Genomic DNA, 72,089 nt, shown 5'->3' with positions numbered 1-72,089 from the left:
TTATATCTCTTTCTCTTGATTCAATCCGCAATCAGCAAATAGGGATTTGCGAGCCCGATTGAATATAAGAGGATTAACTTGAACGGTACCAAAGACCAATGTTCAAGTGTCAATCAATTCACTCAACAACCCTAAGGCCGGATACAAGAACTGATTGATCTTAACGTATAACCTGTGATATTTCTATTATATAAATAAAATATAATGCGGAAAAGAAATAACACAAACACCAGATTTTTGTTAACGAGGAAACCACAAATGCAGAAAAACCCCGGGACCTAATCCAGAATAAACACACACGGATTATAAGTTGTTACACCAATTTCCTACTACCTATTCGGACTAGATGTAATACCTTCTTCAGCACTTGTAAGACTCCTAGCATAATACCGATTCTCTTTAGAAATTCTTCACACAAATCTTCTAGCAGAACCTGAGGCTCTCTTTAGAAGATACCACAACACGATTGATACGATTCGATATTTTGTTTGCACAAAACACCAGTTTGATTTCCCTTTAGATATAAATCAAGATTTTGTAAATATTTTGTTTATTTTGATAAAAACAATTACTAGGTAGAAAAAGTAATATCAAAAAAAACTCGTAGATTAGGGATTATTATACTCTTCAAAAATAGGAAGAGAAATATAATAACTCTACAACAAGAACAACTAGAATAAATCTAGAGATGTCTTGTTTAAAACTTCTCAAGGATTTTTACGAGATGCCTTAATAGAAGTTTTCTTTCTAGTCTCCGATTTCGACTAACAAGTGTTGGTATACGATCGGAAACTGAAATCTATAAAAACCTAGGGTTTATAATCAACAACTCTTGAATGGTTTTATATCAGAAGAGAAAACCTTAGAATAGACAAGAGGTGAAAAACCTAGATTACAAGTTGTATAATCAATCACGAAGATTTAATTCAACCTGGCTTTGTGATCCCCAATACAAAGACTTTTATCTCACTCTTGTTCACGAAGAACAGAAGACATGGAAACAACCTGCAAATCTTACGCCAATTTTTCAAAGGGGATGAAAAACATATAAACTCACGAACCCTTTATTTATAGTGAACAATATCTTGGAAGCTAAGCAAAGCTATTTTCCTTTTTCAAGACTCTCCTAAATATGGGAGTCTTTCCTAAGTTAATACTCTTGCCAAAATAATTAATTTATCAAATTGTATTTTTTGTGAATAAATCACAAATTAAATTAGGAAGGAATCACAAACACTTTAATATGGTAATCAAAAATGTTTGGAGTAATAGCTAACTTGCCTAGATAAGGAAACATCACCAACTTGACCAAAAATGTCTTTTAGTCAGGTAATTGGGCCCAAGTCCGTGTACTGTTACAAACAGTCCATGGATTGTTTCCTACTATCGAACTGTAACAATTACAACAACACTTATAATTGTTACTTTAATAAATCACTCATAACTTCATCGTTATAACTCAGAATTGAGTGATTCTTGGCTCGTTGGATTCATAAGCTCATTCACTATAACGTGAGATTATTTATAATAATAAAGGTTATTGTCTCCAAGGTCATGAATCAAATTACCTCCAGTATATATACATAAATGTACATTTACCGACATTGGAATTGTTCCATAGAGTGAGCATTTATCTTGATAGATTAAAAAGGTAGAATTGAACAATAATCCAAATGAAATCAATCACATACCTTTTTTGATGAAGTACTTGTTGATGTCTTCTTGTAGACTTCAATCTTCAATCTTCATCCTTTAAGGATAGCTTCGATTCAACTTCTTAGATCTAATCTAGTCCGAAAATATCTTTAGTATGCTAAATCAAGAATGCATTTTGGAAACTAAAATTGACAACTAACTTGACATACCAACGCTAGTGGGTTCAACCGAGCAGTTCTCTAACAATCTCCCCCTTTGTCAATTTTAGTGACAAAACCATTTTACATATGGATTGTACTTGACGAAACCAAAAACCTACATGCTTGATTTCTTTGGTTCTTCAACTATGAGTGTGCTCATCCTGTACTTGTTGAAGATCCATCATAGTATTATTACACAGCATCAAAGTTTCATTGTATCACAACTTTGACTATAATACTACGGCGATATATATCACTCCCCCTTAGTCAATACTCCATCTCACATGGAAACCACTCCCCCTTACACAATGATCCGAGAACCATATGTATTTGTAGTGTGAACTACATATTAATTCTCCCCCTTTTTGTCAATAAAATTAGCAAAGGTACAAGAACGGGATCATAATAAAATTTCCGTAAGAGACATTTCATGTCTAAAAGAAAAACATACATACCATCTTATTTAGATGCAATCATATAGCCGAAAATAATAGCATTCATCAAGGAGTTTAAAGATAAAAGATAACCCCTCTATAATTCCACAGCCGCACACCCCTCAAGATATGACCATTAAACACAAGTTCAAAAGAACTCTCCCCCATTAGATGTCATTCCCGAAAGAACAACAAGAGTGACCTTACTCCAGAGATAAGGATTTATATATTGTATTTTAGAAAACCCACAAGGAGATACGAACTAAGAACCAATCATTTAAAGTCTCTCATGAGATCAAGCTACTGAACAATATAACTATCTCATGGTAATAACACACAATATGTAATCATGAAGATCAAATATTGTGATCATCTTTTCTAAGATACAAACTTGTATGAACCAGAATTGATATGCTTAGAAGGAAGAATAATATTTTTCAGAAGGATTTACACCAAGAGTGGTTACCATAAGAGTATGAAAAAAAAGATTCTTTGACAATAAAAACCAACATCCATGGCTTTGATAATTGCTTCTAACCTGTTATATTTAAGAATTTTAATCACAAATCAAGTTAGGTAATTTAGACTCATACATGTGGTATCTAACCATATTCATCTTAACCATAACTAGTTCAAATGACTCAAATGAACTAGTTAGAGAGTTGTTCAATTGCAAGGAAATCTTATGTAATTACACAAGACACAATTGAAGCAAAGATGATTTGATTCACTTGAATCGGTTCATGAACTTTATAGCCACGGTTTGTAAACTGCATTCCTTAGTATTTATAAATATCATCTCACGATCATCATCTTTAGATATAACCTACTCAAGTTCGCGGACTGGGTTCGCGGACTTAAGTTCCCGGACAGAGTTTACAAACTCCTGCAGAAATTCTCAGGTATGAGAACTTCGCCGGTTCGCGGACTGAGTTCGCGTACTTGGCTCACGCAAATAGTTTACAAACTCCAGCAGAAATTCTCGAGTATGAGAACTTCGACAGTTTGCGGACTGAGTTCGCGGACTTGGCTTCATGCCATTTTCCGGTTCTCTTGATCAACAAAGTTCGCAAACTTTGGTTCAAGAAATAGGACTTATACATAACTGTGTTTCCACGACAATTCTTATGTCCATCATTGATTATGTAATCTAAACTCTCATTCCAATCATTGAAACATTCTTAGAGGACGTTATATAGTTGTTACACCATTTCTCGTCAAAGCAATTTTCAAGATGACTGAAACATATCATGACTTGCGTCACTAGATAAAGATGAACTTGGTTAAAGAGAAAGCTTACCAACACATATTTCGAGGAATATGTAAGCGAGTTATACTCAAGCTCGAAACAATAAATTGTTCCACATATTCATAAATTTACCAACATAATATGTGCGCCCCAATTATTTTGCAATCCTCACCGCATTTAGTAGGGCTTCTTGGTGAGGATGCACTTTCAACACAATCAGGTTGTGCTGAGGTGAGCAAAATCTTGCTTACAACAAGTATTCGAAACAAAAACATGCATAGACTCTAAGAATTTAACAACTTCCTTGAAACTTTCAATAACTGTTCTATACCTTTTTAAGATGCTATCCCTTGTCGAACTCTTGTGTGTGAGATCCTTCTTAATAGTACTCGTAGCTCTATTGATCTTCTTTGGTACCCAGTTCTGAGTAGCTTTTGGAGCAACGTATTTTTTTTTCTCCCAAATATAATTATGAAACTTCTTGGGGGGAATAATGAAGGAACTGATATTATGAGACTCAGTTTTTCTCCAGTTTGGAACATCAGATCTTGTCTTCTTAACATTCAGATCTGGTTTTATCTCGTTTAAGAAATATGCAATTCCTTTGCAAGTGACCTGGTTTTCCACAATAAAAAAAATTCTTAGTAGAATGGAAAAAGTTATATTTAGTATTACCTGAATGTGTATGTGCTTGCTTTGGATCTTGTCAGGATTTCCTCTTTTCGCCATCCGTGGTTGGTAGAGATACTTTACTTTTGTCAACCATGGAAGGTTTTGGTTGAGAAGAATCTTTAGCTTTGAGAAATTTTACCTCTTTGCAAATACTAGGAGCGTCTATTCCTTCATAGCCCAATCCTCGTGTATCACAATGAATTCTACATGCTCCCAATATCGAGGATAATTTTTCTGAGCTGCTATTTCTTGAAAACTCTCTTTTAAGCTAGAGTTTTCTTCTTCCAAACTTTTGACCTTCTCAAGCGCAATAACTAGATCATTCTTGGATGATTCACATTGAACTTTGAGATCTTCTCTTTCCGAATCCAATAAAAAGTTCATCCCCATGTTCTCCAAGTTATCTAGCTTTGCTTGAAGAATAGTTTCCCGATCTCGACCTTCGGCAATTTATTCTTTAAACTTTCATATTTCGTTGAGATAATATCTTGCACCACTAGAATAAGTTGGTCTTTCAATTCTTTATTCCGACTACGAAGTCTGTCATATTTAACTTTCTCACTGAAAAATGGTGCTATCAGCTTCCGAAAGTTTCCGATGACATTCTTTAAGAAGATTATTAGCAACTGGATCAGCATGGAGCACTTCTTCGTCAGAATCAGAATCAGTATCCGAAAGAATTTTTCAAAAGCTAATGCAACCTCGCCTGCAAGCTCTTCAGGATTATAATATTCAGGTCCATCATCAAGAGTAGGAAAATCTGCTCCATATGCCGATTGTCTACGGCTCCAGCTAGGACATATTGAAGACAAGTTCCCGAAACCACGACAGTTATAGCATTGTACATCATCCTTAGGATATGTTGCACTTTTAGAAAAACTCTTTTTCCTGTCTCTCAAGAATTTTATAAATTTTCGTGGATTAACATCCTTAGTATCTGGCGAACCATATTTATCCTTAGAGGATTCATAATTGTTTGCATCTTTAAGAGAAATCACCTCTTTTCTTGCGTGTTCATTATCAAAGATCTTTAACTTTCCAGCAAGCGTACTTCTGGAGAGTGTAGAAATATTGTTTCCTTCTTCAATGACATGTTTCTTAGACTCGTATCTTGATGGTAGAGACCTAAGAATTTTGCACACAATATCTTTCTTCGGAATAGTTTTCCCTAACGAAAATGAGGAGTTAACTATTTGAGAAATTTTTTGGTTAAAATCATCAAAGGTTTCATCATCATACATGCGAAGGTTTTCCCAGTCAGATGCTAGGTATTGAAGCTTCGCTTCTTTCTCTGTGGCATTCCCTTCAAATACGGTTTCTAAGATATCCCAAGAATCTTTAGACTTATTGCACGTAGTCACGTGGTGCTGAAGATCTGGGGTAATGGCATGGTTGATAGCATTTAATCCTTCAGAATTTTGCTTTGCAGCAAGAATCTCAAGATCACTGTAATCACCAATATTCTTTTCAACAGTTACACCGTCTACTCTAACTGATGGAGGATCATAGCCATTAACAATACAAACCCATGATTTAAAATCTCACGCTTGTATTAACGAACGCATAGCAATTTTCCACCATATATAGTTCGTGTCATCGAAGACTGGCGGTACGTTTATAGAGATAGCACTTCTGTCCATAACAATCAGATTGCTTCAAACACAGTCTTATGAGGTCTTAACGTGCTTGCCTGCTCTGATACCAATTGAAAAAGCGGGGGTCTAACAACCACACCCAATATTTCGTTTGGCAATCTGAATAGACAAACTCCAATATACTTTCAAGAATAAACTAGACAGTTAGACTTAATCTATAAAAAGTATATCAAAGAATTTTATATCTCTATCTCTTGATTCAATCCGTAATCAGCAAATAGGGATTTGCGAGCCCGATTGAATATAAGAGGATTAACTTGAATGGTACCAAAGACCAATGTTCAAGTGTCAATCAATTCACTCAACAATCCTAAGTCCGGATACAAGAACTGATTGATTTTAACATACAACCTATGATATTTCTATTATACAAATAAAATATAACGCGGAAAAGAAATAACACAGACACCAGAATTTTGTTAACGAGGAAACCGCAAATGCAGAAAAACCCCGGGACCTAGTCCAGAATAAACACACACTGATTATAAGTTGTTACACCAATTTCCTACTACCTATTCGGACTAGATGTAATACCTTCTTCAGCACTTGTAGAACTCCTAGAAGAATACCGATTCTCTTTAGAAATTCTTCACACAAATCTTCTAGCAGAACCCGAGGCTCTCTTTAGAATATACCACAACACAATTGATACGATTCGATATTTTGTTTGCACAAAACACCGGTTTGATTTTCCTTTAGATATGAATCAAGGTTATGGAAATCTTGTGTTTATTTTGACAAAAACAATTACTAGGTAAAAGTAATATCAAAACAAACTCGTAGATTAGGGATTATTATACTCTTCAAAAATAGGAAGAGAAACCTAATAACTCTACAACAAGAACAACAAGAATAAATCTAGAGATATCTTGTTTAAAACTTCTCAAGGATTTTTACGAGATGCCTTAACAGAATTTTTTATTTCTAGTCTCCGATTTCGACTAACAAGTGTTGGTATACGATCGGAAACTGAAATCTATCAAAACATAGGGTTTATGATCAACAACTCTTGAATGGTTTTATATCAGAAGAGAAAACCTTAGAATAGACAAGAGGTGAAAAACCTAGATTACAAGTTGTATAATCAATCACGAAGATTTAATTCAACTTGGCTTTGTGATCCCCAATACAAAGACTTTTATCTCACTCTTGTTCACGAAGAACATAAGACATGGAAACAACCTGTAAAGCTTACGCCAATTTTCCAAAGGGGATGAAAAACGTGTAAACTCACGAACCCTTTATTTATAGGGGAACAATAGCTTGGAAGCTAAGCAAAGCTATTTTCCTTTTTCAAGACTCTCCTAAATATGGGAGTCTTTCCTAAGTTACAACTCTTGCTAAAATAATTAAATAAATAATTAATTTAGCAAATTATATTTTGTGAATAAATCACAAATTAAATTAGGAAGGAATCACAAACACTTTAATATGGTAATCAAAGATGTTTGGAGTAATAGCTAACTTGCCTAGATAAGGAAACATCACCAACTTCACCAAAAATGCCTTTTAGTCACGTAATTGGGCCCGAGTCCGTGTACTGTTACAAACAGTCCATGGATTGTTTCCTACTAACGAACTGTAACAATTACAACAACACTTATAATTGTTACTTTAATAAATCACTCATAACTTCATCGTTATAACTCGGAATTGAGTGATTCTTGGCTTGTTGGATTCATAAGCTCATTCACTATGACGTGAGATTCTTTATAAGAATAAAGGTTATTGTCTCCAAGGTCATGAATCAAATAACCTCAAGTATATATACATACATGTACATTTAACGTCATTGGAATTGTTCCATAGAGTGAGCATTTATCTTGATAGATTAGAAAGGTAGAATTGAACAAGAATCCAAATGAAATCAATCATATACATTTGTTGATGAAGTACTTGTTGATGTCTTCTTGTAGCTTTCAATCTTCAATCTTCATCCTTTAAGGATAACTTCGATTCAACTTCTTAGATCTAATCTAGTTCGAAACTATCTTTAGTATGCTAAATCAAGAATGCATTTTGGAAACTAAAATTGACAACTAACTTGACATACCAACGCTAGTGGGTTCAACCGAGCAGTGCTCTAACAACCGGTTTTCAACCTTTCTCTAGTAAAGGTTGAGGTGTGTTGTTATTCTTTTGTTTATGCATAAGGATGACAATGTGGTGATATTTCGATACCAATTCTCCCTGGATGAAGATGCTATCATATTGGAGAAGTGGATGCGAAATTTGAGGTAACAATCTTGTTAGTTAATTGTTTTCCTGTCTAAGAAAAGCCTGAGTTTATATTATATATATTTGTTGCTTTTTCTTAACAAAATTTAGGTTCAATTGATATTTATTCCATGATGTGTGTGTGGATGTGTGATTCAATTGGTTCCTGTTAAGAAAAACTATTGTTATCTTGCTTTATTGTGTGGTATCAATCGTTTAGGCTTACAAAATTTCGGTACAATTGATGTCTGTGTGATTCAATTGGTTCGGGTTAAGAAAAACTATTGTTATCTTGCTTTTGTATGGTATCAATTGTTTAGGCTTAAAAAATTACGGTGCAATTGCGGTGCTTTTAATGTCTATGTTGTTTCAATTGCTTCCGGTTGAGGTGAATAATTATGCAAGTTTATTTATTTTGGTTTGTATGAATTATTTATGGATTAACGAAATAATATGTGTATGGGATGAGTTGTTTAGTCCAATTCGATTTCGGATAAGAAACTAAGTTAATTCCGATCTTAGTTTGTCGTATCAAAGTGAGGTTTCTGTTATTCAAGTCTAATCGAATGCCTAAACAAGGAAATGCTAGTTAACTAACCTAGTGTTTGGCTTGTTTAAAATTAAAAGGTCTAAGTTTATGGATAATTAGAACCTGATGAGAAAAATGGAGTTTATCTTTATTTTGGTCTTATCGAATAAAGTTGTTGTTTTTGAACAATCGGTTTAGCAAAGGGACTAATGTGATGAGTTGTTTTTGGTTTGCTAAACTAAATGGGAAAAATTGTTTCGGGCAATTGTTTCCTTGGTAACATATCAAAATAAGATTATGTATAGTTTCGGTTTTGATATTGGTTATGAGAACATGATGTGTGGAACCCTCGTGCCTAACTCTACAGGTTTGCAAGTCTATTATGAGATTTGTAAGATTATTTTCGTGTTGTCCTTTATTTTTTTCGTTTCTTTGACATTTTTGTGACAAAAGGGAGAGAAATATATAGAGTAAACAGGTGATGCTGGCATTGATATTTATATTGATTGGCATCGCTAGGGAAAAGAACATTGGTACTTGAATGTTTTATCTAACGAAAGAGCGAAAGCACATACTAAGGGGGAGTAACATGTCATATTGATTGGTATAACAAAGAGGTGCGGATTGAATATCTACCTATCTTCCTTAAGGGGAGTATTTGCTTTGTTATTATAATGTCAACAACGAAATTTTCAAGGATTGAATGTAAGCAGTTTTACTGTGCTGTTGAATCGGGAATCAAGCGGAGTGTAATGAATTCTTGTAATTTGTTTATCATATGATGTAAGAGTTTTGTCACTAAAATTGAAAAAGTGGGAGATTGTTATAGCATTGATTGGTTGAACCAACTAAGCGTTGGTATGTCAAGTTTTATTGTCATATTTTAGTGAATCAAGACTCATGTTAAGAGTCGCTTGATTATGTACTAGAGTTAAACTTCGTATAGGTTAGCTTGAAAGTATTAGGATATGAGACATTACAAGTATTGCGAAGTCATGTGAAGAAGCAAGGAGATACAACGACAACAATCATCCTTCCACTTGAGGTTAGTGATATTTGACTTGAACTGTTTCATTCCCTAACGTATCTTTCAAGTCGTGCTTATTGAAAACATAACTGCGAAGCATATATGAACTCTAGATAGACGTAGTATTAAGGAATACAATACGAGGTTTATTGATTAACCATTAAATTCTGTAGATAAGACATAGCCATAATCATTTGAATGCTATTGTGATTATGTATGGGTATGAGGTGAGGATTTCATCCTAGGGAACAATGTTTACATGTGTTCTAAGGAAGTAAGTTCATAAACTTGTTTGTGAACCGAAAAAGAAATTTCCAGGAGTTATTGGTTTTGTTATTCATTGCATATCTTATGAACAACCAATATGTGTGATATAGTATAACCGCTCACAACTTGTTGTGTTCTTGGTAGAACTATTCACAAAGTCCTGACTTATGTATTGGTATAATTTTTATTAGTAAAACCAATCTTAAGTAATCACCTGTGGTATGATTGGATTATGTCTGACCTTGGGGAAAGAGAAGCGATCCTAGTAAGGGAAAGGGAACCGATCCTAGTAACGGGTGCAGTACATCAAGGGGAATCGATCCTTGTATGGGGTGCAACAAGGTTTATAGCAGAAAGGGGAATCGATCCTATGTACATGTGCAACACATATAATTTAGATACCATATACATGTGGGGAACCTATCCTAGTACCTAGTCAACCGAATCTTTCGAAATATAGTGTGACTATGCGTAGTACTCACATGGAGGTAGAATCGAAACTTGTTTTGGTAGAACTATTAAACCCATGATTGTGATTGATTGTTGGTTTGATCAATCACATAGTTCTTGAAAGTTAGATGAACCAATTCTAAACTTGTTTGGAAGTGTGGAAAATCGTTTTCAAGGTTGTAAGTGTGAAAGAGAACTTACAAAGTAAAGATGTCGACAAACTTTGAACACTTGTTGTGAATGTTTATTTCTATAATTGTTCAAAGATATTCCTTAACGGCTAAGGGAAGAGAATCCCAGGATCGAAACATAAGTAAGTTAAGAATCTTTTAATTAAGCTTATTAATTTCATTTTGTAGGGAAATTACAAAATTAGTAATGTGCATTTACTAACTAGATTTTCCGAGAGATTTCGATCGTTATTTTTGGACAGAGCATTTCCAAGAATTATGGAAACCGAATTTGTGCTTTAATGAATATCTTGAGAATATTTTCGGTTTTGGAAATTCCTTGGTGTCCAAACTTCCTTGTCTATACATACACGAAGTTTGCCTTTCTAGCAAACTAATCCTTCGTAACAACATATTTACTCTTTTGTTGTTATTACTGGTGTAAACGCCAATCGGAGAGGAGAGTAATCTAATTAGGTGAAATCTCTTATGGCCGCTCAGTTTAAAGTCTTTTTGGGATTGAGAAGCTCTAGCGCGACCCGTTGGTGGGAAACTAGATAATTGCGGTTTATCTTTGTTTTCGATTCATTTGATTGACTAACGGTGGTTGAAATATGATTGCACCAAGTTTGTTTATTCTTGAGAATCTTCTCTTCTGATATAAGATTCACTCAAACTAGTTCAGAGTTTCGACAGGGGTCTTTAGACTGTTGTTAGTTCTAAAGACGATCTTGTGATAATCCATTTTTAACAGACTCCGTTCTGTGCGTGATTGATCACAAGAGATTCAAATGATTGTGTGCAGGTTTTTATTGAAGATTTAAGAAGATTTTAAGACAAAGAAGATATTGAAGATCTGATTTGGTTCTTACAATCTTTGGTATGCACAATACTTGTTTCGGTAAAAGAGGATCCAATTAATAATCGGTGTATCCTTGTGGTAGATTGGATTGATTAATTGAGTAGATCGGCATCAACACGGTTCTTCAGATTAAAGGTGTTGTTGGCTTAATCTTAATCGATTACCTTTGGGTGATTGAACATAAGATAGATCTAGACCTGACGAAGGAGTTTATGTTGAGATAAATGGAATAGCCTTTGTCCGACTCATATCACTTGGTTGAATACAGTTGATACCAAACAGATTTCTTATTCCTTTACTGTTTGGAATACGAACCAAAGGGATTGATCCAAGTACGTGACTTATTTATAAGTTGGAGGCGTGGGAATACAGACGGAACTAGGTGAACTATATGGTTAGTTACTTGGTCTCAATTATACGAAGTTAGTATAATGTTGTGTAGCGGATTAATCATGAGAGTATTCAATTCTGGACTAGGTCCCGGGGTTTTTCTGCATTTGCAGTTTTCCTCGTCAACAAAATCTTGTTGTGTCATTTACTTTCATTTTCCGCACTATAATTATTTTATTATAATTAAAGTAAATTACACAAACGTTAATTCCTATTTACTTGATAATCAATCCTATTGTGTTTGGTTAAGTCCGAACCTTTGTATCAAGTAAACATACTTCGTTGTTGTATGGTCTCGATCTCGTATCCACAGAAGATCACATGGAGTGTGAACCGATTAGTTGTATTGTCTCGACTCAGTCTATAGACAATCACTTTCGGAGAAAGGACTTATAGGTAGGAAAAATTTTAGCTTGAGGTATATTTGGGTACCCTCGCCTTTTCACTAAAGTTTTGCCTCCATTTTCGACTTACTATCACATAAAAAGGCCTCAAAAATTAAGTTCGCCTAGGGCACCCCGAAACTGTAAGACGTCCCTGTGTAGGAGACTCAATAATGATTTCAGCAGTCCCATAATTTAACCAAAATTATATGTTAACGAAGTTTTAGCTGTCAAATATATTCAACCGTTATGAATTATCTATATATTCATTTTGGGCGGCAAAAGAAAGATGGAGATTCTCTAGGTTTGAGGAAAACTTAAAACCTATGCAAAAAAACAATAACGATGATGTGATTTTAGTTTATGGGTTTTCTGACATCACAAAACACCACATGTTCATCCATCTCCCCGTCTTTTCCTAAATTTCGTCGTTGCGACCTAAAACTTTCATATGAACATGTATTCTCTAGAAGGTGAAATCACCACCATTATGCAGAAATAAAAATAAGTCAAACTAAAAAAGGTATCCCTATTCTTCCTAAAATTCCGCCATGACGACCCAAATTCAAAATAACATTCATTCCTCGGAAGGTGAAATGATCACCACTATTCGTGAAACATCAAATAAGAACAAAAAAGAACTTGCACATATAAAAACAAGCACCACCACCATCATACTGCCATAACCTAAGAGCTTTTTAGAGTGAGGTAGCAACTTTGATACTCCTTTACGATCAAACTTCACCGCCACTTTGAACCTATTAGAGCATTGCTCGGTTGAATCCACCAAGCGTTGGTATGTCAAGTTTGGTTGTCATATTTTAGTGAATTAAAACTCATGTTAAAAGTCGCTTGATTATGTACTAGACTCAACTTCGTATGGGTTGCTTGAAAGTATTTGGATATGAGACATTACAAGTATTGCGAAGACTTGAAGATGTGAAGAAGCAAGGAGCTACAATGATAACATCATCCTTCCACTTGAGTTTAGTGATACTTGAATTGAAATGTTTCATTCCCTAACGTATCTTTCAAGTTGTGCATATTGAAAACAAAACTGCGAAGTATGATTGAACTCTAGATAGACATAGTATTAAGGAATACAATACAAGGTTTATTGCTTAACAATTAAACTTTGTAGATAAGACATCGACATAATCATTTAAATTCTATTGTGATTATGTATGGATATGAGGTGAGGATTTCATCCTAGGGAACAACGTTTTACGTGTGTTCTAAGGAAGTAAATTCATGAACTTGGTTTGTGAATCGAAAAGGAAATCGCCAAGTGTTATTGGTATCGTTATTCATTGTATATCTTATGAAAAACCAATATGTGTGATTAGTATAACCGTTCATGACTTGTTTGTGTTCTTGGTAAAACTATTCACAAAGGCCTGACTTATGTATTGGTATGACTTTTATTAGTGAAACCGATCTTAAGTAATCACCTGAGATGGTAGGATCGAGTTTGTGATTTTATATCTGACCAAATCTGGGTAAAGGGGAACCAATCCTAGTAAGAGGTGCATTACATCACAAAGGGTAATCGATCCTTGTATGAGGTGCAGCAAGTTTGTAGTATAAAGGGGAACCGATCCTATGGACATGTGCAACACGTTTTTAGGAAAAGGGGAATCGATTTTATGGACATGTGAAACACATATAAGTTAGATACCATATATATGTGGGGAACCGACCCTAGTACCTAGTCAACCGAATTTTGGAAAGCTAGTGTGACTAAGCACAGTACTCACATGGAGGTAGAACCGATTTTTTTTTTGGTAGAACCGTTAAACCCATGATTTGTGATTGAGTGTTCTTAATCAATCGCATAGTTCTTGAAAGTAAGATGAACCAATTCTAAACTTGTTTGGAAGTGTGGAAAATTGGTTTCAAGGTTGTAAGTATGAAATAGGACTTACAAAGTAAGGATGTCGACATACTTTGAACACGAATATTAAATCTTTTTTGTTCAAAGTTATTCTTTAATAGCTAAGGGAAGAGAATCCCAGGATCGAAACATAAATACGTTAAGAATCTTTTAATTAAGGTTATTAATTTCATTTTTAGAAAAATAAGAATTAGTAATGTACATTTACTAATTAGAGATTTTCCAGGAGATTTCGATCATTATTTTTGGACAGAACATTTCCAGGAATTATGGAAACCGAATTTGTGCCTTAATGAATATCTTGAGAATATTTTCGGTTTTGGAAATTCCTTGGTGCCCAACTTCCTAGTCTATAAATATTGAAGTTTGTATTTCTAGCAAACTAATCCTTCGTAACATCAAACTACCTCTTGTTGTGCTGCTACTGGTGAAGCCACCTATTCAGAGAGGAGAGTAACCTAATTAGGCGAAATCTCTTACGGCAGCTCGTTTTCAAGTCTTATTTGGGATTGAGAAGATCTATTAGTATCGTTGGTGGGAAACTAGATAATTGTGGTTTATCTTTTGTTTTCGATTGATTTGATTGACCAACGGTGGTTGAGCTTTGATTGCACCTAGTTTGTTTATGCTTGAGGATATTCTCTTCTGATATGAGATTCACTCAAACTAGTTCAGAGTTTCGACAGGGATCTTTAGACTGTTTGTAGATCTAAAGACGATCTTGTGACAATCCATTGTTAACAGACTCCGTTTTGTGCGTGATTGATCACAAGAGATTCAAGTTGTTGTGTGCAGGTATTTATTGAAGATCTAAGAAGATTTTAAGACAAAGAAGATATTGAGGATTTCTGATTTGGGGTTCATAATCTTTGGTGTGCATAATACTTGTTTCGGTAAAAAGAGGATCCAACTATAATCGGTTTTATCCTTGTGATTGAATTGGATTGATTAGTTGAGTAGATCAGCATCAACACATTTCTTTGGATTAAGAGTGTTGATTGCAAAATCTTAACAATTACTTCGGTAATTGAACATAAGATAGATCTAAGGACCTGATAAAGGAGTTTATGTTAAGATAAACAGAAGAGCCTTTGTCTGACTCATATCACTTGGTTGAAGAGAGTTGATACCAAACATATTTTTTGTTCTTTTACTGTTTGGAATACGAACCAAAGGAATTGTTCCGAGTACGTGACTTATTCATAAGTTGGAGGCGTGGGAACACAGACGGAACTAGGTGAACTATAGGTTTAGTTGCTTGGTCTCAACTATAAGAAGTTAGGTTATTTTGTATAGCGGCTTAATCCTGAGAGTATTCAATTCTGGACAAGGTCCCGAGGTTTTTCTGCATTTGCGGTTTCCTCGTTAACAAAAACTTGATGTGTCATTTACTTTATATTTCCGCATTATAATTGTTTTATTATAATTAAAGTAAATTACACAAAACGTTAATTCCTATTTACTTGATAAGTAATCCTATTGTGTTTGATTAAGTCCGAACCTTTTTATGAAGTAAACATACTTCGTTGTTGTATTATCTCGATCTCGTATCCATAGACGATCACACGAAGTGTGAACCGATTAGTTGCATTGTCTCGACTCAGTCCATAGACAATCACTTTCGGAGAAAAGACTTATAAGTAGGAAAAGTTTTAGATTGAGGTATATTTGGGTACCCTCGTCTTTTCAGAACTTTTACAACCCTTACCAACCATTGAAACTGCTCTTTAATCCCCTAAAATGAGATATGGTTTATAATATTTTTGATTGATTATGATCATTGAAAATGAAGACAGAAAAATAAGTAGAAGGAAAGCAGAACACCAAAAGGATTAAGGTTTGAATTATGATCTATGAGAAGAAACAAAAATTGAAAAAACAAATCGAATAAGGATTAGAGGACAAGAAAACAAGAGGAACAAAGGAAATCAACCACAATATGCTTCAAAAGAATCTTCTAGAAGAACTCGAGAACAAAATAAAATCTGGGTTGTCTCTTACGGGACAAACCGCAAACCCCAGCCCACGGTCAGTCTAGAGATTTCCATATGAAATATAAGATAAATACAATGAAGGCCGAGACATGACCAATGTTTGATCAGAACTTGATTGATATTTTTGATAAAGAGATACAAAGGGTGTTAGAGCTTATTGATATTCCTTTAATGACCATGAAAGATTATCATAAAGAATTTATCAATCTTTATTGATATTTTTGATAAGAGATACAAAGGGCATTGAAGCTTATAAATGAAAAACACTAGAAGTAAGAGAATTTGACAAGCCATAGTTAAACAACAATTAATAAATAGTTGTTACAGCTAACAGAAAAGATAAAATAATGTTATTCTTACACTTAATATATCACACAAAATATACAAGTGTTTCACACACACGGAAATTTGACCGTGACTCCCAAAATGATAATTTTGTGACGCTAAGAAGTTTGGAAGCTAGAGAATGAAACACAAAATAAACTAAACCCTTTATAAAAAAAAATTCAAGTTGATCTTAAGAAGTAACATAACAAATCTTGATAAAAGCATAACTTATCAATTTTATAATAAATTTGTAATTAATCTCCACTTGTATTGTTCTGTCATGAAAAACAGGATTCTATGCCAGACTGTTTGAACTAGTATTATCATAAAACAATAGAAAAGGTTTTTCAAAGTGGCATAACCAAGCTTATTAAGAATAAGTGGGACCCAGACAACCCCAACAACATGTGCAATCATGGACTTATATTCTGCTTCAGCTGAAGACATTTGAAATTGTTGGTTGCTTCTTTATAGGCCATGGCATAAGAGAATATCTAATAGGAATGCACAAAAACCAAATGTTGATCTTCTTGTAACTGGATATCCATCACAATTAGAATATGAGTAAAATAAGCATAGAATACAAAAAAAAATGTTGGTAGTGAAGCTTGAAGATCCAAAGTATTTTCCATTTTTGTGATATGCTTATGCTTCCGTTCTTCTAAGCCATTTTGTTGGTGCAAATGAGGATAAAAAACTCTATACACAATTCCATACTCATCAAGGTAAGAATTGAATTTCCTTTTACCAATACTAGAACATTGTCACACCGAAAGAACTTTATAGAAGCATATAATATATTTTCTGAAGTAGCCTTGAAGTGTTAAAGACAAGCCAAACTTTCTGATCTACACTTCATATGATATGTCTAATGGTATCTAAAAAAATCTTCGATAAACAAAATATAATGTATGAAACCAATTGTTGAAGTAGATTGTGCAGGTCCCAAAGTATCACAATAAACCAAAAAAAAATAATTCAGTAGTAACTCTTTTAGAATTCACAAAATAAAATTTATGATTTTTACCCATCTGACAAGATTCACAAAGATAGGAATTAGTTGTATCAAGTTGTATAGTAGCAGTATAGAAGCAATCTTGCTAAGCACTAAAGTTAAAGTATGACCTAATCTTCTATTTCGGGGAGAATTATTGGATTTTGAAGTAGTTGCAGATAAAGAAAATGAAGAAATACCCTTAATTGGATAGAGATCATTTTGAATATTTCATTCAGCGAGGATTTTTCTAGCCTTCGTGCACTTTATTTCATATCCCCATCCAAAAAAATCAACTGACTCTTTATTATCCTTGGTGAACTTTCTAATTGTAATTGACAAGAATGTACTTAATACTTGGAACATATAGAATCATCAAATTGAGTTAACTAGAGTTTGTGTCAAGAACTATATTTCTGGTTTTCTCAATAGAAAGAATAGTACAATCACCAACCATAACTTTATAAAACCGTCATACGCTCTAGTGTTTCCTAGAATGTTAATATTTATAGTCAAATGACTAGTAGCACCTGAGTCAGGTGACCAAAGTGCAACAACATTTCGATCCGAAATAATGAGCATATAATTAGCTCGAATTGCAGCAAAATCTTGTTGAAGAGTAATAGATGCACACCCTTCAATAGATGATTTTGAATTACTAGTACCACTAAAAGAATTCTTATTAGGAACATGCCTAAAACGAAACCTATCATAGCGTGACTCATCTTCTTACATATCTGAAAATACACCTAACTAAAATGAGATTCATTCTTAGCATCAGGTTAATATGAAGTAGATCTGGAAGTTTAGGCATTAGAAGAATTCTAGTAGTAAAGTACATAATTTTTATTCTCAATAACATAAACAATGTCGGCGTTTTCTAATTTTAACCACTATTCATGATGTAATAATCTTGATTTAACAACAATGAAAGAAAATTAAGTTTTCCTATTTTTAGCACGTATGACAAACTATATCTATACCTTTCCCTAAACCTATTAAGCATACTCTAACCATATTAGAGTCATCCACTTCCTCACCAATTTCAGCAAGAGAATCAGTTATATATATATATATATATATATATAACCTAATAATATATATATATATATATATATATATTATTTTAAGTCCCCAGTATAAGCAGAAATAGATTTCTTATCTAAGAAGTGATTTCCTAGCAGAGAATATTTGAACAAACTACTTCTCTAAATACACCCAGATATGTCTAGCAGTAGTAAACCTGATACTCCTATAGATATTGTATCATCAAAAGTAGCATTCATACTAGACTAACAAAACGTTTCATATTTAGCCAATGAACAAATAAGGGGTTCTAAACTTTTACATTATTAAGAAGCACAATTTGTGATGGTGTTGGAGAAGTGTCATCATCATATAAATCTGTTATGAGAATTGATTCAAACTGATTTTTTCAAATAAAATATTTTGAACCATCTACTTTAAGCTTTAGTGATACAAAGTTGGTGATATTCTGAAAAGGTAAAATAGTAGCCATTTGAGATCTGGATTCTCGAGAAATGATAAAGAAATCAAGAAATTGTAGAAACAGAAATAAATGGTGAAATTAAGAATTTCAAGAAATAATAAGAGATGATGAAATCAAGATTTCGAAAAATGAATAAGAAAATTTTGAGATACAGTAGAGTTTGAGTAATAATAGAGATGAATTTGCAGAAATTTTAAGCTATTGCAAGACTTGATAGTAGAGATTTTAAGAATTTGTAGTTGCCGCAAAAAAAATGATGATCAAGAAATCATGAAAAACCCAGAATATTCCTTAGAAACCTGATACCATGAAAGATTACGAGAAAAAGTTAAATAAAATTACATTGTTTTTCTTTTTTTAGTTTTGTGAAGCATTATATTGATATTTTTTTTGATAATAAAGAGATACAAACCGTGTTAGAGCTGGAGAGCACTAACAGTAACAAAATTGGACACACAGAAAAGATAAAAGACAAATGTTGTTTTAACACTTGTAAATACATCACATAATTTGACAGACCACTTTTTGGTTAATGGAAGCACTGCACTACCCCAAAGCCAAATAATTAAGCGTTAAACTATCTTCAAACGGTTTGAAATTGGTACATACAAGTCTATCCTATCTAAAGAAACACAAAACACAAAACATGTTTCCTAACGTCTCCCCTGAGTAAGTTTTTGTAGGATTTCTAATAACTTATTAGCGGGTAAAGAGAATGTCAGGATATGTCGATGTCCATATGGCATCAGATGTTATCGTGGCACAAATTACCCATATGTCAATGTCCATATGGCATCAGATGTTATCGTGGCACAAATTACCCATATTTTCTGTAACGGGTATCAATTTTTTCTCGGGGATTTTTATCAATTTTTTTCTGGGAATTTTAATAAAGTGCCATATTTTCAATTTCATGTTCAAGAAAGTGTCATCGTTTTTTCTAATGTTTATAAAATGCCACGTTGTCAACATTTTTCATCCCTTTTTTTTTGTTGAGAAAACGGTTAACTGCCGTTAGTGCCCGCCTTCGTGGCAGTAAATCAGCCATAGTAAAGGACATTTAAGCCCCCAACTCATCTTACTAGGACTGATTCGGATCGCCTTAGTAATACAAGTCATTACCGAGTTGGGTTGCGAGTAAATACCGAGCTAAACTACGACTCTACTTCTTTGTTCATCTTCTTCCCCATTGAAACTCAACATTTACCATTAGATTTGGGTTGTAAGGCCAGCAAGGTTAATAGTAGTATGGAAATGATGGTGGGAACTTATTACAAACACGTTGTGTATGTTCGGTGATAGAATTCAATTAGATTTGGCTAATAGAATTTCTTAGGGAACTTATTACAAACACGTTGTGTATGTTCGATGGTAGAATTCAATGAGGACTTTTATCGAACACGAGATGTGCATGCTGATGGTGGGAAACAGACACATCTCTGTTCATGATTTTAAGACTCCTTTTTAGCCGATATCTTCTCTGTAAATACGAATAGGAGAGACCCAACACTCTGAACATGCATAAACTCTATAATTTTAGCAATCTAATCCATACATCTCCCGAAATCGAAGGAAATAGCTCCCTTGTAGTATGTTTTTAGCAGCATAATCATCTTTGAACTGATTTTAGAGTTCAAACTCTAACCAAATATAAAACGAATTGGAACCATTGAGCTGTAATCTTATCAAATCCTAAAAACGCATCTATCCCTCCCATTTTCTACCAATTTCCCTCTTTTTTCTTCTTCCCTTCTTATACTCATGATTTATAAACCCAAGCAACAAATTGAATCAATTGAGAATATGAATCATCGGGTTCATATAAAATTACAAATATGCGTTAAAGTCACCAAATTCGTCAAGAACCACAATTTAGGGAAATCAAAAAATTGACAATTACAAACCTTAAAAGATAGATTGAAATCCAAACAAGCATCAACAAGATGAATTGGCACAACCCACAATCTAAAATTGAGATGATTTACAAACAATAGTTTCGAAGTTCTGATGTTGCCGATGATCACGTTTATCTGTGCTTGAACCATGAAGAGGGCTTGTGTATAAAGAAGAACAGAAAGAGGACGTTTAGGGTACACAGAAGAACAAAAAGATGGTGAGATCCGGATTTTTTCCTCGTACAATTTATGTTGTTAAGAAATTGAGAAGGGCATTTAAGTATTAAGTTAACATGTGTGGCATTTTATAAATTTTGTAAATAGGGTGGTGCTTTCTTAAACCTCCCTTTTTTTCTTTCTTTACTATGACTAAACTGGTAATTAAGTTTTTTTTTTAATCACGGGACGGATAACTAACTAATGGCCAATCTTATTGGAGCGGTTGACATCGCGAACCGTTCCGAATCAACGGAATTCGAATCATATGACCGAACTAATCAAACACCGGACCTGATTCGCGCACTATATGGGATTCCAAATCGCCACACTAATCAAACACCAGACCTGGACCTGGTTCGGCCGAACTAATCAAATGACAAATTATACGACGAATTTGAGGTCCAGGTCGAACTAATCAAATGACAAATTCGTCTGCATGATTCGGACAGCTGACCAGGTATTGACTCGCTGTGACTCGGCGATTCAAACTGTGTTGGGTCATTGACTCGGATCCAAGACCATTCCTTCTATTTCTAAGACTAATTAGAAAGATGTTGGTAGTGGGGATTGAACCCAAGACCTGTAGTTTGGTAAGTTAGATTCCAACCGCTTCAGCCATTTTGTTTGTTGTTGAATATTTTTAATGTATTATCTATATAATACATAAAACTTGATTTAATTCATGTTTTTATCTCCATATAATCTTAAAAATCTATTTTTTATTAATTTCAGGTATGCCGAATTTTCATTGCCGAACTCATATCTCAAAAACGAATTATACACGTACGTATGCCGTTTCGAACTAATGCCGAATAACGAACCGTCAACCGGATTTTTAACAAAATCCGATCTTTCCGAATCCGTATAATTCTTGTACGTATGCCGTCCCGAACTCCCACCCGTACCCCGAATTGCTAACTAGGGGTTAAACAAAGTTCACATTTGAAGAAAAATAAGTCAATAAAGTTTTTACAGAAGCGCGTATCATATTTACGCGGCTGCGTCACAACCACTACCATACAGGTGAAGTTGATTTTGAACTTGTCTTCTTCCGCTGTCACTCTTTTTAAGTCTTTCTAGTAGATAAATTACTTAGCTGGCCATCTAATGGAAAATCTTGGGGAACCCTGAGATTAAGATATGAGTATTAGGTGTTCATTATTTAACAAAGCTAATGGATACAAACAACGTAAAAGAATTACCTACTATAAGTTCGCATAAAATGCAAGCCATCATGAGTTAATTATTTGCATGGTAACTAGAGTTTGATTTGCTAGATTGTCCGAAAACTTCAGTTTAATTAGTGTTTAATTAGGAGCTAGTCTGATATTAAATTAGTGTCTAATTAGGAGCTAGTCTGATATATATGTCCATGATATGTACTGGTTTAAGATAGCCAGGCATTGGACTTATTGCGCTCAATGACCCTCAATCTCATGCTAATACGAAGATAAGCTCGGGAAGTTCTGAGTTTAACGATCCGATCATAAATGTGTAGGGCCATTAGGATTAGTGCTAAATCAGCTTTTTATTGATGGGATAGTGCTATACCAACCTTGATTAATGACTAATCCAGGCAACGTATGAAACAGTGTTTTGATTAACTTCGTGAGTTTTGACAAATATAACAACCCTCTTTGACCAATTGAACAACCCCACCGCCAGCTAATTGTTCACAATAAACAAACAAAATTATTTTGTAAGATTCATTCAATCAACTCTCTTTTAACTTTGTTTGAAAATTTCCATCCCAAATCTGATGATCAATTCATTCGTTCGTTTTTATGCAATAGCAGAGCAATTCATAAGCCGTCATCTAGATACCTTCACTACTTTGACCAAAATTACAACCTACTAAAGTCCTATAAGTAGACAACTCTTCGTCTCATTCTCAAATCATCATATGAAACCAAAGTCAGCTCTATCTTCATTCTCAACTCCAAACCCTAGCTTCACAAACTCTGTCTCTCTCCCTTACACCGTCTTTCAAATTTTGTTCACCGTATTCTATATGTCATCTAAAATGGAGGGTTTCTATACTCATTTTTTAGTTTTCCTCTTGCTTGCAATTACATGCAGTACAATAATATGTGTTCAAGGACAAGGAACTCGAGTTGGATTCTATTTTAGAACATGCCCTCGAGCCGAATCCATTGTCCGAGCGACTGTCCGCTCCCATATTAATGCAACCCCTAAAATGGCCCCAGGGTTACTGAGAATGCATTTTCATGATTGTTTCGTTCAAGGTTGTGATGCTTCAATTCTTATTGATGGAGCTTCCGCAGAAAAAACTGCTCTACCTAATACTTTATTGAGAGGTTATGAAGTCATTGATGATGCAAAGAAACAGCTTGAAGCTATTTGTCCTGGTGTTGTTTCCTGTGCTGATATTCTTGCCCTAGCTGCAAGAGATTCTGTAACACTAGTAAGTAACTCATCACTTCAGCTGAGCTAGCTAAAAACTCACGTAGTTAACTAAGTTCCTAATTTTTCCATTAACTTCATGCAGAGTAATGGACCAAGTTGGCCAGTGCCAACAGGACGCCGTGATGGGCGTGTATCATTAGCTTCCGATGCAGCTAATCTTCCTGGTTTCACGGACTCGATCAATGTACAAATAAAAAAATTCGCTGATAAGGGACTCGATATTAAGGACCTTGTTAGCTTAGTTGGTAAGCGTATAATCTTAGCATTTTCCATTTGTACTCGTATTTCTTCCTCGGTGGTACCACTGTTTCGTACCCTCATTTCGATCATTTAGATTATTTAACTGTTGAACAGAAATCTAATATACGCACACTTTTTTTGTCTACTAGGAGGTCATACCATAGGGACATCAGCTTGCCTATTTTTCAGATACAGACTATACAATTTCAATTCAACCACTGGGGCCGACCCATCAATCGACCCATCATTTCTTCCAACTCTACGTAGTCTATGTCCAGAAGATGGTGACGCAACTAAGCGTATCGCATTAGATACTGGTAGTGAAGGAAGGTTTGATTCGACTTTCTTCAATAACTTGAGAAATGGAAGAGGAATTCTTGAATCTGACCAAAAACTATGGACTGATTCAGCAACACAATCCGTTGTTCGACGGTTTTCTGGCCCCTTTAGAGGTTTAAGTAAATTGTTATTCAATGTTGAATTTAGCCGATCAATGGTGAAGATGAGTAATGTAGGTGTCAAGACTAGTTTGGAAGGAGAAATTCGAACAGTTTGCTCAAAGATTAATTGATCAAGTAATATAATTACGGTTCTTAATTAATTTGAATCTTGAAATTGTTGATTTGCTTGTAAGAATCTTAGTGTAAGCTAAGATTTATTTGTTTTCATTAATGTATTCAATTAATTTTGAGTGTTTTAGTTTGTACTAAATTCGTTAATTGATTAACTAGTTAAATTCTTCAAAAGAAAAAAAATAACTAGTTTAGTTAATCATTCATGTGTCATTCTCACCTTTTAATATTGTTCACCATGCAATTTAGACTAAGTCCTATGGGCTAGATTGAACTGTTAGATTAGCAGTTAAATGCTACAGTTTAACAAAAAGTATTGTCTATTTGTTAACACTAGTTCTCTTTTCTAGTAAGTGCTCGCAATGGAGCTAGCAGTGAGATTAAAGCGCTAAATGGTTCAGTGCAAAAAAAAAACACATTTTTTTGCTGAATTATTCAGCGCTGGGCGATTTATCTTTTAATCTGACGGCTGAAATTTAAAGCGTTGAACCGTTCAGTGATAAGCTGACGTGGACTGCTAATCTAGCAGTTAGATTAGCACTCCCATAGGACTTAGGAGGTAGTCCTAAATGACGTGGACAGCTAATCTAGTCGCTAGATTAGCACACCATAAGACTTAACCTTAAAGACAATCATCGTGGACAACAACTACTTGAGCTTCAATATGATTAGCAGGATGATTCCCCCGTTCAAAAAGGCTCACCGCAACAAGTCCTCTATCTGGTTAGCCATTAGGGGATCGCCCCAAAATGGAAGAAAGAAAGAAACAATTGCTCCCAAATACTTTAAAAGCTTTAAACAAATTATTTAAAACTAGATTTGTATTCGTGCTACGCACCCGACATATTTATTTTTAGTTTAGTGTGCGCGGGGCTTCTCCCGGCCGTGGAGATGTATTTTTGATTTGGTGTGCATGGAGCATCACCCCGCCCCGTGGCGATGTACGATTTGGTGTGTGTGGCGCTTCGTCCGCCTCGTAGCGATGCATTTTTTATTTGACGTTCAGGGAAAATACATTAAATAGGTGCAAAATATATGCAGATTTTATTTATTTTTTATCTTTTTATTTGGTGTGCCCCCTGTGGCAATGCATTTTCGATTTGGTGTGCGCGGGCTGTTCCCCGCCCCATGAAGATGTATTTTTGATTTGGTGTGGCGGGAAAAATACATTCAATAGGTGGAGGATATGTGCAAATTATATTTATTTTTTCCTTTTATTTTCGCAGAAAATATATGGATTTTTTTCCACTTTATATATATTAATTTGAAAAAAAAAATAGTCCTAATATAGTAATTATTCGATTTTCAAATTGAATTTGGACTTCCATAAAATTCTAAACACGGTAAGTTATGCTTTCCTTTTAGGTTTTCAATTTTTAAACCTATTATACGGTTGCCAAGTGTCCTCACCTAAATATTGTCACTTCATGAATTCCAAATTTAATTTGGTTTCCTTTTTTTAATTTTTTTCTATTCTTTTTAAACCAATCATACGTTGCCAAGTGTCCTCACCAAAACACTCGCTTCACAAAACTCAAAGGGACTTATTTCAGCCAATAGAAAGCGAAGGTTTCCTCACCGTTCAACATGAGAGTTTTATTTGTCTAGGCCTTTAAGTCTTTAGATTTAAATTTCAAACATGAATAGTTTTTCTTTGAAAATTTGAAAGATTTTCCAAATTTGTTTATTTTTATTTGAAAGAAAGACTTACGTTTTTTTTGAAATGGAATAATAAGAAAAAAATGGATGCTTTAAAACAAAATTTAGAACATTTGCCAAGTCCTTCAAGACAAATAATTATCATACTCTCTTTAGTTCTGCTGAATTTATAGTATCTCTTTGTCAGATATGATAGTATATTTTTTTGCAGAGATGAGAATAAGTATTATTAAAATTAATAAAAGGACGACGAAGGGATAATTAATGATTTATAGTATTAACCAGTTAACCGTTTGTGTGGATAACATATTAGATGTTTTCAAGCTGGTGTTGATGGTGATTTTTAGTTCAGGGCTAAATCTGTAAAACCCTATATTTAATGTGCCGTCACTCTATAAAGAAACAGAGCCATGTAAAAGTGATGAGTGTTCAACCTCTTCACTTGCAAGTGGCCACACTCATGCTGCTAAACCGGCCCCCTTTCCATCGACCAATCAGGTTATTTTAAACTCGCCACGACGCATTGGAAGTGTGGCCACGCCCTAACTTGCCGGCCCCACTTCCCATTGAACAATCAGGTCGCTCTAAAACCGCCACACTCATACCAGAAGTGTAGCGACGCCCATGCTTGGTCGGCCCTCTTATATTAACCAATCAGGTTGATCCAAACTCGCCATAGTGTTGAAAAGGAGGAAACCACGCCAGATGGTCTTTAAGTTAATTGGCTTCTAAAAAACCGTGCCCACATACTAATGGCTTGCCAAACCTGCCAAAACATGCCAGACGCGCATACCAGGTGCACATGCCAAACGCGCATGCCAAAACATGCGAAAAACGCGCATTCCAAGCGCACACACCAAACGCGCATGCCAAACATGCGAAAACACGCATGCCAGGCGCACATGCCAAATGCGCATGCCAAACATGCCAAACGCGCCACTTACCGTGGCAGCATGCCAAAACTTGCCAGCCCAATCTCCGAGCGTGACCAGCTTCACAACGGACTTCAATTTGGCTAGCCTGAACCCTAGGCGCGGACATGCTCTAGTGGCGGTGGATAAAACCCTAATTCCTATCGTGGCACAAAACTATGCCACCTCGGTCCCGCAACATCCCTCCTGAGTTTTACTGTCGGGCTGTTTTCACTTTCTAAACGAGATCAAACCCTAAATATTCACGCAGGGAGATAGGAATTGTCTTCCGATCAGAATAGAGGGGAGGACCGTCAAAATCCGAGTTCGTATGAGAATTCTACAACGATTTTAGTAAGGGGCGCTAATCAGGGTTTCATCATGCCAAACCCTAATTTAGTAAAAGTTGTCGGGCGCCGACAGAAAGTAGCCATAATCAACGGCTACCCTTCCTCCTGAGATGCAATCTCAGCCGTCCAGGTTGGCCACCAAACTGACAGACTTGTGGCAACTTTTAGGCGACCAGCCGCCTAAATCCAGTGTCCATGGCCGCGCCAGGCGCCACTTACATCACCATGCACGAGCCATGCCAGCCACACCATCCATGCCACAATGCTTCTAGCGCGTTAAATGCGCCATTGCCAACAGAAGGTAGCCATAATCAACGGCTACCCTTCCTCCTGAGATGCAATCTCATCCATCCAAGTTTTTCACCGAATTGACAGACTCGTGGCAACTCTTAGGCGACCAGCCTCCTAAATCCAGTGGCCATGGCTACGCCAAGCGCCACTTACGCCACCGTGCCAATGGCATGCACAAGCAATGCCGCAATGCCACTGGCGCGCGTTAAAAGCGCCACTACGCCATTATCAGGCGCCGACAGAAGGTAGCCATGATCAACGACTACCCTTCCTCATGAGATACGATCTCATCCATCCAAGTTCTCCACCGAGCTCGTAAGCTTGTGGAAAATTTCAGGCGACCAGCCAATAGCAGCACATGCTATTTTCCTGCGGCAAGCCTATCAAATTTAATTTGCCGCACGTAGCAAAGTGCTACATGTTTCCGACGAAAACACTCGAGACATCAAACATGTCACAAACTGGAAGATGCTAATAGGGTATTGGTTTGGCGGTTTACAGCGTGCGGCGTGCAAAACGCCCGTTACAAGAAAGTGTCATAAAGCAGGGCGGTTAGTAATGGCAAGGAGTAATGGCGTGAGCGGATCCACCTCCCTCATTATGGAAACATAAATCCGACGTTACACATTACTCTTCCACCACTCAATCGCTTCCACTTCTTATGAGACCAGGGTATGTTTATTTATGACTTGTATAAATAGGTCTCACCTATATCCACCAAACAACAAGTTTTGGTCAAGAGAATAATACCACATCCAGAAATCATCTGATAGCTTTTCATTCAGCTAGGCAGTTCAACTTTCTGATACAAGTCACAAAACACCCACACTTCTAGAATCAACTATTCTGGTCTCAACACTTTCTTCACTTCCATCCCTAAGACCAGCCCTTCTCCTTCACTTTGTGACCGAAGCAAGCCTAGAACGACCATTTCTTGGTTTAGGCCAGGATTGTACAGATTGATCTCTCGAATCAAAAGTACTCCCGTGCAGTACATTGTTTAGGGTTTAGACTTGTTTCTCATCCACACACACGAAATTACCGAAACCAGCAGAAACCGTTTTCACCCATAAACAATTGGCGACCATAGTGGGAGATTAATCTCTCGGCTACAATATCAATTTTCAATTCCCAATTTCATTTCCATTCCAATTGGTCTTGGGCCAAATTTAAACCCATTTTCAATTTCCTAAATTCCTCAAGATGGTTGATCTTAGGAATGCTTCAGAAACCCTCAATCCCAATTTTACTTCTCCTAGCACCGAAAATACTCCGCATGTTATCGCTGAATCCGTTCTTTCATTCAAAACCATTGTCGAGGCTACCGAGTCTCGATATTTAACAACTATTCATGATTTGACGAAAATCCTAAATGATATTGTCGAGAATTAAGTTACTATTGTCAAGATGCAGAACAGAGTATTTACGCTTCTGAAAGCACTCACGGCTCAACTGTCAAAGGAACCAACGCATATTCATTCGGTAGGAAACTCTATCAACCATTCATTTTAGATCAACGCTGATGGTGGTAGTCTCTTTTCCAAGATTAATATTCCTACTCCAAGTGAGGAGGATAAAGCCTATGATGACTCTGAATGGAAAGGTATCCACCAAGCTAACTTGTCTTCTCATGAAGATCAAAATATGTTTCCTCAAGATCAGAACGAAGACTCGTGGGATTTATCACGTTCTCATCAGAGTCCTCCCAATAAAAAGGTGATTTCATTATGTGCATCCTTCCTGGAGGATATCAATTCCCATATTGCATCAGAAGCTGTTAAGAGATCCGCTACTGCTTTACTCAGTCGATATGAACCGCTCCGGAATGAAGAAGCTCGTAAAGATGTTCAGGAAAGCATGCGTCTTCCTAATAAAATATCCAGCCTCCGGTCAATCGCTAATGAAGGAAGAAAGAGAAAAACTCCAGCAGCGGAACAACAACCCAAACGTGCGGCACTAGCGCATCAGATGGATTCACCCCAGAAGGTCGCGTCTAAGGTTCTTATGCGACAACAAGAAACTGGATATGCTGATCCAAACTTCCCGTTCCCGATCGAGAAGATAATCGAACTCCTGGAAGTATGGATTTAAGTCGATGCCGTCAAACCACCGCATGTTAGGCGCCTACCAACTGAAGAACAAATAGCAAATCCCAAGTATTTCCATTACCACAGGTTCTTCAATCATCCTACCAGTGAATGCAATGCTCTGAAACGCATCGTCCAAGAAAAGATAGATTCAGGGGTATTGCGCCTGGGGACTGGAGATTCTCCGTCTTTTCGCGGATCAGCGTAAAGATGTTACATAGACAATAAAGGACGACTAGGGACTTCTCGCGTCCAGGAGCCAGAGACGCCGCTACTCCTAATATTTCTTCGAGCATGGCGCCTCCAATCATTACCAGGGGTGCCACCACTTCTTCGTAAGGACGCGAGGCTGGAGGAGCCAGAGGAAACCAATCTTTCCCATTACCATTATCAATTTTATGGAGAGACAGGAAGTTCTTGCCAAGACTCAGACGGACATGGCCACAACTCAGAAATAGCCGCTTCAACATTCTCTCCAGAAGCCGCTCCGCTTCAACGTTCTCTCCAGAAGTCGCCCCGCTTCAAAGTTTCAACGTTCTCTCCAGAAGTCTCTCCGCTTCAACGTTCTCTCCAGAAGTCGCTCCGCCTCAACGTTCGCTCCAGCAGCCGCCCACTTCAGCGTTCCGCTCCATAAGCCTCAACGTCCTCTCCAGGAGCCGAAGCCGGTTCAACACACTCCTCCCTGTCAAGGATCGTGATCGCAGCCAGCCAAGGTTCATAGTTGTGGCCACCTTTTGTTTCATCCCATCAAAAACCCGGGGACTTTTATTCGTCTATCAACCTGTTATCATCCTGATGTCAACACTAACACCTGATGCTGCCCACTCACGGAAGAGCCTAAAATACCCAAAGCCCAATCACGCGCGAAAGGCATGCCTAGTGGATACATAGATAAGTAACTATCCTTAAACTAAATATTTCATATCTATTAGGAATATTCAATAAATTTTGAATATCTTAATATTGAGACGTGCAAATTCCTCAACACCACTATTGTGTTGTTAGGCATACTGCCTCAACACGCTTTTCTCTTAGTGTTGAGACGTGAAAATTTCTCAATACTCACCACTGTTGTCGGGCATCAACAAATCCTTTTCTCTTAGTGTTGAGACGTGCAAATTCCTCAACACTCACCACTGTGTTTCCGGGCATCAAAACATCCTTATCTCTTAGTGTTGAGACGTGCAAATTCCTCAACACTCACCACTGTGTTGTCGGGAATCAACACATCCTTTTCCCTTAGTGTTGAGACGTGCAAATTCCTCAACACTCACCACTGTGTTACCGGGCATCAAAACATCCTTATCTCTTAGTTTTGAGACGTGAAAATTCCTCAACACTCACCACGGTGTTGCCGGGCATCAACACATCCTTTTCTCTTAGTGTTGAGACTTGCAAATTCCTCAACACTCACCACTATGTTGCCGGGCATCAACACATCCTTTTCTCTTAGTGGTGAGACGTGCAAATTCCTCAACACTCACCACTGTGTTGCCGGGCATCAACACAACCTTATCTCTTAGTGTTGAGACGTTCAAATTCCTCAACACTCACCACTGTGTTGCCGGGAATCAACACATCCTTATCTCTTAGTGTTGAGACGTGAAAATTCCTCAACACTCACCACGGTGTTGCTGGGCATCAACACATCCTTTTCTCTTAGTGTTGAGACGTGCAAATTCCTCAATACTCACCACTCTGTTGTCGGGCATCAACGCATCCTTATCTCTTAGTGTTGAGACGTGCAAATTCCTCAACACTCACCACTGTGTTTCCGGGCATCAACACATCCTTTTATCTTAGTGTTGAGACCTTCAAATTCCTCAACACTCACCACCATGTTGTCGGGCATTAACACATCCTTTTCTCTTAGTGTTGAGACGCGCAAATTCTTCAACACTCACCACTGTGTTGTCGGGCATCAACACATCCTTATCTCTTAGTGTTGAGACGTAAAAATTCCTCAACACCCACCACTGTGTTGTCGGGCATCAACACATCCTTTTCTCTTAGTGTTGAGACGTGCAAAATTCTCAACACTCACCACCGTGTTGCCGGGCATCAATACATCCTTTTCTCTTAGTGTTGAGACATGCAAATTCCTCAACACTCACCACTGTGTTGCCGGGCATCAACACATCATTTCTCTTAGTGTTGAAATGTGCAAATTCCTCAACACTCAATACTGTGTTGCCAGGAAAACTGCCTCAACACATTTTTCCTCTTAGTGTTGAGATGTTCAAATTCCTCAACACTCACTACTATGTTGTCATGCATACTGCCTCAATACATTATAGTGTTGACGGCTCAACCACCTCAACACTCATCTTTGTATTCAAGGATCGTTGCACAAATAATACATGGCACCAGTACTCCGTTCCCAAGACAGAAGTGCGCCAGCACAAAGATTGCAGACTGCTCATCTCTCTGAACAAAGGTCAATCGAATTTTTCTGGTTATCTTCTCATGTCTTTCCCTTTCGATTCTTTATCCTTTTTCTGTCACCATATCATGCTTACCCCGCAACAATGTCACTGTTACGTGCTAAGCAGGGGACTTAATATTGATGGTGGTTTTTAGTTCAGGGATAAATCTGTAAAACCCTACATTTAATGTGCCGTCACTCTGCAAAGAAACAGATCCATGTAAAAGTGATGAGTGTTCAACCTCTTCACTAGCGCATTTATTGAGCAATAAAGGGAGGTGTGGCCATGCCATAGGCCAGCCGGCGCCACTTGCAAGTGGCCACACTCATGCTGCTAAACCGGTCCCCTTTCCATCGACCAATCAGGTCGCTTTAAACCCGCCACGACGCACTGGAAGTGTGGCCACGCCCTAGCTTGCCGGCCCCACTTCCCATCGACCAATCAGGTCGTCATAAAACCGCCACACTCATACCAGAAGTGTAGCCACGCCCATACTTGGCCGACCCTCTTATATTAACCAATCAGGTTGCTCCAAACTCGCCACAGTTTTGAAAAGGAGGAAACCACGCCTGATGGTCGCAAATCCAATTGGCTTCCAAAAAACCGTGCCCACATGCTAATGGCTTGCCAAACCTGCTAAAACATGCCAGACGCGCATACCATCTGCACATGCCAAACGCGCATGCCAAGCGCACATGCCAAACGCGCATGCCAAACATACAAAACGCGCCATTTACCGCGACAGCATGCCAAAACTTTCCAGCCCACTCTCCGTGCGTGACCAGCTTCACAACGGACTTTAATTTTGCTAGCCTGAACCCTATGAGGGGCCACTCTCTAGTGGCCGTGGATAAAACCCTAATTCCTAATCGTGGCACAAAACTATGTCACCTCGGGCCCGCAACATCCCTCTTGAATTCTTCCGGAGTTTTACTGTCGGGTTGTTTTCACCTCCTAAACGAGCCCAAACCCTACATATTACACCGTGGGAAGATAGGAAATTATTTTCCGATTATAATGGAGGGCGGACCGTCAAAATCCGAGTTCGTATGAGAATTTTACAACGATTTTAGTAAGGGGCGCTAATTAGGGTTTCGAAATTCCAAACCCTAATTGAGACTAAGTTGTTGGGCGCCGACAAAAGGTAGCCATAATCAACGGCTACCCTTCCTCCTGAGATGCGATCTCAGCCGTCCAAGTTGGCCACCAAACTGACAGACTTGTGGTAACTTTTAGGCGACCAGCCGCCTAAATCCAATGGCCAAGGCCATGCCAGGCGCCACTTACATCACCATGCACGAGCCATGCCAGCTATACCATCCATGTCGCAATTTTTCTAGCGCGTTAAAGGCGCCACTGCCAATAGAAGGTAGCCATAATCAACGGATACCCTTCCTCCTGAGATGCAATCCCAGCCATCCAAGTTTTCCACCGAACTGACAGACTCGTGACAACTTTTAGGCGACCAGCCGCCTAAATCCAGTGGCCGTGGGTACGCCAGGCACCACTTACGCCACCATGCCACTGGTATGCACAAGCCATGCCAGCCATGTCGCAATTCCACTGGCGCGCGTTAAAAGCGCCACTACGCCATTATCAGGCGCCGACAGAAGGTAGCCATAATCAACGGCTACCCTTCCTCATGAGATGCGATCTCAGCCATCCAAGTTCGCCATCGAGCTGGCAAGCTTGTGGCAAGTTTCAGGCGACCAGCCAATAGCATCACATGCTATTTTCCAGCGGCAAGCCTATCAAATTTAATTTACCGCACGTAGCAAAGTGTTACATGTTTTCCACGAAAACACTCGAGACATCAAACATGTCACAAACTGAGAGATGCTCATCAGGGTATTGGTCTGACGGTTTACAGCGTGCGGCGTGCAAAACTCCCGTTACAAGAAAGTGTCATAAAGCAGGGCGGTTAGTAATGGAAAGGAGTAATGGCGTGAGCGGATCCACCTCCCTCATTATGGAAATATAAATCCCAACGTTACACATTAATCTTCCACCACTCAATCGCTTCCACTTCTTATGAGACCAGGGTACGTTTTATTTGCGACTTGTACAAATAGGTCTCACCTATTTCCACCAAACAACAAGTTTTGGTCAGGAGAATAATACCACATCCAGAAATCATCTGATAGCTTTTCATTCAGCTAGCCAGTTCAACTTTCTGATACAAGTCACAAAACACCCACACTTGCAGAATCAACTATTCTGGTCTTTACACTTTCTTCGCTTCCCTCCCTAAGACCAGCCATTCTTTTTCACTTTGTGACCGAAGCAAGCCTGGAACGGCCATTTCTTGGTTTAGGCCAGGATTGTACAGATTGATCTCTCGAATCAAAAGTACTCCCTTGCAGTACATTGTTTAGGGTTTAGACTTGTTTCTCATCCACACACACGAAATTACTGAAACTAGCAGAAACCGTTTTCACCCATAAACAACTGGTTTTTATGGGTACATCAAATCATATATTTTGTCATGTTTGCACCCATTATGGTTATAGAAAAGTGGCAAACATAACTAGATAAGTGGCAGATATACCACTTAGCCAGGTATCATATAGCCTCTACCGAGCAATCAAGAATCCATCGCTCAGTGGTCACTATACCGCATGATGGTCATTAATTATAATGCCAACGATTTGAGTTTGTTGTTCCGACCTATGTTCATTGCTTAATGGTAGGGCTGCCAACGGGTACCCCATTACTCGGACTGGAACCGGTTGAATCGGGTACGGTTCCGGGTCTTAATACTAGACCCATTAGTACTTTAGATACCCGACGGGTAGACCCGATAAGGAACTTTTTTTTTTTGATCCTTATCGGGTCTACACGGCGGGTCTAGGGTACCCTGTATAATGGTACTAAATAATCAAATTTGAGAGCATATGAAGCCTTAATGGAAGATATTACACTTGAAGTGTTACTGGACTCGGTATGGTATCAACAAGCATTATGTTAATTTGTTACCATGAGTATCTTGTACAATCAGGGTACTAGATATGATTCGTATCAAATTATCTTCACAAAATTGGTCAAAAAGACCAAAAGCAAGAATTTTTGGGTGAAATAGATTTCTAGGTTTAGATACTGTTTATATAGTCAAAAATCAGAAATATATTGTTTAAATAACCAATTTGGTTATTTCACCCAGAATATTTTTTATGAATTAATTGGAACAAACCAATATGTCCCTATCTTCTTCAAATGTTTACTGGGTTGGAGAAGAACAGAGTAATCTGCAAAAAAACAGAGTACAGCAAAAAAAAACACACGGGGTACAGCAAAAAACAACAACAGAGTACAGCAAAAAAACAACAGAATTAATTGCTACGTTTTACGAATTAATTGCAAGCAAAACAGAGTACGTAAAACAGAACAAAAAACAGAGTATGTAAAACAGAGTACGTAAAACAGAGCTTGTACAGCAAAACAGAGCACGTAAAATAGAGCTTGTACACCAAAAAAAAAGAGTACGTAAAACAGAGCTTGTACAACATTCAACCACTGTAACTGCAAAATCCTTCCAGCTTCCCTGTAAGAAGTTACAAGACCACCTGCAGTTCACTACCTTCTCTGTCAGGCCAAGTGCTATAGCAACAACTCCACTGCCATAGTTTAATAACTTCAATCCATTGCATATCCTTCATCTCTGCCTCATGCCAACCACAACTGCCATCACCTGCACATTTGTAATGTCATCTCCTGCATTCATTCCATTGCAATACTAACCAGTCCACCTGACACTCCACTAGAACCAGTTTCTCCATCATCAAAACAACACCACCAGTACCCATTATCTCCATTACTGCCACCAGATCCAACAATTGCAACTGCAACCAAACTCCAGTACAAGCACCTCCGTTGCATTACATTTAACTGCAACGGCATCAGTTTCATATCCTCGACATCACAACAATCTCATTTCAGCATCACCCCTGCAACTACTTCATAACCAGCTGCAGCTCATTCATAACTTTAACACAATCCCACGCCAAGGCATAGCCTGTAATTCTACCAGTTGCACACATCTCAGCACTTCATTTCAAATCTTGCAATAGCTGCTTCTAACTCAAATTCATCATAATCCTCACGGAAACAACACACATATCAACAATTACATTAGATGAAACCAGTTTCATCCTAGTTTAAACATGGGCGAAACCAAATTCCACCAAACATAAAACTGGATGAAATCAGTTTCATCTGAGTTTAAAAATGAGTGAAACTAATCAACTCGATCTAACACACAATGAAACCAGTTTCATCCTATATTAGACACAGGTGAAGCTAAATTCAAGCCAACGTAACATTAGATGAAACTATTATCATCCTAGTTTAAATATGGGTGAAACCAAATTCAATATACTGTTGAATTAGATGAAATTGGTTTCATCCTAGTTCAAACATGGATGAAAACAAAATTCTATTCAATCTAAGAAAGGATGAAATTGGTTTCCTCCTATTTTAAGCTTGTACGGAAACAAATTTCAATTTAAATCAATTTAAAACGGGATGAAACCAGTTTCATCCTAGTGTAAATGTGGATGGAACCAAATTCAGTTTCATCCTAATTATTAGAATGAAACCCAGTTTAGTATAGGATAAAACCGGTTTCATCCTTGTTTACAATGAGTGATACCTAATTCAAAAATCATAGATTCATCCTACCTATAGATGAAACCGGTTTCATCCTAGTTTAAAATGGGTGAAAGCAAATTCAACCCAATTTTAGTATAGGATGAAACCAGTTGCATGGTAGTTTAAAATGGGTGAAACCAAATTCAACAATTTCAACTCCATCCAAACCAGGATGAAACCCAATTTCATCCAAACCAAAGTCAATCAATTTCAGACTAGATTTTACATAAGCTTAACCTAGATGAAACTAGTTACATACAAACAAAATTCAATGAATTTTAAACTGGATTTTACAAAACTTAAACCAAGATGAAACCAGTTTAATCCAAACCATTTTCAATCATGTTTTAAGCTAGATTTACACAAGAAGAAAAAAACAGAATAAAATTTCACTCATAAAAATGATTCATTTCAGAAAATTAAGGTAGTTAACATCAATTCGTGTGAAATTGATGAGTTCTGATAATAAAATCATGAAAAAGAATTAGGATCGAGAAACTCACCAGTGAAATTGATGGAAGAGAAAACCCTAGGTTTGAATGAATTTGAGAACTCTCCATTTAATTAAGGTTGCCGGTGTTTTGTGGTGGTGGTGATATCAATGTTGACGATGATGTTGGTGTTTGCGGTGGTGGAGGAAGGTGGTGATGTTGGTTGTAGTTGTTGTAGATGCTGATGGTGGTGGTTGTAGTATTGTCGATGGTTGCGGTGGTGGAGAAAGGTGGTGGTGTTGGTTGTAGTTGTTGTAGATGATGATGGTGGTGGTTGTAGTTATTGTCGATGGTGGTGCTGATAGATATGCTTATAGTTGATGATGGTGGTGGTTGAGAAAGAGAAGATCGAGAGCAGAGAGCAGAAGAAGAAAGTAATGGAAACGGTGGAGAATTGAGAGATGGAGATCGATATTATCTAGTGAGGAAGAAGAAAGGTAAAGGTAATTGAATCAGTTTCAATTAAAAATTTTCACTGTCCATTTGACCCAGATGAAATCTCTACCCGTCCATTTGACCCAGAAAACACACCTTTTTGGCTATATAGCCAATTTTCTGAATTTTCTTGGTAACCAGTTCCCTTTCATTCCCTACCCGCATATTGACAAGGTTGTTAATGGGGTAACAAACTACCGAGGGATGTAAGTCAATAGCTATTTTATCCTATACGTATTTTGGTTCACCCCTAAACAATTTGGTACCCCTATTTGCAATCTTGCATATTGAGTATTAGTGGTTTATCTAATGTCCTGTCTTTGGTAGTTTATCTTTTTATATGTTTTCACGGTTTGTCGCCAATAGAAACTAGTACTACGTTAAGTTTATTAAGTAACTCGTGATCTATTTGACTCTTGAATCACATTCCAAAGGATGCTACAACTTGCAATTTTGAAGCCACCACCTTACCACGGATGGTTACTACAACACTCTGTTCCACTGAATACATGCAACATTAGACCCACAGGATGTCCATCTCGCAAGCATGAATTCCACTCAATAATCCAAACAGAGAAAGACCCATTAAATACGCGGAACGGATAGGTACCCGACTGTTTTAACGGGTCTGGTTCCAGGTCCAATAATTTTAGAATCGGATCCGGGAAAAATAAACGGTTCCGGTTTTGGGTAGTGTACTACCAGACCCATTGGCACCCTTACTTAGTGGTTCATCATTTAAATTCACAAATTAATTTAAGTTTATTAAGTAACTCGTGATCTATTTGACTCTTGAATCATATTCCAAAGGCTGCTACAACTTGCAATTTTGAAGCTACCACCGTACCACGGATGGTTACTACAACACTCAGTTCCCTCTGAATACATGCAGCATTAGACCCACAGTATGTCCATCTTGCAAGCATGAATTCCACTCGAAGGCCCATTAAATACGCAGAATCGATAGGTACCCGACTGTTTTAATGAGTCCGGTTCTGGGTCCAATAATTTTAGAATCGGACCCGGAAAAAATAAATGATTTTGGTTCTGAGTAGTGTACTACCGGACCCGTTGGCACCCTTACTTAATGGTTCATCATTTAACTTCACAAATTGATCTTTCTATAAGTAATTAATTTCAAACTCAATTCAACTCGACAGATCAATAATGTACGACCCCGACTGTGAGGGTTACCGGTGTCATTGTAGAAGGCTTCATTAGCACAAGTTGATATATCAATTCTCACTATCTATCAATTTTAATTTCAACAGTTGAAAATTCGTTGATTTTAACGGCTAATTTTCAAAGTAGTAGACGGTAGTATTATATGCTTCAGAATGTGCTCATTTTTGTAAGAAGATTATATCTCAGAAATATTAGTTTCCTATCTATCACAATTAAAATTTTATTAAGAAAAATATCGCTCAAAGTATGAGATAGTGTAAATATAAGAGTGTATTCAAAAGAGCAAATGAAAAGATTTTTTTTACCCGAAAATGCTAGCTTTACGGACAGAAAATCCCACCAAATATCCCGACTCAAACAAATAGTAAGGCCCCATTTTTACCTATTGACTATCCAATGCTAGAGGACTACCCAAATCCCGTCCGACCCCTCACAGGATTTTTGACGAGATTATTTTCGGTAGGTGTAGCATTACTCTTTTTTTTTATCTTATGTTCAAATATTTTGAAATACAGGTTCTACCGCATAACATTACTCTTTTTATCTATGTTCAAATATCTTGAAATACAGGTACGGTTTCGAGATATTAAAAGATATTAATGGTGATTATATACTTGTGAAGATAATGGTAATAATGGTAACTCCACATTCTTTGTATGATTTAGGTCATACTTAGCAGCAGGTTTACAAACCTTCACATTCTGTTTACTGGGACATGATTCCTGCAGCAATAGTTTGGGTTATTTGGACAGAAAGAAACGCGCGCACTTTTGAGGAAAAACACATGTTTAAAACTGATTTGGATTTAATCATTGAAGCCAAATCCTTAGTAACTGCCTGGGCTTCAGCTTTTGGACATCGTAATATGTCTGTAGGTGACAACTGGGATGCAGTTTTTTTCTAAGTGTAATGTAGTTGTTTCTGTTTTTCTTTGCTACTCCTTGTAGCTTTTGTTGTATATTCTCATCTTTTAATAAAATCTCTTTCTATCAAAAAAGAAAAGAAAAGATAATGGTAATAATGGTTGGTGAAAGTAATGGTACTTGTATCGAGAGACTACGTTATCCACTAGCCCTTATGTCAACAACTCGGTTCCTTGTATATGCAAGTTTATCCCCCTAGATGTGGGTTCTCAATGATGTTGATATTCTTTTTAGCTAGGGCCTTAATGATGTTGATAGTTAAACGGATTTGGTAAAGCTTGGAGCACATATGAAGCAATCCAATTGGACCCAAATTGGAGTACCAACTTTTGTTGGAAGGGCTCAAAACGCTCGGAATGGTTCCAAAAAGAAATTCCAGCGGACGCGTATATATTCCTTTACTTTCCACTTTAGTTCACAGCAATCCTAGCCTTTGGATATGACAAAAGTTGATTAGTCAAACCTTTAATAGATCTCTTCCACTGTGTGACGCGGGTTTGTCTCTGTTGCTTACAGCCAAATAGTAAGCTTTTATTGACCAAATTGCATAATGACATAAACGTTCCTCAATGTGACCACTAATTTTTAGGGAGATCTTTCTTGGTGGACATCCATACAGTGACAACAAGGCATTCGGTGATATGTTCAATCCGCAGAATGTTACCCTACGTACCAACATGCATGGATGTACGTTGAAATTTCTAAACCCAATTAAAAGCCTCTGACATTGCATGCATTTAATGTAGTATCAATTTGATCATTTCTTCTATGTCAACTTAGCCGTCTTAACTTACTTTTGAGTTCTTGCCTGATTTCGATTGAATCAATCTCCTATAAATTGCGTCTTAGCTCCCTCTAACACTTCATATCAATCACCAACTATCTTACTTTAAATAAGGAGCTTCTTATTTCATCTGCTTATTCGTATCTTAATCTTGCTTTGGAAATATATACATTGAATAGTAATGGCGGGTTACTATGCCTATACCAATCTTACGTTCTTTTATCTTTTGTTTACCACACTGATGACGTTGAACAATTACAGCATTTCTGTTCAAGCCCAAACCCGAGTTGGATATTACTCGAGAACTTGTCCAAGAGCTGAAACCATAATCCGATCAACAGTCGGTACCCATTTTCGATCAAATCCCACCATCGCTGCTGGTCTACTTAGAATGCATTTTCATGATTGTTTTGTTCAGGGATGTGATGCATCTATCCTTATTGATGGAACTTCCACTGAAAAAACTGCTAGACCTAATCTTCTATTGAGAGGTTATGAAGTTATTGATGATGCAAAAACACAGCTTGAAGCTGCTTGCCCTAACGTCGTTTCTTGTGCTGATATTCTAGCCATTGCTGCTCGTGACTCTATTGTCGTGGTAACTATATAATTAATTTCTCTGTCATACTATATAATCTAACTGTTTTTTGATGTGTAAATAATTACGATCCTAATTAATATTGCAGAGTGGGGGTGCAAGCTGGTCGGTACCAACAGGTCGGTTAGACGGTCGGGTATCAATAGCATCAGAGACTGATAATCTACCTGGTTTTACAGACTCTATTGAAGTTCAAATACAGAAGTTTGTAGATAAAAAACTTAATACTCAAGATCTTGTTACTTTAGTTGGTAAGATATATTTTTATTTATAGCTATAATTTTCTGGTGAAAATGATCTTCTACGAGTTATGCGTTTATAAGCTACTAATTAGTGACATATTGTCGTTTTAATAGGAGGCCATACAATTGGGACATCAGCTTGTCAATTCTTCCGATACAGATTATACAATTTCAATGGAACTGGAACTTCCGACCCCACAATCAACCCATCATTTCTTACAACCTTACGAAATCTTTGTCCAGACAATGGCGATGCATCTAGACGTGTAGCACTAGACACTGGTAGCGAAAACAGATTCGACCAAAGTTATTACACGAACTTGGGGAATGGAAGAGGAGTTCTAGAATCTGATCAGAAGCTATGGAATGATGCCTCAACACGAACTTTTGTTCAACGCTTTTCAGGTCCATTTAGAGGCTTGAGCAGATTGATATTCAATGTTGAGTTCGGTCGGTCTATGGTGAAAATGAGTAATATTGAAGTGAAAACTGGTACACAAGGCGAGATTCGAAGAATTTGTTCTGCCATAAATTAACACGTAGTATAACTTGGCTCCGTTTGATGTTTTGTAAGAATTTGTTTCATGTCATTTATATGCATTGACGCATAACAATGTCATTTGTCAAGTATCATTCAACCAATAAATGTGTAATCGAATTGTGAAGTTCTATAAAAGTTGGGTAAACACGGAAACTAAACTATAAATTTGAAGAAAAAAAAATTAATGCATGATTGTATTCATAAGGTCACACTTTGCTTTGCATTCGTATTACAGATTCCAACCAAATAAAATTATATATTTAACGAGGACTTGCCGTGATTACCACTTGCCTTTTTCTTCTTTTAAAAAAAAGAAGAAATACTACATTAACAGGATGTGAGCTAAACACTGAACATGCATTAAACAGAAACTAGAAGCCTGTATAAGGTTTAGCAGGATGAAGTAAATTAGCTTTAGAAGCTAATTCATGACGGTTCAGACTGAATTATCCTTCTACGCTTTAGAAGATTACTACTAGACATTAGTTATACGATGAATTAATAATCACACTTCGGTTTTGCTCTCGCAATCATCTTTCATTTAGTTACAGGCACGTTCTCGATTGTGTTACCATTTAAAACTAAAGTTAGACATTGGTAATGTTGTTATAGTTATATGAAGTATGATAAAAAAAACGATATTCCAAGTGGAATTTCCGGCTGTCACTACAAAATAGAAGGCCTCTTGGGACGGTCAAAAAGCGTTCCAAGAAGCCGTAAAACCGTCCCAAGAAGCATTTGTGACGGTTTTGTGTCCGTCTCTTATTCTACCGTCACTAATATTTTTTTGTCATACTTTCTTTTAGGGACGGCCTAAAAATAACCTTAAATTAATTATCCCGTGACTTATAGGGACGGTCAGACCATGAACGTCCCAAATAACCATCTCTAAGGACGGTTTTGAAAAAAATGGCCGTCCCTAAAAACCACCTGTTTTGTAGTGTGTGGCTTAGTTTAATACTTTAAGTATTATCAAGATTAACTCCACCAAAATGAGAAAGGAATAGAAAATAAATAAATTAGCACCGAATTTTTTTTAACTAGCATCATGCATTAATGTGCGAGCCTTTTGAATTAGTGTTGTAACGATTGATCCATGCAACGACATATTCAAAAGTACTTTTTGACTTTTTGAGTTTCGACAGATAAGCTAAGACCAATAACCGAACTTATTTCCCCACCGAAAGCCTCTGTTACTCGCTCTTGACCAATTCGTCCCGACGGCCAACCAAATGACTACAATCCTGTTTTCACCTTTAAAGTTTAAATATAAGCAAAAGAAAGGGAAAAAAAAAAAAAAACTTTTTAACTTTGTCTAAAAATTTCTTTGTTAATTAAGTAATTTTGAGCAATAACGTAGCAACTCCTGGGCCGTTATAGATAGTAGCTAGCTTCAATGTTTTCTTTTTTTTTTTTTTTTTTTTTTTGCTCGGTAAATAAATTCATATATAGAATCGTTGCGTACATAATTTTAATGCACGAAAACCACATACAAACGTGTTGGGATTAGGTTTTTCAGATGATAGAGTCTTTTAAATCAAGATTGCTTATTGTTGAAGGGTGAATTTAGCTTTTGGTTCTACCCGTTCTAGTCCCACCAAGTGACCTCACTTTACTAAGAATGGTAACAGAGAGAGTTGCATTTCCATTATACTTTTTCCTTCCTTGTATAGACTTTCCCTAAAGTCTCTCTTTTTATGACATCATGACACATGTCCTAATTAAACCTCCTTAATTACTTCTAATGACATTCCTTAATATAACCTCCTCCTTATTTATTAATCCCTTCTTTGTCCTTCTTACCTCATGGGTATTTTCTCATTGGACTTGGGCTCTGTCCCCAAGTCCCCTTTTCTTGTACTAGGCTTAGCTCCCCTCTTAGGGGCACCCCGAACCCGTTAAGGGGTATTATTTTTTATGTATCAACATTAGTCTCCTGACAATTGGGTTAATTTTCAAATGACCCGGTAGTCAAATCACTTCACATTCTTGGTCACCACGTGTCACTGGAAGCGGGGCGGTTACTATACCATTTATGACGACGCTTTCCTTATATAAGACTATCGTGCTTCCAATCCGATCATCGGTTTCGAGCTCCTTGTTTCCGTTTTTTTTTCTTTTTTCTGTCGGATACCTTGCTCAGATGGCTCACTCACTTCACGGATACGTTTTAACCGTAGCACCTGTCCTTGCGCTGGTTTTGATGTTCAAGGAATTGGAATTGGTGCGTCTATCGCTGGTGAAAGTTGAGGTTGAGGCGCTTCATGAGCACAAACTAGAAAATAACGATTCTATGCGCGCTCAGTTCGCAGAACGTGATGAAGCATATCAAGCTTCTCAAAAGGTTGATCCCTCTGGGCACGTAACATCTGCGGTCCAGCACGTTTTAGACGATGCTTTCACTGCTCTGTATGCCTCTAATTCACTACTTATGGAGTCGTCGGTAATGACGGCGACTATAGAGCGTGCCATTACTGATTGTCGTTTACATACCTCCGGTCAGGCGATCCCGCGTCTTCCCGAGTATACCCTGTCTCTGGAGGCTGTTTCTGCGCTTGTGAGTTCGTCTTACCCCAAAGATGAACTTGCGCGCTTATTGGTGCTAAGAAAGGAGGTGGAGGTACTGTGGACTCTCAGGAGGATCCGTCAAGATAAGGCACACTTGACGAACATGAAGGTACTCTTGCGTTCGCTCGTGGAGCAAGAGCTAAAGGAAAAGTCATGCAGGACATCCGCAGGTTGGTAAGCGAGGCCAATTGGGAATTGTTTCAAGCCGAAATTCAGTGTGATGAAGGGCGTCTGATGGTGAAAGCCGTGGATATGGACATTGCCAGTTGTCGTACGTTGATAGTCGTCTAGGTTGCATGCTATTTTGGGAAGATATTGATTCATGCTCAAATATTGTTTACAAAGATGAAATTGAGAGAAAATGATGAAAATCGGGTGTTTGCAACATTTATAATTTTTACAAAACACTGTTACAAAGAACGATAACAAATATGCGTCACTGTTAGTGTATTGATAAGACCCCAGCTGATCTGTCGTTGTCACTGTAGCAAAACGACCGTCTTCTAGCGTCTTATGTTCTTCGTGTTCTTGGTGCAGCAGCAGAAGAAGAGTTTTCTGTAACTTGATTTTATCGCTCTGTTGATGCTATGTACCTCTCCCAAACTCTCCATAACCCCTTCTCTGATACTCCAGCACTCTTTATATACATGACAAGGACTCAAAATCCCTGTAATAACTTCGGAATTATCTTCATTAACTCTGCCATCTTCGGGAGTATTATGTTTCCTTTTTCTTCTCCTACACGCGTCTGCAGCTGCTGAATCTTCCTTATTTAACTCCTTCACGCTTCTGCAGCGGCCAAGATCTATCCAAACACGAGAAGCACACGTAAAATCACGTTGTAATCCCGTGATATTCTCATCCGCGCACGTACTCCCTGTTGTGTAGAAAATCCACGTGTTCAACCCACGTTTTTCGAATCTGAAGGACTTACAAGTCCTGTGTGAGTGTAACAGGCTGAAATGAGTCGATTGAAGTGATTGAATCTCGCCACAGCTCCTCCAAATTCAAAACAGCAAACTCTGCAGGTGAACAATATTCGAACCTGCACTTTCCCGCCAAAACCATGTAGAAGAAGGGTGTCCCCCTAACCAAACCGGGGGTGTGAATAGCAGCTTCCTTGCGGGGTGCCCTGGGGTTCCCCTCATCCAAACTATGGGTGCCAATAACAATTCCTCCAGGTGCTTTAGACAACTTTTCGAGCCGATTTTTTCCAAAAATGTTTATTTTCCAAAAATACCCACACACACATAAAACACCATAATAAGTGCAAAATCGAGTACCAGCAATACAGAAAATTGAGGAAAACTTAGACAAAAAAATGTGTCTATCATTGTTACCGCTCGTGATGCGGCTGACCAATTATTCGCGGATTCTTTGATTATGATGGCTACTATAGATCGCGCCATTTCTGATTGTCGTCTCTGGGTTTCTGACCAGGCAGCCCCACCACTTCTTGGGCACATTCTGACCTTGGCGGCTGTGTCTTCGCTTGTATCTCACCCCTACCTCGACGATAAGTTAGCGTGTTTGTCGGTACTAAGGGAGTAAGTTGGACTGCTATGGACGCTTAGGTTGATTCGTCAGGATAAGACACATAAAGAGTATGATGAGCATGAGGATACTCTCTCATTTGCCCGCGGGGCCGGAGCTGAGGGTAAAGTTATTCAGGATATCTACAAGTTAGTGAATGAAGTTGATCAGGACCTTTGTTTGTCCACCGCGCAATGTGATGACGACCGTTTGATGGTGGAGGCTTTGGACGCGGATATTGCTCGTTGTCGGGCATTAATAGCTGATTAGGTTGTATGTCCTTCTCTTTGTTTTAGTGTCCCCTTCGTGGCTCCACTGTTGTTCTTCCTATGCGTTTGCTCTGGATGAAGTATGAATAAAATTTTTCTTTGAGTTGGGATATTATTCTTCATTCTTTTTTTTTGTCACTTGTCACCAACTGGGATGAGTTAATGGTGTTGCCTGCCCCCCATCCTTCTTTTTTTTTCTTTTTTTTTGAGGGGTGTAGGGGGTTAGGTAAGTGGTGATAAAACACGCCTACTCCCCCTTTGTTTTATCGGGAAGGGGCGGAATGGGAAAGTGATGATAGACCGCGCCTACTCCCCCCCTCACTTTTTTATCAGAAGTATGCTTTGGGATGGGTGGGCATTGGTAGAACGCGCCTACTCCCCCTTTGTTTTTTATCAGAAGGGTGCGGTGGGATGGGAGGACGTTGGTAGAACGCGCCTACTCCCTCTTTCTTTTTATTAGAAGGGTGTGGTGGGATGGGCGAGCGATGGTTGAACGCGCCTACTCCCCCTTTATTTTTTATCAGAAGGGTATGGTGGGATGGACGTGCGTTGGTAGAACGTTCCTACTCCCCATTTCTTTTTTATCATAAGGGTGCGATGGAATGGGAAGGCGTTGGTAGAACGCACCTACTCCCCCTTTCTTTTGATCAGAAGGGTGTGGTGGGATGGGCGAGCGATGGTTGAACGCGCCTACTCCCCCTTTATTTTTTATCAGAAGGGTATGGTGGGATGGACGTGCGTTGGTAGAACGTTCCTACTCCCCATTTCTTTTTTATCATAAGGGTGCGATGGAATGGGAAGGCGTTGGTAGAACGCACCTACTCCCCCTTTCTTTTGATCAGAAGGGTGTGGTGGGATGGGCGAGCGATGGTTGAACGCGCCTACTCCCCCTTTATTTTTTATCAGAAGGGTATGGTGGGATGGACGTGCGTTGGTAGAACGTTCCTACTCCCCATTTCTTTTTTATCATAAGGGTGCGATGGAATGGGCAGGCGTTGGTAGAACGCGCCTACTTCCTCCCTTTTTTTTATCAGAAGGGTGCGGTGGGCTGGGCGGCCGTTGGTAAAATACGAGTACTCCTCATTTCTTTTTTATCAGAAGAAAGTGGTGGGATGGGCGGTTGTTGGTAGAACGCGCCTACTTCCCCTTTTGGCATTCCCATAGCCTGTTGTAGTTTTGTCAGCCGATCGGCGCCTTTGGCATTGCAGTGGCCTTTGTAGGTTTGTCATCTGTTTGGGAGCCTTTGGCATTCCCATGGCCTTTTGTAGGATTGTTAGCCGATTGGGCACTTTTGGCATTCCCATAGCCTTTTGTAGATTTGTCAGCCGACCGGGCGCCTTTGGCATTCCCGTAGCCTTGTAGATTTGCCATCTGATAGGGCGCCTTTGGCATTCTTCTTGTTAGCCGATTGGGCGCCTTTGGCATTCCGATAGCCTTTTATAGATTTGTTATCTGACCGGGCGTCTTTAGAATTCCCGTAGCCTTTTGTAGATTTGTCATCCGATTGGGTGCCTTTGTAATTCCCATGGCCTTTTATAATTTGTCAGCCGACCGGGCGCCTTTGGCATTCCCGCAACCTTTTGTAGATTTGTCAGCAGATTGGGTGCCTTTGGCATCCCCATGGCCTTTTGTAAATTTGTCAGCCGATTGGGTGTCTTTGGCATTCCCATGGCCTTTTGTAAATTTGTTAGCCGACCGGGGGCCTTTGACATTCCCGTAGCCTTTTGTAGATTTGTCAGCCGACCGGGCGCCTTTGGCATACCCATAGCCTTTTGTAGATTTGTCAGCCGACGGGCACCTTTGCCGTTCCTGTAGCCTTTGGTAGATTTGTCAGCCGACTGGGTGCCTTTGGAATTCCTGCACTCTTTTGTAGATTTGTCAGCCATTCAGGCGCCTTTGGCGTCCCTGTGACCTTTTCTCATCATATTGCCCATGAATTCTAAAAAGAGAAATTATTCTTACCACAAAAGAGGGATGTTTACAATTTTTAGTTTCATCTTTTGTATTCTTCTCCTTCCCCCCCTTTTTAGTTCAATGGCAAGGAAAGGGGTCGTACTCCATTATCTGTTTAGTTTCCTCGAGCTCCCAGAGGCGCGCTTGCGTTCGAATATACTTCTTATGGCAAAACATTCTTTCGTCGGGTGTCCCAATCTTCGATGGTAGTGGCAGTACTTGGCCGCTTTCTTATCCATTTTGTTGATATCAGCTGGATCTCCTTTTCGATAATCCACTAGTTCAGTAATTCGACTGCACGTTCCTTGCTGCAGGGCAGAGGGGGTGGTGGGTTTGATTTTCGCCTAGTCCATCCATTTCTTCCTTGGCTACCGCCGATGGTTTGGAGATGGTCCTTTCTCTCCCAATTAGTGTTGGGTCTTACATTGCGTGGTGCCTCAGATGCGGTGCTAACTGTGTGGCGCCAAGCAGGGTATATGGGTGTTTCTTCTATGCAGTCGGCGATCCTCTCAGCTGCTTCTTCTAGCTCAACAAAAGTCTGGAACCTGAAATTGACCAAGATCCCCTTAAAAGCTGGGATCATTCCTCGCACACAAATTTCAACAAGCGTTCCTTCACCGATGTCTTCATGACAGTCTAGTGCCAAGCGCCGGAACCGCAAGATGTACTTTCCTATTTCTTATCTTATCCATTGTCTGCTCTTGCTCAAGTCTATTGCCGTGATTTTCCTCTTGGTTGAATAGAATTTCCCAAGGAAGAGTGTGGACTTAGTTGGCCAAGAATCCACACTTTCCGCTTTTAAGTTATCATACCAGGTGAATGCCGTGCCTGTGAGCGATTTGGGGAATTCCCTTAGACACAATTTTCCATCGGAGGCTTTGTCGTTCATTTCTTATAGGAATCGTCTGAGATGTTCTCGTGTGTTCCCTTGTCCGTCGTATGTCTTGAATTTCGGAGAAGTGTAGTCCTCGGGATATTGATATTCTCGGATGCTTGCTGGGTATGGACTTCTTAAGAGACAGTGACTGTTTTTTTTTTATCACATGGTAATTTTGCTCCAAGTATTATTATATTTCTTCATGTGACGTCGCTGTTGTGTTGTCTTTTTTGTGACCTTCGCCCTTTGTCGTTTCTTCAGGAGCGCTTTGTCCCACTATTACTGCTTGTGCTATCCAGTCTTCAGCTCCAGGTTCTAGTTCTTTTTGCATGTCTTGCAGGGCTGGCGATGTGGGTTTCGGTAGCTGGATCGCTCGCATGTTATTCCCTTATGTTGTTGCTATCTCTCTGGGATCCATTTCCCGTCGATTGTTTGATAGCATCCTAGGCAAGCGTTTCTTCTTCACTATCATCGTTCTCCATTGTTACCTCATCGATGTTGATAGTCCGATTGGTCACTTGGTTTTCAATCGCGTCTGAGCTAGCGCCTTCTAAGTGTGTCATGGTAGCTAGGCACGAGCCTCCGGGTGTGGTCGCCAAATGTTGAGGGCCGGGGTGAATTTAGTTTTTGGTTCTACCCGTCTTAGTCCCACCAAGTGACCTCACTTTACCAGGAATGGTAATAGAGCTAGTTGCCTTTCCATTGTACTTTTTCCTTCCTTATATAGACTTTCCCAAAGTCCCTCCTTTTATAACATCATGATACATGTCCTAAACCTCATTAATTAATTCTAATGCCATTCCTTAATATAACCTCCTCCTTATTTGTTAATCCCTTCCTTGTCCTTCTTACCTCATGGGTATTTTCTCATTGGACTTGGGCTTAGTCCCTAAGTCCCCTTATCTCGTACTAGGCTTACCTCCCCTCTTAGGGGCACCCCGAAACCGTTAAGGAGTATTATTTTTCATGTATCAACAATTACAATCAAAGCTAAGAAATCTTAGTAATAAAGCAATTGATATTCACCATTATATGAACTCCTGATTTAAGATTCAAGCTAAGTCTGCTTAGAAATTAAGCAACCAATCTCCACCATTATATGGTATTATCTTGATACACACAAATCAAATTAATATACCTATATTTAGATATGGATGAACTGTACCCAAACGTGTATATATTTTTGGCTCGATAATAGTTAATCGAAGTTAGCCACATGAACACTTATAGTTTAGCCACATTCATCTAACACTTATAGATAAAATATGATGATCAATCAATCATGATAGATAATCAAATGAATCTAAATGTGTTTCAAGAGTGTTCTTCAAATTTCACTATTTCCTAGAAATATATACGAACCGTTTGAAATAAAATCGGTTTGGTTTGTAATCGTACAAAGTACTTATATACAAGAACCAATTCATGAACATAATGCCACGGTTTGCAAAACAAGCTCGCATACCTTATTTCATTAAAGTTCGAGGTACTTTAGTTCGAAAATTGTTCGCAAACGAACCTCGGTTCTTGAGTATGTATTTCATACTTACCGATTTTAGAACCTAACAACTGCGTTTGCAAACAGAGTATGTGAACCACAGTTCCGGACTTTGGCCTTGTCGTTCCGTTCGCAAACAGAGTACACGAACAACAGCTCCGGACCTTTTCACAGGTAAACCTGTTTGCAAGCACAATGCGCAAACAAGAGTTCCGGACCTAAACTAGAACTTCACAGTGTGTTAGAGCACTGATCGGTCGAACTCGCATGCGTTGCTATATCAAGCATGTTTGTCAATGTTAGTGATCAAAACTATAAGTCTTGATTTCTAGTCTATTATAGCTAAGTCTCGGACTAGGATAGTAAGTGTAGTTGAGCTCAAGGACTTCATGGATATTCATCATACAAGTCGAAGAACTACTCAAGGAACCGGTGGAACTTCTCGAGAAAAAGGTATGTGAAGACTTGAACTTATCTGTCACTCAAAAGTCTATATATTCTATCTCCTACTTCTTGAGACAAAAGTCGTATGCTATATATATAGACTTAGATTATACATATTTGGTATTTCGATCCGAGTATACCTCGCCTATCTATATCTCGAAATATGTGTTGGTAAGCGTTTCGCTTTGACCATGTTTTTCTTTACCTAGTGACGCAAGTCATGATATGTTTCAGTCATCTTGAAAATTTCTTTGACGAGAAATAGTATAACAACTACATAACGTTATCTAAGAATGTTTCAATGATTGGAATGAGAGTTTAGATTACATAACCAATGATGGACATAAATATGTTGTGGGAACACATATGTGCATAAGTCCTATACTGGAAGAATAGCTAGTAGCCAAGTCCGCGAACTCAGTCAGCGAACTGCCAAAGTTCTCAAACCCGAGAATTTCTGCTGGAGTTAACAAACTGCTTGCGTGAGCCAAGTCCGCGAACCGGCGAAGTTCTCAAACCCGAGAATTTCTGCTGGAGTTTGTAAACTCTATCCAGTACCTTAAGCCCGCGAACCTAGTCTGCGAACTTGAGAAAGGTTATATATCTGAAGATTATTTCTGAACTTAAACTTATAAAGACTAAGGAATGATTTTGCAAACCGCGGCTATAAAGTTCATGAACCGATTTATGTGAATCAAATCATCTTTGCTTCAATTGTGTCTTGTGTAGTACATGAGATTTACTTGCAATTGAACAACTCTCTAACTAGTTCATATGAGTCATTTGAACTAGTTATGGTGAAGAAGAAAATGGTTGGTATGAAATGCTCAAATGGATAACCTTTTGGTTGACTATGTTGAACCAACAATGCACACGTTTGGGTACGGTTAACAAACCTAGAAGCGTGCACTTCATTTGTGGTAACAAGCTAAGATTTCGATCTAACGTTGAGATAATTAGCTTGAATCAAAATCAGGTTTACATCTAACGGGGATAGTGTTTGCTTTGAGCAAGGCGAAACCCGATTTGAAAGACTATATAAAGGAGATGTCTAGCCTTGTGCAAAACTAATCCCCACACCTTGCATGTGATACTAGTTTACATGCTAGAGTCGGTTATCCTTTAACCTTTGGTTTTCTTCTTCCAAAACTAGGTTAACGACTTAAAGACTTCATTGGGATTGTGAAGCCAGAAGGATACTACTTTTATCATATTTGTGTGTTCTGATCTGCATCTTCTATCGTACGAGTACAATCAGATTGATTGGCTTGAGATTAACCTCTCCGATAGGCAAGATATAAAAATAATCACAAACATCTTCGTCTCATCGTTTGTGATTCCACGACATCTTGTTTCGCTACCATACGATTAAGATTGTTGTGAGGTGATTGATTAATCTAGGCTGTTCTTCGGGAAATAAGACCGGATTATCAATTGGTTTCTGTTCACCTTGATTTTATATCAAAAGACGAAACAAAAACTTTAGGGTTTTCTGTGGAGACAGATTGATCCGTTGATAGACTTGTCGTGTGAGACAGATTTGTTTATTGTCAAAGCCTGCGATTTTGGGTCGTAGCAACCTAGTTGTGGGTGAGATCACTAAGGGAATCAATGCATAGTATCCTGTTGGCATCAGAGGCGTAGGGGTGCAACTGTATCTTGGATCAGTGGGAGACTGATTGGGGCTCAACTACAGTCCAGTCCGAAGTTAGCTTGGAGTAGGCTAGTGTCGTAGCGGCTTAATACAGTGTGTTATCAATCTAGACTAGGTCCCGAGGTTTTTCTGCATTTGCATTTTCCTCGTTCAAATAACTTCTGGTGTTTGTGTTATTTCTTTTCCGCATTATATTTGTTATATAATTGAAATAATACAGGTTGTGCGTTTAGATCAATCAGTTGGATTGGAGTGTCCGACCTAACGGTTGTTGATTGATATTGATTGATCCTTAGATATTGGTATTTGGTACCGTCCAAATTTATCTCTCTTTAATCAAGACTCGCAGTTTGCTTGAGTAAGATTAAATCGAGAGATTGAGATATAAACTCTTGATATATCTTTTTAATGAATGAGTCTAACTGTCTAGTTGATTCTCATAAAAAGTATATTGGAGTTTGTACATACAGATTGCTAATCAAATTGTTGGGTGTGGTTGTTATACCCCCTTTTTCACAGTGAACATACAAAGTATACATACTGTATTATATCTAGGCATTGGTAGTCGTTCTAAAACTCTCATTTCATCATTGAAACATCTTAGAAGATAGCAATGGTAATCTTACACATACCACTAGCTTCACGTAATTTTCAAGTGATTAATCGATCAATACGAAACTTCCCAAGTTAACATCAAATGATTATCTCACACAAATCATGTAAGATATTCAACGTAATTTTCACATGATCATCTTGACTTAATATTTAGTTTCCAACAAATGAATGTCTACAACTAAACTCGTCAAGTAGATGATGAACTTTATCTAAAGCTAAAAGCTTCCACCACGTATTTCGAGAACTAGATAAATGAGATAAACTCGGCTAAAAATTTGAATTGTGTATAATATAAAGTCTATATAGCTATACTTAGTCTCTTTAGAAAATAGAGTATAATAGACTTTGAGTGATAGATAAGTTTTAGTCTCCACATACCTTTTGTTGATGAAGTTCCTCCAAGCTCTTCAGTAGATCTTCTTCTTCAATTGGTGAATGTCGTGAAGTCTAAAGATCAACTACACACTCATCTTAATCCGAGAAATAGTTAAAAGTAGCTAGGAATCAAGTATATAGTTTGATCAACTAAACTTGACAAACAAACTTGAGATATCAACGCTTGCGAGTTCGCTCGAGCAGTGCTCTAATAACTCCCCCTTTGTCAATTTCAGTGACAAAACTATCAATATATGGGTTACAAAATAAATAAACTTATTAGCTTCTGATTCATCATGCTTGATTTTCTTGCTCTTCAACTTCCTTGAATTCTTCGTCACATCAAGTTCTCCATTGATTCTGAATGTGTTCAACCCAGCATCATCATTGTTGAAGATCCGTATCAATAACAATATGAAAACGAAGGTTCTCAATCATTGTTATTCAGTGTCATAGTATTATTATATAGAATCAAAGTCCAATTGCATCATAACTTTGAAATAATACTACAGTGATATGTATCACTCCCCCTTAGTCAATACTTCCATCTTATAATGAAAACGACTCCCCCTTACGTAATGATCCGTAAACCATATGTATGTAGTGTGAACTACTAAATAATTCTCCCCCTTTTTGTCAATATAAATTGGCAAAGGTACGAAAACTACGGGATCATAATGAATTATCTTTTAAGATACAAGGAGTTTATTAAGATACAAGTTAACCCCTTCAAATTACACAACCGATCTCCCCACAAAGATATGGCAATTAAGCACAAGTTCATTTAAGAACTCTCCCCCATTTGATGTCATTCCGAAGAGAACAACATGGGCGACCTTACTTTTACGAGAAAAGAAGGATTTCTTTGGACATTAACAAACACATATGTGCATAAGTCCTATACTAGAAGAATGGCTAGTATCCAAGTCCGCGAACTGCCAAAGTTCTCAAACCCGAGAATTTCTGCTGGAGTTAACAAACTGCTTGCGTGATCCAAGTCCGTGAACCCAGTCCGCGAACCGGCGAAGTTCTCAAACCCGAGAATTTCTGCTGGAGTTTGTAAACTCTATCCAGTACGTTAAGTCTGCGAACCTAGTCTGCGAACTTTAGAAAGGTTATATATCTGAAGATGGTTTCTGAACTTAAACTTATAAAGACTAAAGAATGCTTTTGCAAACCGTGGCTATAAAGTTCATGAACCGATTCATGTGAATCAAATCCTATTTTGTCCAATTGTGGCTTGTGTAGTACATGATATTTCCTTGCAATTGAACAACTCTCTAACTAGTTCATATGAGTCATTTGAACTAGTTATGGTGAAGAAGAAAATGGTTGGTATGAAATGCTCAAATGGATAACCTTTTGGTTGACTATTGTTGAACCAACAATGCACGCATTTGGGTACGGTTAAAAAACCTAGAAACGTGCACTTCATTTGTGTATAAAAAACTAAGATTGCGATCTAACGGTTGAGATATATTAGCTTGAATATAAATCAGCAAATATATAAAGACTATATAAAGGAGACGTCTAGCCTTGTGAAAAACTAATCCACACACCTTACGTATGATACTAGTTTGCGTGCTAGAGTCTGTTTTCCTTTAACCTTTGGTTTTCTTCTTCTAAAACTAGGTTAACGACTTAAATACTTCATTGGGATTGTGAAGCCATACCGATACTACTTTTATCGTAGTTGTGTGGTATGATCTTGTATCTTCTATCGTACGAGTACAATCATATTGATTGGCTTGAGATTAACCTCTCCGATAGGCAAGATATAAAAAGTAATCACAAACATCTTTGTCTCATCGTTTGTGATTCCACGACATCTTGTTTCTCTACCATACGATTAAGATTGTTGTGAGGTGATTGATTAATATAGGCTGTTCTTCGGGAATATAAGACCGGATTATCAATTGGTTTGTGTTCACCTTGATTTTATATCAAAAGACGAAACAAAAACTTTAGGGTTTTTCTGTGGGAGACAGATTGATCCTTTTATAGACTTGTCTGTGTGAGACATATTTGTTTATTGTCAAAGCCTGCGATTTTGGGTCGTAGGAACTCTTAGTTGTGGGTGAGATCAGCTAAGGGAATCAAGTGCGTAGTATCCTGCTGGGATCATAGGCGTAGGGGTGCAACTGTACCTTGGATCAGTGTGAGACTGATTGGGGTTCAACTACAGTCCATTCCGAAGTTATCTTGGAGTAGGCTAGTGTCTGTAGCGGCTTAATACAGTGTGTATTCAATCTGGACTAGGTCCGGGGTGTTTTCTGCATTTGCAGTTTCCTCGTTAAAATAACTTTTGGTGTCTGTGTTATTTCTTTTCCGCATTATATTTGTTATATAATTGAAATAATACAGGTTGTGCGTTTAGATCAATCAATTGGAGAGTCCGACCTAATGGTTGTTGATTGATATTGATTGATCCTTGGATATTGGTCTTTGGTACCGTCCAAGTTTATCTCTCTTTAATCGAGACTCGCAGTTTGCTTGAGTAAGATTAAATCCAGAGATTGAGATATAAACTCTTTGATATATCTTTTTATTGATTGAGTCTAACTGTCTAGTTGATTCTCATAAAAATTATATTGGAGTTTGTCCATACATATTGCTAATCGAATTGTTGGGTGCAGTTGTTAGATCCCCGCTTTTTCAATTGGTATCAGAGCAGGAAAACACGTTTAAGACCTTACAATTCTGTGTTTATAGCGATCTGACTCTATGGACGGTAATACATCTCTGATAACGCGACACCAGTTCAGAGACACTCACATGAGGTTCAAAGGGTTGTAACTTCTGAGAAGAATTCAAAAACTTGTCCTTTGACTGAACCTGCTTTCGACTGGAAAAAATCTCTTGAGGAACAGTTGGATGATCTTTCAGATGATAGTGATTCAAAAGAAGGACAAAGTATTGATGAGGAAGTCTCTCAATATATCAAGTAGTTTGATCGTGCTTTGAAAGAAAAGAAGTCAACAACCTGCTTGAGTAAATACATGGGTCCCCTTTGTCAAGAAAATAGAAAGTTGAGAAAACTCTTTAAAGGATATGATGGTGGATATAAACTCTTCCAATCTATCGTTAAAGATCGTGAAGAAGATGTACGCACAAAAAGATCTGAATGTGATAATCGTTTTCCAAATCTCTTCATGTTGAAAGAAAGATTTGCAGAAACCGAAGCAAGATATGACTCTCAACAAAAATGTTTTAGCGACAGAGAGCGCAGTCTTCTCGCCAAAGAAAAATCCTTGGAGACTGAGCTTGCAGCTGCTCTTAATAAAGTAAAATCACTGGAAGAGAGTTTGAGTAGATTTAATTCTATCTCTACAAAATTATCTTCTAGGCTTGGAGCATGTAAAGAACACCGTGATACACGTGGTCTGGGCTATAAAGGAATAGACGCTCCAAAAACTAGTAAGATCAACTTTGTAAAAGCTAGTGATAATTCTCCATGTGAAAAACCTTTGGTATCTTGCAATGGTCCTAAAAGCAAGAATTATGTTCCTTCTAAATCTTCTCACAAGAAAACAGTTAAAAATAATTCCTTTAACCGCTATTACTGCGGGAATAAAGGACATTCTGAGCGAAGATGTTGTTATCGGTTGAGGAATGAAAAGCTTCATCACATTCTTACATGGATGTTTAAGGAAGTTATTAAACCGGTTTCACACATTTTTGGAAAAGGCACCTCCAACACTCAAGGATTGTACTGTGATAAGTCTTTTCTTAATTGTGTATTCAAAACTAAAAATGCCTACAATTGAAGGAGGAAGAGTGGCGAAAAGATGACCAACCATGCAAAGAGAAAAAGGCATAGGAGAAAGAAATAAGTACTGAGTCCCTCTGCTCTCGTCAAAGAAGGGGATAAATCCAAGTCTTCCAAATCAGACTTCTTACATGTCAACAATCGAGTGTCTGATCTGAAGATTAGCATAAACAGTCTCAGACGGAACATCAAGAAAACATGGAAGGCTGTTAACCCAGCTACTCCTAAATCTTCTCTTGGTAATGCTTCTTCAACTAAACCAGATAGTTTGTTAAATATTGTTGAAAAGAAAGGAGAAGTAAATATTGATGAGCAAGGTGCTCATCCTATTACACCCTGACTTGTTTATGTTGCATCTCTTTTTAATAAAAATGGATGCCTATGATTCTCAGGATTTTTATCTTGATAAAGCGGTCAGGATCGTACTTTGTTCGGTGTTATAATTTGTTTTGAGTTTCTTTACTCTGTTTGCTCCTCAAACAACTTTTTCTCTTTGATCTTTTGGGCTTCCTTGGCCTAGCGTGGGCCTTGTTCTCCAGTACATGCACCATCCCACACGAACGTCATGTTCCCTAGGGTTTGATGAAATACGTTATATAATGTGTTCCAGAAGAACAAAAATACTTACTAAAGTATCCTTGGTGCACAATGGAAGGAAACAACAAGGTTGATGATTTTGAGTTATGTCCTATTGTTATTTCGTGCTTTCAAGCTCTTGATCATGAAAACGAAGAAAAACTACCAGTTCATATTTCTTCACAATTGGTAGGAAATCTTCTTGGAGATTTTAAGGCTATACAAGAGCAACTCGGAATTGCAACCAGGAACCTTGACTTTCTGAAAGGCAAACTAAAGAAGACAACTGAAGTACTCGTTCATGTTCAATCTCTAGTTGCTGACAAAGTTTAATGTGTTCTAAATAATGTTTCTTATTTTGTTGCCTAGTATGTCTTCTTTTTGGCTTAGTTGGAAGAATAACTAGTGCTTTGAATAGCAATGATTGTGACTACACATAGCTATTATTTTCATCTTCTTGTATTATTTTAGGTTTGTTGGTTTTAAATTCTAAAAATATTTGGAGGATGATGTTTTGCAGTATTAATCTTTATGATTTGATATATTGCAATTTGTTATGGGATATTGGTGTTTACGTCTGTGAACTATGGTTGTCCCATATTTTGTCAAAAGTAAAGTCGTTTGATACCGGTATTCACGTACTGGTAAAAGAATGAACTTTTGACATACATAAAAGTTAAGCCTATATTGTCAATTCTTTGATGGAAGATAGGTTAAAATCTTTTGTTTTCAAGTATTGTGTCTATTAAAAATCGTTATGCAAATAGTGATGGAAGATAGAAGGAATCCTTGTGTATTCCGCAGTATTGATCATCCCTGATCCATATTTTTTGTATTACTGTGAGGCTCCGTAATGTGTCTTATGTTGAGAACGATACAACTAAGTTGATTATCTTGGTTGGTTGTTCCATAAGGTATTTTATGTTGATCATTTGTAAACTAAATTAATCATCTTGTTTGGTTATTTAGTTATTGCTCCGTAAGTTTTCTTATGTCGAGAAAAACAAATGTCAATAAAATTGATTACTTTTCTGATTAGTTTAATTGTGTATTCCAATTAGATTAATTATGGGTTCTCTTGTAATTAGTCTAGTTGAGTATTCGTATATTCCATAAGTTCCTTATGTTGAGTATATGAACGGCTATCCTAATCATTTTCTAATGGTTATGTTAGTCATATGTTCCGTAAGTTTACTTATGTTGAGCGTAATCAATTAAGTTGATCACCTTGTGTGTTTAATTTGATTGCGTATTCCTATTGAATTAATCATGGGTTTACTTCTGATTAATTTGATTGAGTTTTTGGATATAGAAAATCATTTATCATGGTTTTTGGTGTCCATTAAAAATCCTTCTTTTCTTTCGAAATTAAGGTCTCTCTTGTTGTTCCCTTGGGAATGACATCTAATGGGGGAGAGTTCTTTTGAACTTTTGCTTAATGGTCATATCTTGAGGGGTGTGCAGCTGTGGAATTTTAGAGGGGTTATCTTGTATCTTTAAACTCCTTGATGAATGCTATTAGCTTCGGCTATATGATTGCATCTAAATAAGATGATGTGTATTTTTTTCTTTTAGTCATGAAGTGTCTCTTATGGAAATTTCATTATGATCCCGTTCTTGTACCTTTTCCAATTTTATTGACAAAAAGGGGGAGAATTAATATGTAATTCACACTACAGATACATATGGTTTTCGAATCATTATGTAAGGGGGAGTGATTTCCATGTGAGATGGAGTATTGACTAAGGGGGAGTGATACATATCACCATAGTATTATTGTTAAAGTTGTGATACAATTGGAATTTGACACTGTGTAATAATACTATGACACTGTATAACAATGATCGAGACCAATGCTTTCTCATTGTTATAGCTACGGATTTTCAACAACGGTGATGCTAAACTTACAACCTTTGGGATCATTGGAGTACTTGGAAGGACGAATATTTCAAGGAATGTTGAAGATTAGACATGTGGAATAGGATCTACTAAAAGTTCATTATCTTTTTTGTATTTCATATGTATTGATAGTTTTTCACTAAAATTGACAAAGTGGAAAATTGTTAGAGCAGTGCTCGGTCGAACTTGCATGCGTTGATATATCAAGCATGTTTTTCAATGTTAGTGATCAAAACTATAAGTCTTGATTTCTAGTCTATTATAGATAAGTCTCGGACTAGGATAGTAAGTGTAGTTGAGCTCAAGGACTTCATGGCGATTCATCATACAAGTGGAAAAACTACTCAAGGAACCGGTGGAACTTCTCGACAAAAAGGTATGTGAAGACTTGAACTTATCTGTCACTCAAAAGTCTATCTATTTTATCTCATACTTCTTGAGACAAAAGTCGTATGCTATATATATAGACTTAGATTATACACATTTGGTATTTCGAGACAGGTATACCTCGCCTATATATATCTCGAAATATGTGTTGGTAAGCGTTTCGCTTTGACCATGTTTTTCTTTACCTAGTGACGCAAGTCATGATATGTTTCAGTCATCTTGAAAATTTCTTTGACGAGAAATAGTATAACAACTACATAACGTTATCTAAGAATGTTTCAATGATTGGAATGAGAGTTTAGATTACATAACCAATGATGGACATAAATATGTTGTGGGAACACATATGTGCATAAGTCCTATACTGGAAGAATATCTAGTAGCCAAGTCCGCGAACTCAGTCAGCGAACTGCCAAAGTTCTCAAACCCGAGAATTTCTGCTGGAGTGAACAAACTGCTTGCGTGAGCCAAGTCCGCGAACCGGCGAAGTTCTCAAACCCGAGAATTTCTGCTGGAGTTTGTAAACTCTATCCAGTACCTTAAGCCCGCGAACCTAGTCTGCGAACTTGAGAAAGGTTATATATCTGAAGATTATTTCTGAACTTAAACTTATAAAGACTAAGGAATGATTTTGCAAACCGCGGCTATAAAGTTCATGAACCGATTTATGTGAATCAAATCATCTTTGCTTCAATTGTGTCTTGTGTAGTACATGAGATTTACTTGCAATTGAACAACTCTCTAACTAGTTCATATGAGTCATTTGAACTAGTTATGGTGAAGAAGAAAATGGTTGGTATGAAATGCTCAAATGGATAACCTTTTGGTTGACTATTGTTGAACCAACAATGCACACGTTTGGGTACGGTTAACAAACCTAGAAGCGTGCACTTCATTTGTGTGTAACAAGCTAAGATTTCGATCTAACGGTTGAGATATATTAGCTTGAATCAAAATCAGGTTTACATCTAACGGTGGATAGTGTTTGCTTTGTGAGCAAGGCGAAACCCTGATTTGAAAGACTATATAAAGGAGATGTCTAGCCTTGTGCAAAACTAATCCCCACACCTTGCATGTGATACTAGTTTACATGCTAGAGTCGGTTATCCTTTAACCTTTGGTTTTCTTCTTCCAAAACTAGGTTAACGACTTAAAGACTTCATTGGGATTGTGAAGCCAGAAGGATACTACTTTTATCATATTTGTGTGTTCTGATCTTGCATCTTCTATCGTACGAGTACAATCAGATTGATTGGCTTGAGATTAACCTCTCCGATAGGCAAGATATAAAAAGTAATCACAAACATCTTCGTCTCATCGTTTGTGATTCCACGACATCTTGTTTCGCTACCATACGATTAAGATTGTTGTGAGGTGATTGATTAATCTAGGCTGTTCTTCGGGAAATAAGACCGGATTATCAATTGGTTTCTGTTCACCTTGATTTTATATCAAAAGACGAAACAAAAACTTTAGGGTTTTTCTGTGGGAGACAGATTGATCCGTTGATAGACTTGTCTGTGTGAGACAGATTTGTTTATTGTCAAAGCCTGCGATTTTGGGTCGTAGCAACTCTTAGTTGTGGGTGAGATCAACTAAGGGAATCAAGTGCATAGTATCCTGTTGGCATCAGAGGCGTAGGGGTGCAACTGTATCTTGGATCAGTGGGAGACTGATTGGGGCTCAACTACAGTCCAGTCCGAAGTTAGCTTGGAGTAGGCTAGTGTCTGTAGCGGCTTAATACAGTGTGTATTCAATCTAGACTAGGTCCCGAGGTTTTTCTGCATTTGCATTTTCCTCGTTCAAATAACTTCTGGTGTTTGTGTTATTTCTTTTCCGCATTATATTTGTTATATAATTGAAATAATACAGGTTGTGCGTTTAGATCAATCAGTTGGATTGGAGTGTCCGACCTAACGGTTGTTGATTGATATTGATTGATCCTTAGATATTGGTATTTGGTACCGTCCAAATTTATCTCTCTTTAATCAAGACTCGCAGTTTGCTTGAGTAAGATTAAATCGAGAGATTGAGATATAAACTCTTTGATATATCTTTTTAATGAATGAGTCTAACTGTCTAGTTGATTCTCATAAAAAGTATATTGGAGTTTGTACATACAGATTGCTAATCAAATTGTTGGGTGTGGTTGTTATACCCCCGCTTTTTCACAGTGAACATACAAAGTATACATACTGTATTATATCTAGGCATTGGTAGTCGTTCTAAAACTCTCATTTCATCATTGAAACATCTTAGAAGATAGCAATGGTAATCTTACACATACCACTAGCTTCACGTAATTTTCAAGTGATTAATCGATCAATACGAAACTTCCCAAGTTAACATCAAATGATTATCTCACACAAATCATGTAAGATATTCAACGTAATTTTCACATGATCATCTTGACTTAATATTTAGTTTCCAACAAATGAATTGTCTACAACTAAACTCGTCAAGTAGATGATGAACTTTATCTAAAGCTAAAAGCTTCCACCACGTATTTCGAGAACTAGATAAATGAGATAAACTCGGCTAAAAATTTGAATTGTGTATAATATAAAAGTCTATATAGCTATACGACTTAGTCTCTTTAGAAAATAGAGTATAATAGACTTTTGAGTGATAGATAAGTTTTAGTCTCCACATACCTTTTGTTGATGAAGTTCCTCCAAGCTCTTCAGTAGATCTTCTTCTTCAATTGGTGAATGTCGTGAAGTCTAAAGATCAACTACACACTCATATCTTAATCCGAGAAATAGTTAAAAGTAGCTAGGAATCAAGTATATAGTTTTGATCAACTAAACTTGACAAACAAACTTGAGATATCAACGCTTGCGAGTTCGCTCGAGCAGTGCTCTAATAATCTCCCCCTTTGTCAATTTCAGTGACAAAACTATCAATATATATGGGTTACAAAATAAATAAACTTATTAGCTTCTGATTCATCATGCTTGATTTTCTTGCTCTTCAACTTCCTTGAATTCTTCGTCACATCAAGTTCTCCATTGATTCTGAATGTGTTCAACCCAGCATCATCATTGTTGAAGATCCGTATCAATAACAATATGAAAACGAAGGTTCTCAATCATTGTTATTCAGTGTCATAGTATTATTATATAGAATCAAAGTCCAATTGCATCATAACTTTGAAATAATACTACAGTGATATGTATCACTCCCCCTTAGTCAATACTTCCATCTTATAATGAAAACGACTCCCCCTTACGTAATGATCCGTAAACCATATGTATGTAGTGTGAACTACTAAATAATTCTCCCCCTTTTTGTCAATATAAATTGGCAAAGGTACGAAAACTACGGGATCATAATGAATTATCTTTTAAGATACAAGGAGTTTATTAAGATACAAGTTAACCCCTTCAAATTCCACAACCGATCTCCCCACAAAGATATGGCAATTAAGCACAAGTTCATTTAAGAACTCTCCCCCATTTGATGTCATTCCGAAGAGAACAACATGGGCGACCTTACTTTTACGAGAAAAGAAGGATTTCTTTGGACATTAACAAATCACATGGATTTGTATCCTGTAAACTCGAATAAATTGACAACAAGAAGATCTTATTGATTAATTTAGCCGGAAATCGCTCAACATAAGAAAACTTACGGAGCAAATACGATACTTTCACATAAAAGTAGATCAGGGAAAGATCAATACTGCGGAATTTTCTCAAAAAGTTCATTCTATCTTTTGTCAATATTTGCATAGAGGCATAATATATTTAACTTTGAGAATATATGAGATAAGCACAATTCACGACCGTAAACACATATACATCTCATAAGACTTTTGCAATATATAAGAGCAATAAGATTATATCATCTTCCAAATAACTTAGAATTTAAATAAAGAAGTCTAAAAACATTGCAAGATGAAAATCGTTGGAAATAGCTATGTGTAATCACAATATTTTCTATACCAAACCCTAGTTATCTTTCTTAAACATAAAATTAAATTATCATAAGAAGTTTCCCAGACATTAAGATGATATGAGATAACGGAGCTAAGCATCATCTTCATCATCATCAGAATCCATCCAAGAAGCTTGAATGTTATTCATTTCTTCCTTGATTTAGGGGAATTTCGTAGCAATCATATATAATTGTCCTTGTATACATTTTACCTTGGATTTGACCTTACAAACACCCTTGTGAATTTGTTGAAGAAGACCCAAGGTGGTATGATCACAAGAACCGTTAAGAGTATCACATCTTTTTCTTTTGTATAAGTTCATCTTCATACGTTTGATAGTACTTGGACGAACCGGTTTGGGAGTTCCAATAGAGTTTCCAATGGGAGCAATGGAATGTTCGTGACATATTTGCCCAATCAAGCATGGAAAGCTTAACTTCTTGTTGGATGATGTCATTGAGACCATTTGAAGAATAATGAATCCACAAATATCAAGACCTTGAGCATCCATTTCAAGGAAATAGACCAACTCCACAAAATCACGACTCCACCGAGAGTTCTTAATTGTGGAGGGATAAAGATTAGAGATGCCAAGTTTACCGAAGATCCTTAAGGAAATACTAAGATCTTGGGTAGGAAATTTTCCTTCTATCCAATCAAAAATCTTTCAACAAAGACCATAGGAAATGTCTTCACAAGATGGTTTTTTATCTCTTTGGTCTAGGAAGACAAAAATTACCCAAGGGAATTTTGGTAATCTTTGTGATCAACTCTCTATCAACTAGAATCTTTTTCCTATTTACTATAGTCTTGAAAACCAATTTATCAAGATTAACATCATGGATATTAGCATAAAAGATCCTTGTAAGAGTGTCAAATCCTTCATTAAGACCATTGAAGATGTTACCAAGATTATACTTCTCAAAACAAGCTAAATCTTATTTATGACCACTTTCTTTTACCAATTTCTTGTCTAGGAAAAATTCTCTAGAAGAAATATTTTCAAAATTCTTACTACTAGAAACATTGACAAATACAATTCTAATAGAGTCTTGGTCACTTGGTATAATATTACTCATGAGAGTAGATGTAACAAATCCCTAAGAAAATCTTTTTGGTTTCTCATTATATCCATTAGAGCTTCCCAGAATGACAAAAAAACAGTAAATTGAGTGAAGAAGAATAAGATTAGAATCTTACTTGATGGACTCCTTGTAGATGATTGCCTACTTCACTCTTCCTTGGACTAAATTTAAGCTTCTATGGTGCTGGTACGGAAACCATAAGATAAAACTTCCCGTTCGCGAACGATATGAAGAAGAAGAAGAAAGGTACGCGTATCGTAACCTTTATAACTCCTTAGTGGACTCACAAGGAGATGATGTGCCTGAAGAGGATAAAGGAAAATGTGTTGCAGTGGCTTTAGTGCCTAGTGATGATGACAACTGCCTTGGTAACTCACAATATCACTCTGACTCTGAAGGTGAGAAGCTTGACTCTGAAAATGAGAAGTCTGACTCTGAAGATGAGAAGAAGAAAGCAGAGGCCCTTCAAAGTTTTTATCAGGAATGGGACCAAGAATGGGGTCCTGATATTGCTGATATGGATGAAGACTTCTTTCCAGTTGATGATGGTCCAGTAGTGTATAATCCTGATGTAATGGAGGTGGGTATGCAGTTTGAAGACAAGATACAGTTTAAGAAGCATCTCAGGACTTATCCAGTGATAAAGAAATTTCAGTATATTTTGAAGCCTTGTGACAATAGAAGGATTAGAGTGAAATGTAGGTATCATAAGTCTGAAGGTTGTAAGTTTGAAATATTTGCATCAAATACAAAGGGGGAGAAGACTTTTACTGTTAGAAGTATGAATCTGGAGCATACTTGTGTTGGAGATCCATTTAGCAGAAATAAATCAGCCAATGCAGAGTTTGTTGCTCAGTATCTGTTTAAGAAGCTGAAGACTGGTGGATTCCTTCAGCATCCATGGGACGTTGCAGATGAATTCTACACTTCTCACAACACTTCTCTGTTATATCATGTTGCTTGGAAACCTAGGACTATGTGCTTGGAAAAAATGCATGGTAGATATGAAGACTCTTATAAAATGGTTCCATCCTTTGTAAACATGGTAGCAAGTACTAATCCTGGTTCTGCATCAAATTACAGTGTTGGAAGGTAAATTGTTAATTATAACCTTTGTTTTTTTTTTATGTAATGTTTGTATAATGGTTATTATGTAATGTTTGTATTACAATGTTTGTATAATGTACATGTAATGTTTCAGGGCGGATAATTGCTTTGAGTCAATGATGATTGCATTTCATGCTCCAATTCATGGGTGGAAAAATGGTTGCATAAAAGTGGTTGGTGTTGATGCATGTCACCTTACTGGAAAGCTGGGAGGTGTTCTTATGGCTGCTACTGGTTTAGATGCACAGAACCAGGTTGTACCACTAGCAATACAAGTGGTCAGAAATGAATGTTTTGAGAATTGGTATTTGTTTTTGAAGCAGTTAAAGCCCCTGCTTGAATCAGATGAAAGAATTACTTTCATTTATGATAGGAAAAAGGTTTGATTGAGGCTGTTAGTGCTTTATTTCCAGGAAGCCCACACAGATATTGTTTTAGGTATGTTCATTATTTTTACCATAATTACTTTTTTTAACCATTATATGATCTTTGTGTTTCACCTTCTAATATATGTTTTGCTGACTTTGTAGACACATGTTCAAGAATTTGAAGACTCACTACAAGGGTTCAAAGATACATAACCTTATCTGGAATGCTGCTAAAGCCTATAAGTTCACCCATTGGAAAGTAATAAATCACTTTGTGTTCTTTTGTAACTTGTTTATGTCATGGAATGTTTTATTAGTTATAAATTGTTAATATCCTTCATGTTTATCTTTGTCCAGTTCCATATGGATGCTTTGGTGCTGGAAAATGCAGCTGCTGCTCAATATATTATGACTGAGGATCCTACCCAGTGGTCCAGAGCATTCTTTGACCCCTCTTCATGTTGTGAACATATGAACAATAATTTCTCTGAGTCCTTTAATAACATGATTAAGAAACTTAGAGACAAGCCTATTTGTACCTTGGGCTTAATGTATGGACAGTTAATAATGGACTTGTGGTATAGGAGAAAGCAGTTGTCTTTGAACTGGAAAAATGGTGAATTAGTACCTGAAGCAATGAAGCTGATTGAGAAGATGAAAGAATGCACTGGTCAGTTTAGGATTAGTGGTGTTGTATATGGTCAGAGTTATCAAGTTACATCAATTCATAATTCTGTCTTCCAAGTTGATCTGATCAACAAGACTTGTAGTCGTGTCCAATGGCAACTGAGGGGATTTCCATGTCAGCATGTTGTCTGTGTATTAAAGACTTTAGACCTAATTGTCCAGAGTAAGTTTATTGATTTCTGTATATTTATTGAATGTTTGTATGTTTGTTGAATGTGCTCAACTACTTTCATTCTCATTTACTAATGTCATGTAGCTGTTTCCCTTGTCTGTTTTGTAGTTATTGTAGTCCATACTACACAGTGGATGCATACAAAGCCACTTATGCCACCCAAATGCAGTTACTCAGAGGGAGAGAAGATTTGGAAGAGGTGACATCATTATTTACCCTTTAATGTTTTTTTTTGTCCTTTTCTTCTTTGTTGGGAATCTTATCTTGTTCCCTTTCTTTATTACTTCTTTACAAGTTCATTTAGGGTTACTTTATGTCTTGGGTTTTTCTATTTATAACCAGATCTAACCTTTTTTTTTCTTCTGTGTTCCTTATTTTGTTTGTAGCCTCAAGAGCCTTTTGTCAAACCACCTATAGATAAGAGGAAACCAGGAAGAGCTGATACGAAGAGGAAGTTAGGGCATGATGAGCATGTGAGCGAGAAGAGACAGAGGACATGTAAGAGATGTAACCAGATATGCCATAACAGAAGAACTTGTGCTGGTGGTGAGGTTGTTTCTAATCCTAAAGGAAGAAGACCAAGAACCATGGTAGATGGAGGAACCCAAGAAACTACTCACCCAGATCCAGCTGAGTGTAGTTCCAGCAGGAGACGGAGAGGCATAGGTTCTAGGGGTGGCAGAGGTAGAGGATCTGCATCAACTTCTGCAGCTGCATCAACCTCAGCATCAACATCTCAAAATGCACCATCAACATCTTCTGCACCTGCATGAGGCAGAAGAGGAGTTTTGCAACAGACTTTTAGCCAGTCTGTCAATGGTGTTGGTTGGTTCAGCCAAAATTTTCAAGCAACAAAGCCACAAAAGAAGGGAACATCTGCAACTCAGTAGAGTTTGCTTTTTTTATTTTTATTTTTTTTTAAGTTTCTTTCCAAGACTATTTGGGTTATGATCTTTCGATTAGTTTATTGTAAGGATAATGGTGTTCAACATTTTAAGTTACTATATATATAAGTAGTAGATTATATAAACTTAGTTCTTTTCATTACATTTGTAGATTGTTTTGTAATTGCTTACACAGGTCATACGTCTTCAACTTAGCAGATATTTTCTTGGATTTGGCAACAAGGAAAACAGCATCAGAGACCCACTGGAAGTATTGACATTGGATGTTGTTGCATTGCAGGTAACATAAATTGTGGTTGTGTTTATTTCTACAAACTTTTAGCATGTATTTTCCACTGCAATTCTTCTTACAAAGTTGATTTTGGAATGGATAGGAATTGAACTGGTGGTTTATGTCACCACAAGCAAAGCAACACTTATTGGCAGGAAGCTGAACATCCAAAGGTTTAACATAATCTATTGCATCTACAAACCATTCAAAATAGTTGCAGATGGAGCAGTTGAAGAACTTCTCACCAGGATGCTCAGGAGTTTGAGACAGAAGCATTCTCCTAACACCATTGCAAGGTACATTCTTGCACCTAGAGTAGATCCATGGACACTGAATTGGTGGATGATTATCTATTTCACATATGGAACAAACACTGTTAGAACTGCTACTGCTAGTTACCTCCACCATGCTTCTCATATTGAACTTTTGCATAATTTCATCCATTGTAGATGATTGTTTAGATTTTTAAGAGGAATTTTATTTGTTACAGATAAATGGATGATGGTTTTATAGCAGACTAAACAGAATATGACCGTTGAACGGTCATATTTGGGTGACAGTGATGATGTGTACAACTTGCCACGTCATTGTAATCTTCCAGGTGGAAGTTGCAGAGATGACATGGACATGTTGCCGCGTGGACAAGATGCCACGTAAGCTAGTTGGTTAACTACCTAGAGTTAGATGTCAAGGGTAGGTTTGTCTACTTTTGGGAGCAAATACAAGTGACGTGGCACCGTTCTTTTCATTTGTGAATTTCGGATGGAAAATCTTGTCAAAGGAACATATTTGTAATTCTTTTAAAGAAGGAACACATTTATAATTAAAATTATTAAGAGGTACATATAGTCAAAAAAAAAAACCCTAATATAGATGCTCTAAAAATTTATAAAGTGAAAAAAGTGCCAGATGTTTCTTTTCATTTCCAGGTATTTCAACTTGGATTGACATTTATGTATAGCAAAAGATAGTATTATTAGGTCCCAAGAATTTTCAAATGTTATTGTCCATATCTTTGTATGGATGTCACGCATAGGTTCCACATAAGATCATGCAATTATGAACTTCACTTGAGATGCATGTTAGTATGTTACAAAATTAAAGATTAATCGCATCACAAACACCAATTTTGTATCCAATTCTCACACAACATTTACTAATTAGATATAAAATAAAATAATAAACCAACAAAATATACATTTTAGGTTTTACACGAAGTTAAATAAAATAATTGACTGTGAGATGGAATAAAAATAGGGTTTCTAGACCCTAGAGAACTTGAGAACCAAAGTTTCATCGATCATAACTGCTCAAATCTGAAATCACAAAATTTACCTTACGATGACAGAACTAGAAGATGATCGATCAAAAACCAAAATGAAAAAACATGCTATAAAGGCATTAAGTTGAGACTGATATATATTAAGTTCGATTATTATTCTAATATGGTTAAATATTTTCTTCTTTTTTTTCTGCGTTTTTTCCACGGTCGAAACGAACTTTTGTGAATTTTGGGGTGGACTATAACTTACGCTATCTCGCCTTGCTTTCGTGGCTGTCCCAAACTTTTAGCCGGGGATCTTCATCCAAGCTTCATTTCTTCAACGGAATGAACTAAATCCATAAGTACTTTTATGGATGGGTACATAAAAAAGCCTACTTATGGAAAATGGTTTACGCATCACAACCTCATTGTTTTCCTGTATGGCAGAACCCAGGGGGTGTGGGGTCATGGTGTATGGTAGATTTGCTTAAGAATGTTTGGATTACATGTTACAAAGAATTGGATTTGGCCACATGCGGAGGAAATGAGTTAAGGTGTGTCTTAACGTCATGCATGTCTGATCAGCCATGGTGAATGGCAGGTCAACAGATAACTTCAAGATTTCTAGAAGGTTGAGACGAAAATATTTTATCTATTTGTTTCTATTCTTTCTGATAGTACAAATTCTAGCAAAATTATTAGAGAAAACTAAAGATATGGGTTTAACAACCGGGTGTCAAGTTCATAAGAATAGTAAAGCATTACTTATTTGTAATTTGGTGATGAACTTTTTTTTTTTTTTGGTGGACGATCAAATTGAAGAAGCAGAGAACTTGAAGATTATTGTTTCCATTTTGAAATCATCACGCTTCAAAAGTAATTAACTCATGTCGAAAAACAATATCGTTGTTATATGAAAAGGAAAGGGTACTAAGTATATCATCATTTTTTTCATTCGGCAACATATATAGACAAAACCTAATACAATCAAGTAGGTCAAACCAAAGACCCTTGAATAAGATTTAATATAATTTTTTTCTTTCTCTTCCGTAATCAATATGTTTAGACTAAAAGTTCGTGAACCTGATTCTGTAAATTAAAAGAGTTTTTGGACGATCTAAAAAATCAATATCCAAGATCAATCTAGTCGTATCCAAATCGAGAGGATCTGAATTCTAAACTTGTAACCAATCTTTTAAGATGCAAATTCAACAAGAATGAGTCTTGTTTTTTATCTCAGTTGATAAGGACTTAAATTATTTAGATTGATTACGTAGTACATGTGTTATTCTTATTAAACTGCTACAGACACTAGCTTACTATCAGACTTCAAACAGGAATGTAGTTGAGACCGAATGAACCCTCCAAACAAGTCTGGTGTAGTCATATTTTGTATGCTTGCTGAACCTTTCAAGATTTTGTGCAGTTTATTACCTTAAATGACGTCCTTTACATCCTAAGAGTTGCTTCAACCTCAATGAAGACTTTTGATACCAATCTTCCTCTAACAGACAAGTCTATTTGATTTCTCTTTTGATTTTCAATCTAGGTTTGGAAATATGTTTGAAGTAGACAAAGTCCAGCAACCCTCACGAATCCCGAAAACTTACACTTAGTTTGCTGAGATGCCTGGATTACTAACCAAATCCCAAGAAATATCCATACAAATCAAAGAAGAGTTTAGATATCTATCTTGAGGAATCCCAAAGTCTGAGATGAAGAAAACTTTGCGATTTCTATCTATCCCATTTCTGATATGATATTATTAAAACCTCAAAGATCAATAAGAACAGATCCGGATACAAGAACTATCAGGTAAAAGATAGTCAGACCGGGCTTCACGAATCCCTAAGCGAGGTCTTCAAAGGCGTAACCTAGAATACAGTTCTGTGAAAACACAGGTTACAAAGGACGACTCTATCTTAGAAACTAAGACATAAGAGTTCCTGGATTAAGAAATCATGTTGCAAGAGTCTCTCTATTTACATATTTTCAAGGCTCTAGTTATCTTTTAATTCAAGCTAATGATAACTTGAGATCCAAGAAAACACTTTCTTTGTTTAGAGAAAA

At 37.3% G+C, this 72,089-nt stretch overlaps 3 protein-coding genes across 3 annotated transcripts; all 3 read left to right on the top strand.

Annotated features, from left to right (window-relative positions):
• Positions 1 to 22,910: 22,910 nt before the first annotated feature.
• On the top strand, positions 22,911 to 24,356 carry LOC113347500 (cationic peroxidase 2-like). Its single transcript, XM_026591172.1, has 3 exons — positions 22,911 to 23,419; positions 23,504 to 23,666; positions 23,811 to 24,356. Exons 1-3 carry the CDS (start codon positions 23,006 to 23,008, stop codon positions 24,230 to 24,232), a joined length of 999 nt encoding a protein of 332 aa, XP_026446957.1. The 5' UTR covers positions 22,911 to 23,005; the 3' UTR covers positions 24,233 to 24,356.
• Positions 24,357 to 40,452: 16,096 nt separating this feature from the next.
• LOC113353172 (cationic peroxidase 2-like) lies at positions 40,453 to 41,977 on the top strand. The gene is made up of 3 exons (XM_026596861.1): positions 40,453 to 41,020; positions 41,109 to 41,271; positions 41,377 to 41,977. The coding sequence occupies exons 1-3, from the start codon at positions 40,604 to 40,606 to the stop codon at positions 41,796 to 41,798; spliced, it is 1,002 nt and encodes a 333-aa protein (XP_026452646.1). The 5' UTR covers positions 40,453 to 40,603; the 3' UTR covers positions 41,799 to 41,977.
• Positions 41,978 to 65,378: 23,401 nt separating this feature from the next.
• LOC113350895 lies at positions 65,379 to 68,352 on the top strand. Its single transcript, XM_026594999.1, has 7 exons — positions 65,379 to 66,337; positions 66,447 to 66,630; positions 66,726 to 66,790; positions 66,883 to 66,979; positions 67,078 to 67,502; positions 67,688 to 67,778; positions 67,966 to 68,352. The coding sequence occupies exons 1-7, from the start codon at positions 65,379 to 65,381 to the stop codon at positions 68,350 to 68,352; spliced, it is 2,208 nt and encodes a 735-aa protein (XP_026450784.1).
• Positions 68,353 to 72,089: the final 3,737 nt, after the last annotated feature.

The sequence above is a fragment of the Papaver somniferum genome, chromosome 2 (genome assembly GCF_003573695.1).
Source record: "Papaver somniferum cultivar HN1 chromosome 2, ASM357369v1, whole genome shotgun sequence".
NCBI classification, from domain to species: domain Eukaryota; kingdom Viridiplantae; phylum Streptophyta; class Magnoliopsida; order Ranunculales; family Papaveraceae; genus Papaver; species Papaver somniferum.
Note: the sequence above shows the minus strand (reverse complement) of the source record. Positions and strands in the feature narration are given on the sequence as shown.

Coding starts and splice junctions, on each gene's coding strand:
- LOC113347500 (XM_026591172.1), top strand. CDS start 23,006: ATGTCATCTAAAATGGAGGGTTTCTATACTCATTTTTTAGTTTTCCTC. Junction 23,420..23,503: donor CAAGAGATTCTGTAACACTA/GTAAGTAACTCA, acceptor AACTTCATGCAG/AGTAATGGACCAAGTTGGCC. Junction 23,667..23,810: donor GGACCTTGTTAGCTTAGTTG/GTAAGCGTATAA, acceptor TTTGTCTACTAG/GAGGTCATACCATAGGGACA.
- LOC113350895 (XM_026594999.1), top strand. CDS start 65,379: ATGATTGCCTACTTCACTCTTCCTTGGACTAAATTTAAGCTTCTATGG. Junction 66,631..66,725: donor TACCACTAGCAATACAAGTG/GTCAGAAATGAA, acceptor CATTTATGATAG/GAAAAAGGTTTGATTGAGGC. Junction 66,980..67,077: donor ATAAGTTCACCCATTGGAAA/GTAATAAATCAC, acceptor ATCTTTGTCCAG/TTCCATATGGATGCTTTGGT.
- LOC113353172 (XM_026596861.1), top strand. CDS start 40,604: ATGGCGGGTTACTATGCCTATACCAATCTTACGTTCTTTTATCTTTTG. Junction 41,021..41,108: donor CTCGTGACTCTATTGTCGTG/GTAACTATATAA, acceptor TTAATATTGCAG/AGTGGGGGTGCAAGCTGGTC. Junction 41,272..41,376: donor AGATCTTGTTACTTTAGTTG/GTAAGATATATT, acceptor TCGTTTTAATAG/GAGGCCATACAATTGGGACA.